The sequence below is a fragment of the Zalophus californianus genome, chromosome 5 (genome assembly GCF_009762305.2).
Source record: "Zalophus californianus isolate mZalCal1 chromosome 5, mZalCal1.pri.v2, whole genome shotgun sequence".
Lineage (NCBI taxonomy): Eukaryota > Metazoa > Chordata > Mammalia > Carnivora > Otariidae > Zalophus > Zalophus californianus.
The window spans coordinates 11,930,120-11,989,172 of record NC_045599.1 but is presented as its reverse complement, the minus strand read 5'-3'; the positions used below and the strand labels follow the sequence as shown (position 1 = coordinate 11,989,172).

Below are 59,053 nucleotides of genomic sequence, written 5' to 3'. Positions count from 1 at the left end.
CAAGTAGCCTTGCATGGAGGCATGGACTTCTCAGCAAGCTCCAAATGTTGCTTGAGGTCTACTTCCTGTGATCAATCCTTTATCTTTTTTTTTTCTTTTAGAGAGTGCAAGCTGTGGGGGAGGGACAGAGGGAGAGGGAGAGAGAATCTCAAGCAGACTCCCCACTGAGCAAGGAGCCCAACACGGGTCTCAATCTCACGCACGACCCTGTAATCAGGACCTGAGCAGAAACCAAGAGTCAGAAGCTCAACGGCTGAGCCACTCAGGCATCCCAAGTTATGATGGTTTTAAAGCAGGTAAAGAAACACCATTGTAGTGCTCTGTTTTTAACTTCTCCTTGGCATGTTCCACATACATATTGATCCACATATAACATAGCCCTGATGAATGTGTCCTCATCTCCAACTTGGAACAGCATCCTGTTTATGCCATCCTATGGAGAATGGGTTTGTTTCTCAGCTGGAGCTCCTGACCCCCTTGAAGCTGTATATAAAACCACACGGGGGATATGAAAAGGGGTTGCTCTGTGTCATAACTGTTTTCTCATCACCCCACCTTTTCAAAATCTCCTACAAAGCCCCTGGCAGGCAAGTCAGGGTGGACAGTGTGCAGTAAAGATGAATTCACCGGGCCCACAGGACCCCTTCTCTGGGATTTGCGACAGATGCTCTGGAGAGTATCGTAGCCAAGGGACTCGGTCCCCAGGTCTAGCTAGCGAGGACAGGAACAGTGACAGAGACCTCTTTTCTCTTGTGACCAAGAATCCAGAGAGTGTCCCCCAGCAGGCCGAAAGCACACCCCCACAAACAGGGTGGCAGGCCCCTCGCTTTAGCAGGCAAGCCCCCATACAGCATCAGAAGAGCACCGGATGGTATGTTCATCCCTAATTTATTATTTATACTCCACCTGCTTCCAAAGGGATGTGACACAGCTTCCAGTGAAAAGCTCAGATATGAAAGAACCACACGACCTCTAAAACGAATGTCAGAGGGCAAGAGCCAAGGACAAGGGGAGGTGGGGGAGGGGATAGAACAATTATAGAATAATTATAGCAGAAAGCAAGGCTCTGCTTCCAACTTCCTGTCCGCCAAGAGAGAAAAAAGAAAGAATACACAATGGCATAGAGTTCCCTTTAGCCAGGAGTAGGAAACGCATCGCCAGGAGAAGGCATTAGCGAACACCCTGGAATTCTGGCCCCTTTGGTCGGCGGAGAGCCAGGCAAGGGAAGGACAATAGGGATGAGTCCCTCCCCAAACCTCCCTCCCGCACGAGGAAGGACGGACGGACGTGTGTCCACTGAAAAAGCACTAATTGTCTAGTGCCTAAGGGACAGCTTCTCCTGCAGAATTGTTCATTTTACTCATCGAATATTCACTGGGTTCCTGCTCGGGCCAGACTCTGGTCTTAGGATTTAAAATTAAGAACAGGAACGTGGCCCCTTTCTTCGGGGGAACTCATGCTCAAAGAAGGTAGACGTGAGCAAACAGTTAAAATGCACCTTGCTAAATGTCCCGGTAAAGGGATGAACATCAAGCATGGAAACACAGAAGGGAGCCGCGAACTTCACTTGCGCGGGACGCTGGTGCCTGGGAGACCAGGATGGAGCCGAGGCAGGCTCCCGGCAGAGGGCCTCGGGCGGGTAAAGAAAACGCAGCCCTGGGTCACAGCCCGTGTTGGCGGAAGGATACAAGGTGGTGGGCATCGTCCTGGTCACGGTCATGCTGGAACACCGGGGAGCCTGCAAATTTGGCTGCAGTTAAATCATGAAGGGCCTTTGAAGGAGGGCTCAAGAATCCGGGCTTTGGTGTCCAAACCATCAAAGATATTTAAGCAGGGAGTGATGAGCTCATATTATGGGTTTTGTGTATTTGCTTAAGATCCTTAAATCCATATCCAGAAGGCTTAGAGAGAGTCGAAAATTGGTCAACAAATCCTCACCCGGAGCAACCGGGAAACAAGGACATTCCTACAAGCTCGGTGTTCTTTTGCAAAGCAGAACTGTGTGTCCTTCCCCATATCATAAAACAGATTACAAGGGACTCTGGCTCAGCAATCCTCTTAGACACAGCCAAGAAGAGAAGTCAAGTCAGCAGCGGGGGGCTGCTTCCAAGAATAAATCTAGGAGTTTGGGAAGACAAAAAAAAAAAAAGGTGCATTTGGGAGCCATCTAAAAATATATTCCTTGGTGAAGGACACACAGGTATCTCCTGCTTTTCTGTGGTTAAAAGGACCCCCCCCCCAAAAAAAGGCTTGTTCCCATTAGTGCTGCAGGTTTCTCACGGGATAAAAAGCCAAGGGCAGCACAGGTGACTGAGGGACAGGAGCCCAGAATGGATTAGGGACTGAGGACAGCGGTTCCGGGCAGAGCGCAGTGGTTTGCGGGGCACGCGGACAGGAAATACACCTGTTCTCCCGGTGGAGAGGGAGGGCCCAGGAAGCTGGGAAGAAGCAACAAGCCAGAGAGCACCCCTCTTCCCGCGCTCTGCAGGGAGAAAGATGGGCCTGCTTACTTCTGCTCTGCCTCCGACAATAACCAAATGCCCTCTCCCTCCCTGGCAAGTCTCAGCAGCTGCCGGTTCAGAGCCCAGGGTCCTTTCCCCAGTCTGCCAGTCGAGGATTTGCTCCTGACATGTGTTCTGAGCCTGAACAATCTGGTTGAAGAAGGAGGTATTTCTCTGGTTTGACCATACAAGGAATTTATGAAACCAGAAGCAGGAGTGGGCTGCAAGGCGGCCCCGACACTCTCCTTTTATGACTATTAAGAGCTTGGCGTGTCGCTCCTGAGCATTCATGGTGATGCGCTGTTTGACACGGTAAGTCCTCCAACAGGGCTGAGGGATGTCCTAAGTTTGTTTGCCTTTGCAAAATGCAGAAGTGATTTATTTTCTCTCTGATATTTTTTCATGCTATCTCCACTTTCAGAGAACGAATCTTTCATCGTCTCCCGTGGCTTTTATGACTTCCCCACAAACGTCTCCGGCCAACTTTGCCTCTGACCATGCAACACCTCAGATCTTCCAGAATCCCTTGCAGAGACACGCGCTCCTCGGAGCTTCAGACTCAGCTAGTGAAGACAAAATCACCCTCTCCTTGGAGCTTGCCTCTTTTACTCTCTGACCCCATTTGGACTGGGATGCCAAGATAAAGTTTTGAAAATGGCTACTCTGTAAGGATAGGGCTTAGCTATAGAAGAAGGTCGGAGTGCTCCCTAGGTGAGCTGGGGAAGGCGACCTATTTTCTGGTCTTCCTCTTCTTGGCCTTCTCTTCTCATTCGGTGCGCATGCAGTTCCCACGTTCTCCTCGATGCTCTAGGGCTCAGATTCTTCTCCTTCTCCTGGATCCTTCGGTCAGGTTTGCCTATTATCACTTTCCATGTTCTAGACCTTTCCTGAAGCCCCACCTTCCATCACACGCCCTGAACTCCGTGATTTCGCCCAGGGGTGAATGGCCCAGCGGTGGAAGTCACTTCTGATGGCAGACTTCTGCGGAAGCTGCTTCCCCCTCTGGAGCCCACATCTGGTGTGGGCGCCTCATGCACCTCATCCCCATTCTTGGTACCAGTCCCCCTGCTCCCTGTGCAGAATGAGTTGCTTGCCTCCTTGACAGGACTACTGCTCAGGATGACCTGATGTGTCAAAAATGAGGGGTTGGTAACATGACCCTAAACGGGCCAAACAGGCTTTCTGCTGAGAGAAATAAAGGACCAACTGATCCCAAACTAGGGCTGCAAGACAGCCACACATTAATTTTGGCTATCTAGACCTCCACACTTGGCTGGGTTCTTTTTTTTAACCTTCCTAAGGCCTGAAAAGTACTTGTTACTCACCCCCACCCCCGCCACCTTTTTTAATCATCCTTTAGATCAGTTTGCAGGGCAAAAAGCCCTCATGCCATTTCTTCCCTCCAAGAATGGTACATTGTAGACGTTTTAGGAAAAGGAAGGCTTGGAAGAGACTATTTTAGACTCAGTGGTCTTTGGGGAGGTTTGGGTGTGCTCCTTGAGAAAACAGGAAGTGGTGGTAGATGCTTCCAGAGTCCCCCCTGTTATTCTACCAGTGGGATCCCCCAACGGGATGATCAAAGGGATGAAGGTAGCATGTGACACAGGCTGAGACCTCAGCAGGAGTATCCCACTCATTTTATGGTCAGGAGGGATGAATCCGGCCGAGCAGCCCGGCCATGCCCTTGCTGGAGCCCTGTGAAGGGAACCCTACACATGGTGGCTGGTGGCCATGTTGGCAGGGCACCCCTGGCCTGGCTATGTGCGGTGGAGGGCACATGAAGGCCGCCCCCACCGGAAGCCCAGGAGGGACCTTTCTCCTCCTCCCCTCTGAGGAGGCTCTGGCTCCTGGCTATCACCCTTCTGGAACCTAAGGGGGTGATATTATGTCAACTGTGGTCAGAGGCAGAAGTACCTTAAAGCTAGCAAAGCTCAGGCTTCAGGACCCGGTACTTTTACCAGCCCCTTCCATTCTCATAGTCAACAGCGATTCACTGTTATACCAAAACCTATATTGTTATTTTACATTTGTTTTTTCATAAAATAGTCCCTCCAAGTTGTGGAAGCATTGGGCCCCACAAAACTTGGATCTATCCTGAGTGTCATACACACAGAGGAAAGAGAAAATGGAGGAAACGCAGGGGTGGGAGCTCTCTGCACAAAATTAAAAGCTGAAAATTATTTATGCTTTTGAAAGAGGATAGAAAGGGAACCAGGGTGTGTCGAGACCCTGCCTTCTTTCTGTTCCACAGGGGATGTCCCGCATTACCTAGTGGGGGCCTGAAGCAAGCAGAGAAATACGCCTCAGAGTCCCCCCGGGGTTGAGGAATTGTCGGCGGTCTGCAATCAGCTCCTTCGAGCACTCTCCACCGCGGAAGGGCCGGGCGCTGCCAGGTGACCCGGAAACAGGTGCTTCCTCTTTGGAAGAACCACCCCGCCCATCCTCCCCAGAAGGAGCCCACTCTGAGCTCTGCAGGACACTTTCCTGGAGGTTCGGGAAGGTATCCTACAGCAGACACAGTAGATGAGCTGGAAGAAATGGCTTGATTGAACTAACATTGTTCCTTGCCTTTTCCAAGATTGGCGGTGAAGAATAATAGCTCCGAGTTCAGGCCGGCAGGGGATGTCCCACAGAGGTGGTGCTTTGTTCTTGCCTAGAAGGGCTGCCGGTTTCTGCTGTGCTCCTGGGAGAATTAGGAGAAAGCTCCCCCCTCCAGCTGCATGGTGCTGGAGACAGGTCCTTCGTGGCTGGGCAGGCACCGCGTGGCTGCAAGTCTGGTCTTCAATCACACCACCAGCTCTCTGATAAGTAGAGTGTAAACCACCCCACCTGCTCCGGGGCCCGAGGTCTGCTAACGAGCCTCCAGGGCACTTCTGTAGCTCCTCTCCATGCTCTGCTTCTTCTGTTGGGTTGTATCCCAACAGAAGACAAGTGCGCAGGGCCACTGGGAATGCCGTCTCCTGGAGCCGTGTGTGAGATGGTGCCTCTTTTCCTTTGCCTTCCTTTGCTGGCTGTAGAGTGGAGAGGAGGGACTCTCTACCCCATGCACCACAGGGATTCACTTTAGTTTCTCCGCCTTCTACGGCTCCACCTACCTTATGATCACCTGGAGCAAACAACCCGCCTCCCCCCAGCCCCGCCCCGGAAGGGTCCGCATCCTTCTGAAATCAATACAACCTGATTGCATACAAAGTGTGCTTCTCCTGTTGGGAATGCAAGGTGGTGCAGCCACTCTGGAAAACAGTGTGGAGGTTCCTCAAAAAATTAAAAATAGAGCTACCCTATGACCCAGCAATTGCACTCCTGGGTATTTACCCCAAAGACACAGATGTAGTGAAAAGAAGGGCCATATACACCCCAATGTTCATAGCAGCGATGTCCACAATAGCCAAACTGTGGAAAGAGCCAAGATGTCCATCGACAGATGAATAAAGATGTGGTCCATATATACAATGGAATATGACTCAGCCATCAGAAAGGATGAATACCCAACTTTTACATCGACATGGATGGGACTGGAGGAGATTATGCTAAATGAAATAAGTCAAGCAGAGAAAGTCAATTATCATACGGTTTCACTTATTTGTGGAACATAAGGAATAGCAGGGAGGACATTAGGAGAAGGAAGGGAAAAATGGGGGGGGAATCGGAGGGAGAGATGAACCATGAGAGACGATGGACTCTGAGAAACAAACTGAGGGTTCTAGAGGGGAGGGGGGTGGGGGGATGGGTTAGCCTGGTGATGGGTATTAAAGAGGGCACATTCTGCGTGGAGCACCAGGTGTTATACAAAAATAATCGTGGATCACCACATCAAAAACTAATGATGTAATGTATGATGACTAACATAACATAATAAAACAAAATAAAATTTAAAACAACAACAAAGCGTGCTTCCCTTTCCTATGAGCAACAGTTTGGCCCTCCTCAGAGAAATGGTAATTCTGGCATTATGACCTTGAGGGACATAGTGCCACCTCCAAAGAGTTTCATTTTGATATGAAATCCCCCCCACACACACAAATAAAGATGGAAGGGGGTTTCAGCATGTGACACCACAACATGTTTTTAGGGGTTAGCAAGAAAACAAAACTCTATCCCCTTCTATGTGCCACTGATCCATTTTTTGTTTTTAATGTTATTTGACAGAGAAAGAGCACAAGCAGAGGGAGCAGGAGAAGCAGACTCCCCGCGGAGCAGGGAGCCCAACACTGGGCTCGATCCCAGGACCCCAGGATCATGACCTGGGCCGAAGGCAGATGCTTAACTGACTGAGCCACCCAGGCACCTCCGATCCACTTTGTTCTGCTGCTTCTCAGGAACAGGCTGCTTCATAGATGCGGTATTTATCAGGGAGTGTGGAAACTGTGAGTAGTTACCTACTAGCTATCGCTACAGTAACGCAATGTCAACTTAGAAGCATACAAGCATCAGCATCTCCCTGGTGCATCTGAAGATCGGCTGCACTTGAGCTGATCTAGGCAGGGCTCAGCTGGACCGGGCTCCAAGCTGCGGGCTGGAACGAGGTCTTCACGCTAGCTCTCTACGCTAGCTCTTTTCCATCTTGGCCGAGCAGCTTTGTAAGGCATGTAGGTTTCACGGTGAAAAGCGAGAGCGTAAGCGATTTAGCTCACCTGTAAAAACACATTGCAAGCCTCCAGTCATGTCATAGCTGCCAATATCCCAATGGCTGAAGCCACTAACAAGGCCAAGCCCAAATCGAGTAACCGAGCCCATGATCAGTGGGACAGAAAAATATATTCTTGCCTCTCGTGGAAGGAACATCAAAGTCCCATGGCAAATGGTACACAGACAGGGGTGAAGAATGGAGAATAATAAGGCATCTACCATAGGGAGGGAGGAGAAAGGGAAAGAGGGCAAAAGAAAGACGATTTTAAGGCATTGGCTTTGAACAAGGTACTCAACCGTGTGTTTCAGGCTCAAAATGTTATTTAAAGATCACAAGATCCTGGGGCACCTGGGTGGCTGAGTTGTTAAACGGCTGCTTTCGGCTCAGGTCATGATCCCAGGGTCCTGGGATCGAGCCCCACATCTGGCTCCCTGCTCAGCGGGGAGCCTGCTTCTCCCTCTCCCACTCCCCCTGCTTGTGTTCCTGCTCTCGCTTTCTCTCTCTCTGTCAAATAAATTAAATATCTTAAAAAAAAAATCACAAGATCCTTATATTAAAAATGGAAAACGGACATCTAGGTGGGAAAGCTGGTGAGCACCCGAGCGGCAATTTACACATGGGTCCAACAGACTCCAGACTCTACCAACGGCTACAGAGCCAGAGAGAGAGGCCTCTGGAGCTGTGTCTTGCCCTTTCAGAACTACAGATAGATATTGAGCCAGAAAGAGGTGAATAAACTGTGATCTCTTGAAGCCCAGGCTTCTCCCCAAGGGCTTGAAGAAGGGACATTATGCCTAAAGCCATAATTGGAGTCCAATGACCTGTGTCCTTCGTCATTAGATTGTAGATTTGCTGTTTGCTTATTCCCTGCGCTCTTGCAGGCCTTCGAGCTAATCTGAGTCATACAATCTTGCCTTAAAATCTGTGTTATAATGGGATCAAGAACCATTTTCAAGTACTCTGTAACAAGTTCAGATTTTTACACTTTTTTAATTGCTTTCTTGCATTTGGCTTATTGCGTTGTTAGTGGGGAAGGTTAAGTGTGGGAGAAAGAAGTCATCAGTGCCCAGGTGTACCTGCGAATCCCTTCGCAACAAGTTTTAGCTTGACTTGGATGCTCTTCGGAAGAACAAAACAGGACGCAGAAGTGTACAGACCCCGTATTAGTTGGTGCCAAATACGTGTTTGTCGAAAGAACAAATTCTGCAACAAGGATTTTCCACCTGTGCTGAGCAGCTGTGCTGTGAATGAGATACCTTCCTGAGCCATGAGTCTGTGGGCCTGGAAGGATGGTTGCGTTTCTTCTCTACCATCAACATGCCTTCATTCAGAGCAAACCCTATCTCTGAGGTTTGTCCCAATTTGCCCATGCTCCCTCCCCCTGTCGGCCACCCATGGTCATCCCAATGACTCTCCTGTGTTCACCGAGGAACTGAGCTCCTGCATTACAACCTTTCCTGGTGGCACAGGCCCAGAAGTTCTGCGGAATTGGATACCACCATGAAGGATCATGTCGTACCCGAGCCTTGCAGTTGCCAACTCTGTCAACTCCAGCAGCCTGACTTCATCTTCCCCACCTGCACCCACTTCTCATGAGCCAGCCTTGTACCCTAGGGCTTCTGCCTCACCATCACCATTTTTTTTTTTTTAAGATTCCATTAAATTATTTGAGAGAGAGAGAAAGAGAGAGAGAGAGCACAAGCACGGGGGTGGGGAGAGGGAGAAGCAGACTCCCCACTGAGCAGGGAGCCCAATGCGGGACTCGATCCCAGGACCACTGGGATTATGACCTGAGCTGAAGGCAGATGCTTAACCGACTGAGCCACCCAGGCGCCGCCTCCCCTCCCACCCCTCCCCCACCCAATCACCATTTTCAAACTCCTGGTCAGAGTCATTGGTAAGTCATGGAATGAATTTAGTGGACGGCAGCTTTTTTGCAAAATAAAATGAAAAGAAAATACCCAGGAGCATTCATTGCATGTAAGAAGGGTATTTGTTACATGAAACTTTTGTTTGAATTATGTGTATTAATAGGTGTATAGGGCTGTGATATCAGATTGTTTTTCTGAAGATTATGGTTCAAAAAAGTTCAAAAAATACTTTCCTTGGCATTTTTTTTTTTTTAGCAGAACATTCCATTTTTAAAATAGCATTCTCTCATAGCCACCTATAATGACATCTGCTCACTCTTTACTCTTCAGACACTTGTCGCAACCTCAGACATTTTGCAACTCTTACGGTTGCACATGGTGCATTAGAACAGCAGGTGCAAAACTGAAGAACGGGATATTTTTGGGCGCCTGGGTGGCTCAGTTGGTTAAGCGACTGCCTTCGGCTCGGGTCATGATCCTGGAGTCCCAGGATCGAGTCCCACATCGGGCTCCCTGCTCAGCGGGGAGTCTGCTTCTCCCTCTGACCCTCTTCCCTCTCATGCTCTCTTGCTACCATTCTCTCTCTCAAATGAATAAATAAAATCTTTAAAAAAAATAAAAAAAAAATTTAAAGAACGGGATATTTTTGCATTAGCCGGGATACTGTTGCATTAGAGATTTCCTACTGCCTGGCAATCCCCTCTGATGCATGCACAAACACACCATCCTGGACTGTGCGCACACACGAGCTGTCTAGGGCGCATGGGATGTGTGGGTGCACGCTTACACTTCAGTGGAAACTGAGACAGAGGGTAAGTGTCCCACGTGAGCTGACACAGGACAGAACAGACACATCAGGTTTACTAAAACGAGATGACCAGGAGCTCACGTGTGGTTGTGTGTGGGTCTCCTGGGCAAGGAGGTATGGATTCATGAAATTCACACAAGATGCGGGCAGAATTCAGCTGTCAGCAAGGTGACAAAGTATGATCCAGAAGGAAATGCCCAGTGTTACAAACTCAAGCCAGAATCTAAACTTGGATTCAATGTAAATTGTAAATTCAGCTTTTCCCTTGGGTTATACGATAGAGCAGGATTTCTCAATCTCGATACTAGTGATATTTTGGGCTGGATGATTTTTTATTGGGGAGAGTTTGAGGCTGTTCTGTGCATTATAGGATGTTTAGCAGCATCCCTGGCCTCTGCCCACTAGCGGCCAAGTGGCACCCCCTCCCCACCTTGAAAAGCAAAAATGTCTCCAGATACTGCCAGTTGTTCCCTGGGAACAAAGTCATCACACTTGAGAACCCCTGGGATATAGCAATGAGAGCAAAAACAATGTCATGAAGGGCCCCGTGGTTGCTAAGTTCCTCTGTAGTCATGATTCCCTCTGGCCCACACAGCAGCCCTGCGAGTAAGACAGGCCCTGGGGAACTTTCCATTGCCCCATTGACCCATCGCCTGGGTATCTCAGTGCTCTTGGGAACTCAGCCTCAGCCGTCCTACTCTGAAGTAGACAGTCAGTGGCTTCAGGACATGAATCACTCACAAACTGAGCCACCTTTTACCCATTCTCAGTCTTTTGGCAGGGTTAAGACAGAAATCAAGATACCAGGAGACAAGACATTGAAAGTGCTTTAGGAGACCAAATTTGGACATTCCAGCCTTGCCTTGAACTGCAAGAATGCCGATTATTAACATCATTCACCTTCCTTATTTACTGGAGACTGACGCCCAGAGAAAAGAATAACTTCCCCTATATCCACCATGTATCAGTGGTGCCCCCGGCTCTCGACCTCAGATCCCCTGACCTCAACACGGTACTCCAGGAACATAAACCCCAGCCTGTCACAGTCCCAGGCTGTTTGTATCCCCATTCTGAACTCCTGGGAGCAAGTCACAGTGGGGCTCTTACATAGCGGCTTTGCAAAACTCTGGGGGTCCTACTGACACTAACCATGTAAATCCTATGGTACCTAGTTCCGGAGTATGAACAGGGCTTCAGGGACCACCCTGTGGATAAATAGCAAATCTCCGGGAAGGTGGTAATAAATTAGACAGGCACATCAAAAGGTGTCTACTGAAGCGATCTCACACAAGTCAGGAGACTTCTAGAGCTTTAGTACTCTCATTTCAATTTGGCAATTTAAAAACATGCCCCCCCCCGCCCCGCCCCGGGCACCTGGATGTATCAATCCATTGAGTGTCCAACTCTTGGTTTCAGCTCAGGTCATGGTCTCAGGGTCATGAGACCAAGCCCCACATCCAGCTCCACCTTCAGCGTGGAGTCTTTTTGAGGTTCTTTCCCCCTCCCACTCCCAACCCCTCTGCTTCTCCCCCTGCAGGCGTGCACACATTCTCTATCTCTAAAATAAGCAAATAAATCTTTTTTAAAAAAACAAACCATGGCCCCCAAATTCTTCGCCACTCCTCCCACTGAAAGAGATAGGTTTTGTGCCCACTTTGTGACAGTTGACCAGTAGGATTTGATACAAATTCTGCTATGCCAGTGTGCAGACCCAGGTCTTACAAAAAACTGCAAATTTTCACTTCTTGTCCTGGGATGCTCACTCTTAGAACCCAGCCACCATGCTCTAAGGAAAGCCAAAGAGCCCCTGGAGAAGCCTACCTATTCAGTTGCCTCTGCTTACGTCTCACAGAGCCAAGACGAGCCTTCCCCGACAGAGCACATCCCAAATCGTAAGGCCACATAGTTCAAAAAACAGTTGTTGGTGTTTTCAGCCACTGTGCTTGGGGAAATGCAGAAATAACCAGGGACACTCATAATCTCTGCCTTCCTCGTGGAAGGTATTCAGTAATCTGATGAGACCGAGTATGAAAAGTGAAAGCTCTTGGTAAATCTGAGAGACTCAAATCAGCTTTGATTTGTCTTATTCCAAGGTAAATGGCAGCAAAGCCATGGTTCTCGTGGCTAAGTCAGCATCTGGCCACGTTCAAGCGAAAGGAGGTGGGTGCTAAGAGCAGCTATCAGAGGAGCCCGGCTGGCGGGGGCAGGGGCAAGCAGGAGCCACCTAGGATGGACTGAGACTTGATCACATCTCAGGGCAAAATGGGACCCTGTGAGGTCTGAGACCTCAGACCTCTGTCTGAGACCCTTCCTCCAGACAGATACATGAAGAATATCAATTTTACTTTAAAGGTTCTAGGTGGAAACAAAAGTCAGCGTCTAGCGATAAGTTTGAGTTGTTCTGTATTCTTGGTCAGGAAATTCTAAACCAAGTCCCTCTGGTTTCCTCTGTGGCCCGCATCCTTGGGTGATGTTGTCAGTGAAAATAGGGAATGCAAGGAGAAAGTCTGAAGGGGAAACTCGTTAAGGCAGGTGGCCGGAGAGGATGAGCCAGTAGAAGAGACCACGTGGAGAAGAGACAAGTGTTCACCAGGCACCTACTTGGCCACCGTGCGTCTCTAAAAGTCTCGGTCACTGCCAAGGACAGGTGTATTGCTGTCTTTAACAAATATTCTCCTCATCATTTTAATGGAGAAGTCTGGTAGGCTAGGTCCCAATTTGGTGATGGCAATCCATAAGTTATTTTGCACATTGGGTGCAGACACCACCAGAGAGATCTTTCTGAACCAAGTTCAATGCCTTGTCGTTGCCCTTTGGTTTTTCTCCCTTGCAGTTCAGAGCGAGGCCTGAATGTGGTGGAAATGGGCTTTGACCTTTCCTGCTACACTGGATCTGCCAAAAAGCTGAAGGCCAGTGAGTGGCAGCTGAATATGTCCTGGAAACCAGAAACAGGGCGGGGCGTCAGCAATAGAGCCATCTAAAGTCAAAACAGAAGCCCACTCAGTCAAAGATTAAAAAAAAGAAACAGAACTGCATAGTGAAGAGGAAATGAGTCCTGAACACGCTGAGGTTCACTCCCAGCCAGGGGTCACTGCCTTCGGTGTGTGCTGAGGACGACTGGAGCTGGCTCTTCTGTCACTAGCAATCAGGAGTCCTAAGTGCCCCATGCATACAAGGAAAATGCCCTTTGGTGAGCGAGGCGGGAAAATCACATGGTAAATCATTCGCTCTGCAAAGATTATAAAGACCCCCTCCCCCTGGGAGAGCAAGGGGGACTCCTGGGCTTTCACATTATTTTCCTTCTCAGGGGTGAACCCCCTGGTTCCTCACCCCTCAACTCAGCTGCCTCCTCTCTCTCTCCTCTGTCTCTCCCTCTCTCCCCAGTTAATTTTGACCACAGCAGTGCATGCTCCTGAAAGACCTTCAGGGCATTAAGTAATACGATACAAGGAATTAAAGTCTGTGAAAATGTCTAGCTGGCTTTAAAGGAGCCCCCAGTCCCCGGATGGGGCAGAAGAGCCCCACCCCCTCCCTTAGAAACTCTGACGACAACAAGCTCACTCTCTCTATTTTCCACTCCACCGACAGAGTCAGCCAGGCACCCCGACAAAACTTTTTATTTAAATTGTCATGTCCTAATCTAAGGGCGTTTCAGAAAAAGACTTAACTGGTACGCCATTTCACAGAAATTACTGTCTGAGACGAGGCCAAAATACTTCGAAAGTCACCAAGTAAAATTAAAATATTACATAAATAATGGCTCAATGATCTATCATAATGACAAAAATCATACAGATGGTGGAGAAAGGAAGGGGATTTGGTAAGCTCTGCCCTCAGTGATCGCTCTAACGTCTTCAAAAGGGTCTGTTGCTCTGGACCACATCTCTTCAGAGTATTCAGTTTTCCTTTCCTTGCTTTCCTCTCTCACCCACTCCCAGCAGAACCCAGAAATGTCACCGGTGGCTATGTAAAAATAGTACCTAGGCAGTTGGACTTACAAGAATTCCTAAACTATGCTGAAAGAACAGGGAGTCACATTATTAAATGCGCCACAGTGGTGATGTACGTTTTATGAGATTCTAACACACACTTCCCAAGTAGGCTTCACAGCAGGGCATAGAATAAAAGGCTCATCTTATTGCAGCACGCTTTATAATGGCCAGGATATGGAAGCAGCTCAAGTGTCAGTGGATAGATGAATGGATAAAGAAGATGCGGTATATGTATACAATGGAATATTACTTGACCATCAAAAAGGATGAGATTGTGCCATTGGGATAACATGCCTGAACCTGGAGGGTACTATGCTAAGCGAAATAATTCAAACAGAGAAAGACAAATACCCTATGATTCTACTCCTATGTGGGATCTAAAAACAAAAACCACAAACAAACAAATAAACAAAAAAGCAGAAACAGACCCATAACTACAGAGAACACACTGATGGTTGTCAGTGGGGGCAGGGGGGTGGACAAAATGGGTGAGGGGGAGGGGAAGGTACAGGCTTCCAGTTACAGAATGAAGAAGCCGCTGGGATAAAAGGTACCACATAGGGAATACATTCAGTAAAGCATAAAAACAAATCAAAAGCTCATCTGTTCCCTACTTTGTTTGACTCTGGTTCAACACTCTTTAAAGGAATAGTGGTGGGAATAGCGGTGCTAGACGCCACGGTGGGAGAGGCCTGGAGGGGAGGGTCAGCGCAGGGAGGATGACACTTCCCACACTCGGGGGGGGGGGGTCCCTGTCTAGTCAGAGGAAGGATGGCAAAGCCACGAGACCTGTTTTATCCACAATTCTTGAGCCTGAGTGTGGGCACCCTGCAGTTCCCCTTATAGGATAATGCTCCAGGGACCAAACGTATCTATGTTTCTATATCTTCACCTATTGCAAAGCCAGGCAAAAGAGCCTCTCAGATCACAGAAGTACATCTTAGAAAAAATAAGAGATGTGGAGTCTTAGAACTAGCTGTCACCCCCAGGGATGCACCGGAAGTAAAGCCGCAGCCTGACCGTCAAAGTCAGAAAAGCAGGATTCAGATCCTGACTGTCTCGTTCACCGGCTGCGTGATGTTAGTTGACTTATTTCTTCTCTCCTTGGCTCTACTTTCCTCATTTGTAACAGTAGATTAGCACACCAATCTCCGAGTTCTTGTGACGATCGAGTTAGATTATTTTGTGGACAGCCCTTGGCTCACAGTTGGCAAATGCTGACTGTTCATTCCCTCGTTCCCTCCTCCTTCCCCCCTCAAATGTACAAGACCGTGGGAGGAAGGGGAGTTGGTGGCTGCCAGGAGGGGTGGGGCGGGGGTGCAGGGACGGCGGGGCACTTGGCTGTGGTTTTTTGCAGGGAGAAAGCTGCAGCTATCTTCCCTTTAGAGACAGGAACGTTTTGCCGTGCTCTCACGGACACCAGCTGCTTGACACCATCTGGCCTTGAGGAGCAGACCTCACGGAGTGAGACAGGTCAGGCAAAGCGGAGAAATCTGGGCTAAGACTGGTGGCCAAGGCTGTGCTTCTCAGTCTGCTCTGCCCAGGGGCCTCTCCCTTGCCAGAGGAAGCATTTTGGATTCTCCCTCCCACGGGCGCTCTCTCCAGCCCACAGGCCTGTCTGGCAACCAGACTCCAAGTGCTGAGCTGGGCTGTTGGCTGGTCACACGCCTTGGGCGCCATCCGGACTCTGTGCAGTCTGGATGGATGGGTCAGCTACTGCCATGAGGGGCATCTGATTCAAGGGTAGAAAGGAGACGTTTGCAGGCTTGGTCTCTTTTATGATTATTAGAAACCGAATAGAATATATGCTGAGACCAAAAACCAGAGCAGCAGACTGAGAGGGGACCAATGACCTCACCCCTTGGGGATGGCCACTGTAAGTGAATCTAATTTATAAGCATCTCAATGCTCCCTTGTGAAAATCTCAATTCCTCTGTACTCTTATTTCTTCTACAAAGTTTTCTTTCAATCTAATGAGACACCTGGCACGTGTCAGGATAACCCAAGGCTCTTGGTTCTGGATGTGCCCCGGGTTTTGGAGGTGAAAGTGAAGCCCTTCTGGAGGCTGGCGCTGGGTTCCCAGGCCCACGCGTGCCCTTCAGAGGCCAGTGCTGGGGAGTGGTGTCCGTCACATGTTGTTAGGAGCCGAAGAGCTGGCCCTTCCTCTGACGCAAGAGCCCAGCAGAGAGGAGGGATGAGGGTTGCCGCATCTAGATTTCTGCCATCAGAGCAGGAAGGGCAAAGATGGATCGAGAAATGCACAAAAGAAGCCCCAGCGATCCTCATCTCTCCACTGCCTCCTATTAATAGACTCTGGGCATCCCTCCCCAACTGCAAGGCCTCTCAAGGGCAGTCCATTCTGCTGGCCTCTGCATTTTGAAGAAGGATGGGGTGGGGTTCATAATTACTCCATATCGCTATGAATTAGAGTAATATTCAATTAGTACATTGTGCATTTCAATGACTTACTTATGATGCATAATTGATAAAGTTTTGTGTACACGGCTTTGCTGAGTCACTTCAAAAGTTTCAAGGCCCCCGATGATGACTAGGCTTTCTCTTGGCCCTTGGCGTCCTTGTAAGGGTGAGGCCTGTTCCACAAAGAGCTGGTAGTTCTTGCGACCTGTGACTTTCAAGGCAAAAATGGCTGCCTCTCAGCTGCTGAGAAGCCAAGGCAAGTCCTTGTATTCTTGCTGCCAACTCAGGAGGGCAGGAGAGTGTAAACAGCAGGTGTGGAGACCGGACGTTGTCCTCTAGAAGCTAACAGAGCAGAAAGGAGTGACTAGCTGAAGCAGCTCCACAGGGAGCATAAGAGGGGGCCGGGGGTTGGGGGTCTCCCCGCCTGGCTTGTGCTTCCAGCCACGGCTTCGGAGGAGGGAACCGCTGGATGACTGGCTTCCCATCATGCAGCTTCTCGGGCTGCCCTCACGTCACAAGACGGCAGCCCAGGCAGGCTGAGCAGGAGGAGACACCGGGCCCAGGGCAAGTCCCTCTTTGGGGGCTGTATTGGCTCACTGGGGCTGCCACAGAAAAGTACTGCAGGCCAGGTGCCCTGAAAAACAGCAGTTTAGTTCCTCACGAATCTGGAAACTACAGGGCTGAGATCAAAATGTTGGCAGCGTTGGTGTCTTTGGAAACCTCTCTCCTTGGCGTATAAATGGCTGTCTGCTACCTGTTCTTCCCTGTGTGTGTGTCTGCGTTCTCATTTCCTCTTTTTACGAGGTCCCCAGTTCTGTTGGATGGGGGCCCAGCTCATGACCTCAGCTTAATTCAATCACCTCTTTCAAAAGCCCTCTGTCCACACTCTGAGGACGTTCACATACAGATGTGGGGGTAACAGAACTCAGCCCATCCCAAGGGCTCTCTCTCCCTGGTGGCAAGATTTCCTCTCATGCCATGAATGTCTCACCTGGGCCTCCTCTGTGCTTCGTCCGGAATCCCAGCAAGGGCTGAGTGCTGTTGGATCCACAACGAGAGCTGTGGGAGAAGACACATTAGCAAGGCCAGTTTGATCCCCTCTCTCTCGTGAATCTAACGGGAAATCTGGAGAGGCTCCGCACTGGCAGTACGAGGAGAGGGACGGCCGAGGAACAGGAGGTGTTGAACAGCCCTGTACGCTGAAGGTCACTTCTGACCCCTCTGCTGGGGGCCTCTGAGCCACTGAGGACCCGGGAACACTTTGCAGATCCAGTCTTGAGCTGCGGCCACCCTGGGGTTTGGGTTCTGAGGCTTCAGGGCAATGACGCATGGATCCAGAGACTAAAACCCTTGTTTGAGATAATCCTGCTGTGCATCTACCACTTGCATGAAACAAAAGCTACCTCGAGGGTGGTATAGATGTTATATAAGCAACATATGTGATTTTTAATTTTCTAGAAGCGGCACTAAAAAAAATTTGAAAGAAGCCAATAAAATTAATTTTAACAAATATATTAATTATATCCCAAATATTTTCTTTTTTTTAATTTTTTAAAAATATTTCATTTATTTATTCATGAGAGACAGAGGGAGAGAGAGAGAAGCAGAGGGAGAAGCAGGCTCCGGCTGAGCAGGGAGCCCGATGCGGGACTCGATCCCAGGACCCTGGGATCATGACCTGAGCCGAAGGCAGACGCTCAATCATCTGAGCCACCCAGGCGCCCTCCCAAATATTTTCATTTCAATATGTAATCAATATAAAAATGTTTAATGAGATTTATATATACTTATATATAAATACAATATTATGTATTATTGAAGATAATTATGTTATAAATATAATACAAATATATATTATGTAATAAATAATATAGTATTATTAATTATATCTATAAGTAAAATGATAATATATCTATTTGTGCATCTCTAGGGGACCCTGGAGTGGGGGCCTCCTGTCCACCGGGGATACAGGTAAAGCCATTCTCTGGATCATGCAGGTCCTAAGGTCTTTTTCTCTGCAACTTAATTTGAGTGATCGGGGTGCCTGGCTGACTTAGTCGGTAGAGCATGTCACTCTTGATCTTGGGGTTGTGAGTTCGAGCCCCACGTAGGGTGTAGAGATTACTCAAAAATAAAAATCTTTTAAAAAATAAATAGGGCCTCCTGGGTGGCCCAGTTGGTTAAGCATCTGCCTTCGGCTCAGGTCATGATCCCAGGGTCCTGGGAGGGAGCCCCGCATCGGGCTCCCTGCTCGGTGGGAAGCCTGCTTCTCCCTCTCCCTCTGCCCCTCCCCGTGCTTGTGCTCTCTCTCTCTCACTCTTTCTCTGTGTCAAATGAATAAGTGAATAAAATCTTTAAATAAATAAATAAATACATACATAGAGTGTTTTTTTTTTTTTCTCTAGAATCCCAACTCCGAGGATATGTCCTTGGAGCACAAGGACATATTTGCCTGGGAGCCCATGGATGCACCCTTGCTTTCAGATGTGGGAATCAGAGGCAGGCTGGGACGATCTGCCAGCCTGGGGAAATGTACCAACGACCCAGCACCTTGGGGCCCTACCCAGCCAGCCTGCAGCATGGACACAGGCCAACCCTGGCAACAGAAAACAGTGTCCAGCTCTGTGTCACGGTCAAGACAGCTACTGTGGAGTGAACACTGTTATCCCCTTATCCCTCATGGATGAGCAAGCTGAAGCTGAAAGGTAGCGTGACTTTTGGGGGCCACTCACTGGGGGTAGGAGGCCTGCGCTTCAAGCCTGGGTCCGTCTTGTTCCAAAACTGCTGCTTTTTACAGCACTGGAGGGTCTAGGGACTCAGGTCTAAAAAAATCACTGGCTAGAAAACAGAAATCTAAGGTGAAGAGGGAAATGTCGTTGTTATGGTTTTAGCGGGTGATTCTGGTCCCAACCTCAAGCACTCTGCACAGAACTCCGCTGAGGATTCCAAGGGTCAGGCCAGCCCTGAACTTGCTGGCTGGGGCATTGAATGGGCAGCAAAAGCCATCCTCCTTGATGAGTGGAGTAAGAGAAATAAGACAATGTCTGTGAAGCACGGAGAACATCTTGGCATAATGCCGCTTGCCCAAGCTTTATCGATAAATGCTGTGGTCTGCCCTGGGCAGGCTCCTGCCTCAGACCCAGCCCAGGGCCTCCTGATCCCTAGGATGCATTAAAAGACTCACCTGTGTGGGTCTGGGTTTAATTACACGCGTCAGGCAAGGGATTCGGGGAGCTTTAATTTAAAGATGGTGCTGAATGCTTTTAAATTATTTTAAATTTTCTGAGGCACCCAGCTGCAACACATATCTTTCATAAATTACAGAGCAAATGCTGTGGAGGCTGTGTGCACAGGCCAAGGATCAGAACAGATCCCCAAAGGATGAAATACATTTCTGGCAACGAAGACGAGCTTAGCGCACACCTATCATTATTGTTAATGGAAGCCGGGCGTTGGGCTCCCTCTCAGGACACAGCACAATGCAAATCTGGCTCTTGGAATTCCGTTCCTCACCGCTCCCTACCCGCTCGATAGCACCGAGCCCCAGTGAAGTGTGTGTCAAGCTCTTCAAAACCATTACTGCTGCTGGAGGAAAAATGATCAGCGGAGTACTCTGAAGTTAACACCTCCTCAGAGCTGGACATGGACTGGAAATGGATTCTGGAAATGTTTGCATTCCATTGACAATGAATCCGCAGACATCTCAGCGGCTGGGGGCAAGACGGGAGAAGGCATCTGAGCGGATGATCATGAGCTTGAGGGAGGAGCTCGCGAGGTCTCAAGGCCAGAGTAACAGACGGGTGGTCACACTCTTCAGTTCTTGGCACGGTTCTGCCATGTGACCTCGGGTGAGCTACTTAACCTCTCGGGGTCTCCTTTTCGGGGTCTAACTCACAAAGGTGTCGAGACCAGTAATTTATGTCAGAATCTAAATTATGACGCCGGTTACCTGGAAGAGTGGCTGTGGGTCCCATCGCGTGGGACTGAAATCCCCCCGAATGAGCGCAGCAACAAGGCGTCTTGAGCAAAGGCTCCCTTTGCTGTCACGTAAACGACTGTCACTCCTGGCGCCACTGTGTGTGGCTCCGACCTACTGGCTCCCAGACAGAGAGATGCTTTGGGGGGGAGGGGAATCCCAAAGATGGGATGGGAGACCCCTCTACCAAGAAGATCCCTCTTGTAGTGCAAAGTCGAGCCAGAAAATTCTGACAGGGACCCCAAGGCAGGGAGCAGGATGCTAAATGGGGACTCGGTATGACTCAGTCTTGGTTGAAGCTCTAGAAGCTCAGAAGTTATCAGTGGAACTAGGAGCCGAGAAAGCCCCAATCCAAAGTGGGGTGCTAGACCACTCAGGCAGGCAGGCCACCATGAAGATTTGTCCTCTTCCCAAAATCTGCCTGGAGGATCCCAAAGGGTTGAGATCTAACCTTCTCAACCTTTGGGCTCCTGAAGAAGCTTCCTAAAGAAGCTTCCAGGCTTTCTTTAAAGACAGGCGCGGGCATGCGGAGCCTCACGGGTCCTCCCCCTTACTCCGGGGTAGAGAAAGAGAGGCAAGACTTGCCTCTTTTCAATCCAGCTGAGGCAGGCTTCCAAGGAATCCCTTGGAGAGTCTGACCCGTGTCCCCTGGGGTATGTTGGGGACAGAGGCCGGGTCAGACTCACACCTCAAGAACTCCAGAGGCAGAAGCTTGCAGGGAAGTCTGGTGGCAGAGCAGAGAAGTAGAGGGGGGCCGACTGCATGTCCACAATGGCAGTCTCCCACGGATTCAACATGGGACCCCAGGAAGGGAAGGGGCTTGGCAGAACTTTAGACCCAACCCCTTTGGGACACCCGGAGGGAAATGGGACCCCACAGGGCCAGCAGATTGCTGTATGGTCAGGGGCTGAAGGGGCAAAGGAGATGCCCATTGTGGCTGCAGCCTCCCCAAGAAGAGAATGCCACCCACAAACAAAACAAAACAAAACAAAAAAACCCAGAAAGGCGCCTGGCGGGAACCCGTCAAAACAGAAGACAACAATGTGGAGCAGGATGCCAGCCAAATATTACGTTTCCCACCGTACCTCTGCTCCCCCCACCATCTCTAAGCCCGGGAGGAGCTATCAGCAGGCCCAGGAAGTGAGGAAGAGGAGGAGGAAGAAGGACCAGGCAGGAGGAGATGGGGGAAGAAGCCAGCATCCTCCCTCCCCTGCCCGTCAGACCCGAGCTGGGACGAGGGCGGACATTTCACCTTTGAGGGAAGTTTGAGTTTCATGGTTATGGCAGACCATGCATTTTAATTATGAAAATGAAAGCATTCCTAAAACTTCGAGTGACTGGAAGACTTTTCATTGTCTGTAAACGACAGGACAAGCCAAGGGGTGTGCCCAAGCGTTCACCCACAGGCAGGTAAAAGGGGTCCCCAAAAGATCCAGATGTGAGGGGTCAACAGCGAGAAAGAGTAAAACTGTTTTGTCCCTGGATCCCCACCAGCATTCAGCTCATTCAGCGTGCAGGGTACCCGCTCTTCGGGACTGCAGTGTGCCAGCAAGGATTACGTGAGCACCCTCTGGAGCAGGTCTTACCTGGTGAGAGCAGTCAGTCCACTCATCAGTCCCACTGGACGACTGAGATGGCCCATGATGACAGCGAGGCCACCGCTCCCTGGATGCAGAGCTTGGAGAGATTTGAAGATGCTCTGCCTCTTTTCGGTCCTTGAATATTTTGTGTGTGAGCCAGAATTCACTTCTAAAAGTGCTCCATTCCCTCTAAAACATATTTGAATCATAAATACTGTTGGATAAAAGGACTCTCATTTCATTTTGCTTCATCAACAAAGAACAGAGGCGACTGTTCTTTTGGTGCAAATGAGACAATCCAAGCCAGAAATGGAAGGAAGGAAGGAAGGAAGGAAGGAAGGAAGGAAGGAAGGAAGGAAGGAAGGAAGGAAGGAAGGAAGGAAGGAAGGAAGAAGGGGAGAGAGAGAGAGGGAGGAAGGAAGGAAGGGAGGGAGGAAGAGAGGGAGGCAGAGAGGGAGGGAAGGAGGAAGGAAGGGCAGGCAGAAAGGAAAGGAAGGAGGGAAAATAAAAAGACAAAGGGGGGAACATTTACTAGCTCAAAAAAAAAAATAATGCCTGAAAAGAGCAGGTATGGCTGTATCCAGGTGCTCAATTAATGTTTTCCCAAATGTATCTTTCTCCACTTCTTGGCAATGCATTCGCTTTCCTAGGAGTGTCAAACAACCACTAGAAGCTCTCGCCTTCTAGTCTATCAACTGAGGAACCCGAGCCAAAATGAAAAGAGGCTCTTTCAGTAGGTTTCAGTAAAAGTCGCAGCTTGAATTTCATTGACCTGGCATGTCCAGTCTTGAGCTAATCATCATGACTCTGAATGTCCTGGCCTTGCCCACATGCTCCCTAGGGCAGGGCTGTGGGATCAGCCCCAGGGAAAGCATGGCGCATGAGCAGGAAAGACCTGTTCTTCCTTGGAGACAGGGACATGGGGTGGGGGACATGCAGGCAAAAGCAACAGGTGTTCAGTCTGGACACAGAGCCTGTAAGTAAATAGCAAAGCCAGGATTCAAACGTGCATCTTTTGATTCCTAAACCAAAGGTTTTCATTTATTACCGTGTCCCTCTTGTTATATTTTTCTCAGCCAGGATGAATAGGGGAAGTTTGCCGCCTAGAAGCTCAATTTATCCTGCACGCCAAGGTAAAGGACCTAAAAATAAACCTGTGTAAACAAAATCATTTCATATACAAGACAGCAAATGGAATCATTGGTCTCATTTTATTAGTATTGTTCAAGATAATAATTGGTGCTCTAATTTAGCCCGACACGAGAGAAAGCTCTAATTTGATAAGCTCCTGAGTCAGGATTATGGAGCGCTGTTGCTTTCTCAGGAGCAAGACGTAAGCACGAGCGGGCAATAGAGTCAAAATGTATTCTTGGATGTTCTCTGGAGTTCTGTCAACCTGTCCCAATTAATTCCAAAAGCAGAGAGCTGAATACGGGTCGTGGAAGTGACAAAGCTGTTCATTTGTCACACGAGAGAATAAGAGCATAAATAGAGTGACTAATGTGATGTTCAGCGTTTTTCTTTGGTCTGGTTTATTTACTTGCACATAAAAAAAGGGAAGCTTTCTTTTCCCCCCTCCAGAGGAATGTCAATTTGATTTTCAAAAACCTGTATCCCTACTCCCCAAAACTTCAGAAGTTTCAGTGACAGGAGTGGCTTCGGCTCCTGGTTGTGGGCCGGCTGCTAACACTAAGGATAGGCAGTGCTTAACCTGAAACGCAGAAACAGTGGGGAGGTGGGCTCGGACGTGAGCAGATGGGTATTTCCATCATCTCCTACTGACCCCCGGCTTCGTGGCTACCAAACTTCGGATTGGAAGGAGTGCAGACCCTGCCAGGACCCGGGATGGAGGGAGACGAAGTTGGGAGCTGGAGGGCCAGGTGCACAGAACGTGCATTATGGTGTCTGATGTGGGCAAATTATCGATGGTCCATGCATTTTTATTGTATTGTATCGTATTGTATTGTATTACTTATTTATTTAATTATTTTTATTTATTTGCTTTTTTAAAGCAAGCTCCATGCCCAGGCTGCAGCCCAACGCAAGCTTGAACTCACGACCCTGAGACCAAGACCCGAACTGAGATCAAGAGTCGGATGCTGAACTGACTGAGCCACCCCGGCGCCCGGGTCGATGCATTTTTACATAAGTCATTGTGTGCCCATAAAATTCCTGAGAACGGTAAGCTTCCCCCAAGGGGAAGCTTACACCTCACACTGGTAAGTGACTTACGCTATCAATGGGTCTGTCAATGACCTGTCCGTACGGAAGTCTGACGTAGGGCCACGCACTCAATGACAACCTCTTTCAAGCTTGATAAACTTCCACCCGTCCATCCATCTGTCCGTCCACTCCATCCATCTGACAGCTATTCGCAAGTGCTGGCGCATGCTCGACTGGGCCAGCGGGACCCAGTTTTGGGCATCTGGAAACATAAAGCACCAGGGATGCACGCACTGAACAAAGGTATTACAGGAGCGCACAGCCCCAGGGGGCCAGACCACCCCGGGGTCCTGCGCTCAGGAAACACTGCCGCCCCAGGTGTGGGTCTTTTAGAGCATCACAGCCCATGTGGGACCACAGCTGGAAGGATGAGGCTGCCCAGGGCGCCCTGCACAGAAGGAAGGCTTTGTGCTAGCTCAGTGGGGAGACTCTGACTCCGGGCAGTGCGGGCTTTCACATGGATTTCCTATCATTTATCTTCTTATCAAAAGGTTTAATCACTTCCCTCTCTCCTGACTGTACGGGAATAATGAGCTTATTCTTTCCCTACCAATACAATACACAATAGAAACAGTTCAGAGACACTGTGGCCTCCTAAAATGAATGTCTTATTGTATAAACATCATTAAAACCACAGGAAAAGGAATGTTTAAGGAAGAAAAAGAAATCTCAGTCATCCCACGCAAGGCGATTGCGTATTGCCCACTGGCCTTTGTGTGCATGCTCACCAAGATGAATTTTATGTGTGAAAATTCGTTGTCATGTCCTTTCCCCCAAGAAGCTGAATATATTCCGACATGTAATGGGCCTGTGGTTTCTGCAGAAGGAGAGCATGTCCCCCCTGGGATTTTTGGCTTCTCTATCCAGAATAAAAAAGTACTTTAGAAACCTGAAAATGAATCCCAGTTATGTCTTGTTCTGGAAACAGTTAAAAATTGCATCACGTTCCCAGGAGGGCAAGGTCTATATCATATACCTTGATGCCTCAATTAGCTCCGTCTGCCCCCCTAAACAAAGCTCCTTTCTATGAAGTCAGACATATTAAATAACAAAGGCCGCGGGGAACCTGAGCCGCGCCAGGAGGCGGAGGCTGATGCTCTAGGTCCTGCGCAGAGTGGCGAGTCCTCCAAGAGATGCTGGCTTCCCCAGACCCCTTTCTCCGTCCTGTCTCCCTGGTCCGAGCTGGGGCTCATCACGCTCCCCACCAGCAGGAGGGAGAGTTCTTGGCAACTCACTGGTCATTCCATCCCATGGGAGAATTCGTCCGTGATACTATCACCCGGGCTGTGCTGAACCTTTCCTCTCGACATCTAGTAAGGGCGGATTTTAGGCACTTGTAAGTGGGAGAAGAGGTATGGAAGCAAATGGCCGGGAAAAGCATCCCGCATCCTTATGACTCAACATGTAGGTCCTTGGACCACTGGCGTCGGCATCCCGTGGGAGCTCATCATGGGATGCAGAAGCTCAGGCCATACCCAGTGGGACAGGGTCAGAAGCTACATGGCAACAAGACCTCCAGGTGCTGTGGGTGTTGTTGATCAGGGACCACGCTTGGACAACCACTGCTCTAGAACTAATCAGGGGACCCAGCGACCTGAGTATCCTCCCGGGGCATTTTCCTGTGGGGGTAGAGGACACTGCTAGGGACCCTCCACTTCCATGGTGGTGGAGAAGAGCCATAGGCAGGGCAGGAGAGTTGGGGTGGGAAACTCGCTGCCCACTCACTGCTACCAGCTGTCTCCTGGGTCCAGCCTACCCTGTAGCACCCCACCCTCCTCCCCTCCACTTCCCCTCACTCTGCTCAGGATTTTCTGCTTAGGTGGTCAGGCCCATGGGATCCCATTTAGTGATCATGACACACACACAGCCAGTCCGAACCAGGTGATAGAAAACAGCATTGACCGGACAGTCTCATGCAACACACGAGATTAGAATTAATATGAATCCTCCAAGGATCCCTGGGTGGCTCAGTCGGCGAAGCATCTACCTTTGGCTCAGGTCATGATCCCAGGATCCTGGGATCGAGTCCTGCATCGGGCTCCCCGCTCAGCGGGGAGCCTGCTTCTCCCTCTGCTGCTCCCTCTCCTTGTGCTCTCTCTCTCCCTGACAAATAAACAAATAAAATCTTTAAAAAATATATGAATCCTCCAAAAATAAAAAAAAAAAAAAAATGCATCAAGAATTGCATAATTTCAAGACCAGGTGGAGGTCCTGGGAAACCATTTCTGTTTTTCCCGCATGCCAGACCACAGAAATGCCCGCCATCCTTTCTCAGGATCTGTAATCTATGAACCTTCTTATTATTTACATGAACAAAGAGTTGGGTTAGCATCTTGGTGACTATTTTGCTGGTATTAATCTTCACTTGTATAACTTGTTGTCATCTAAAGGATCCCTCAAAGGGGGTGCTCGTGCTGAGGCTGATAAAAAGTTCCCCCACATTGAAATCTGTGCAAGGGAAGTTAGATGTGGTAAAATGCCACAGCAAAACCCATGCATGCATTCTGACATGCTATTAATATGGGGAAAGGCTCTGCAAAATATTACAGATAATGCTGGGGGGTGGGGAAACGCAGCGGTAAAGCCACAAGACAACATAGTAATTACAGATTTATGCTCTCCTGGAACACATCCCCTGACTTTACATTTATTGCTATGGGAAAGTTTGTCTTGAATTATACAAGATCTTCCAAAAAGCATCTGTGGCATAAAATGTGACCACGACATATATGAGAATATTCTATTCCTCAGGTCACTAAAGCCAAAAAAGGCATCCTGATGGATCCAACATGATTTCTCTCCTTGGCTTTGGAACTCATCCCACGCCCCCACCCTGGGTGAGGCATCCCAGGCTCCCTTTGTCCCCTGGGACCCTGTACATCGCAATCCAGGCAGCAGACACCTGATAACATGATCATTAGGCCATGACCGGCAAGAGAGCTGGTTTTTGACTCATTTTCTGTTTTCATTTTTAAAAAAAACCCAGGCTGATAGTTTTTGAACTTCGGCTTTGAGCAAGGCTCTTGGCCGCTCTGCTGGATCGCTGTTTTACTTCTGTGCGCCTCAGTTTTCTGTCTTTGCAAGGAGATTTGCCCTCAGCCTGACAGTCATTGCTCTGAGGGAGTCGTACAAGGGGGAAGATGGCGCCCTTCAGGGCAAGTCGGGGCAGGCCTGCAGCCGTGTCACCAGAAGCAGGAGAGGGTGTACAAGTCCATCCACACTCCTGTGCCCATTCTTGCTGTGGGGTGAGGGGCCATTACCGGTGGGGCACAGCCCTGACACACCTTTCTCCTCTGCAAGTGAGCTATGTAGGGCTGTATCTCAGGACAGAGGGTGGGGTGTGCCCTGGGGTCTCTCTAGGAAGTAGCCAGTTGTAATCCTGAGGGAATGAGCTCTGAGTACTAGGAGGTAACCGTAGGTCGAGATCAGAGCTGTGGGAAACCCTCCTCCTCAAGGACTGAGAGAGGTGCAGTAACAGGGCCCCAAATGGGACAGTCCTTTTGCTTCCTCCTATGCAAATTCCTCTTTGGCCCTTGCCCCAGAGGAAGGTCACAGAGGCCAAAGGAGAAAGAAGTGTTGAGTTGAAAATTGCCATTTTTAGGCACCAAATGGTTGACAGTTGGCAATTTCATGGGATTCAACCTAAAATCACCCAGTGGAAAGGGTGGGGAGGGTGGGAAACCCTTTAAAGTCGGCTTGCGGCAGGAGGTGGGCGTGGGGAAGGTGGTGGCGAGCGAAGTTGAGCTTCAGGGGAGACCTCTGCCTGTCCCCACCCTGGGGGGAGGGGGCATGGAGTGGGGGAAGTGGGCTTCGGAAGTGACCCTGCTCCCTCTGGGTGGCAGATGCCAATGATAGAGGGGATTATTTCTGTGAGCGGCCGCCATACTGCCACTGCCCTCATCACCCTGCCTTGTTATGATTTGTTTCCAAGGAATGTCTTGAGGACAGGGTCAGGGATAGTCGCCTAGTCTCCCATGTACTCCCAGCACCTCACCTGGGTTCTGGATACCCACTGGAGGCTCCAAGAAATGGCTACTGAAGTAAAGCAGGAGCCTACTGATAATACCGCATTCCCATGGAAAACTGGTAGCTGGGAATCCTCACGAGGAAGGGATAGGGTACAACACGTCCTATAATCATTAGACAACAAAACATATTGTTTTCATGGAGCATCTCCCGGGGCGGGTGATTCTCCCAGAATGTAGTTTGGTCCTTCACGCAGGAACTGGGTTGAAATATATCTATGCGCAAGTTATGAACAATAATTTAATAAACTAGATTTCAAGGTAGAAATAGTAAAACACAGAGGAGAAGAATCTCTTTCCAGCGACCCGAGAACTATTTCAGAAGCACCAAGTACATGTAAATAATTGATAGACTATTAATAATGATTTAATTATTCATTGAAATAGGTTCCCTAAAGATATGGATGAAGAAAGACCGGATTAGCCTAGCTGAAGATATATATTTGAAAATAATAGGACTACATTGCTCCAAATATAGTCTAACATTTCAATAATTCAAGCTAGTTCCACCACCTTATTCCATACTTAAAGGTTTTAACCTGTCTATTTAATTCACTAACTCATTAGAAAATATGTGAAAGCTACCGTGTTTGGTATCATGGGGCGACAAGGATGAATCAAGGCAATTTGTCTTCAAGGATGTCTATGAGAAGAGGGGATAAGCCAGGTAGATTAGATTGAGTGAATATTCTTCAAAGTAGAAAAGGATGAGTGGTCTATTAGAGACATAGACAAGTGCCAGGGGGTTTCTGAAGGAGAGCGGTTCCTTCCAGCTGTGGGAGGAGAGATATCTTGGTGTTGGGAATTCTTTCCCGGGAAGGTGGTCTGTTGGTGAGGAAGGCCGTGGATGGCAGGAGAAAAGAGCGTCCTCATTGGGCCCTGTGGATTCTGTCAGACACAAGCATGTTTGTACTGTCAAGAGGCCAAGATGTGCAGCTGGATTCAGTCAGTGCCAGTGGGTGTGTGAGAGAGAGAACTGACAGGTGGAAACCCACAGAGCAGGGTTGGAAAAGGCTGTCATGGAGAGTGCTGAGTTCAAAGAAATAATGTGCATTTTGGAAATGTGAAACCGTCTGCTCTGTCTGCCTTGGTATCAAAATGATCCACCAACCGATACCTGAGAGTTACCAAGGAGATTCTAGAAATATGCCCCAAGTGGTTTGCCCAAAGAATGAGAACGGAAGGCACCCTTTCAGTTCATACTATTTAAAATACTGGAGGAACAAAAGAAACGAGGGCAGGTCTTCTCAGTGTGAGGACACTGGGAAACGTCCTGGCAATAACCCATCAACCTCACTTTGGGTCACCGTTAATGGAATATGGCTATGAAGAGACGTGACTGCGTGAGTGGTACATGAGCAAAGGAAAAACACAATATGGCGCACGGGCTTTCGAGATTATAGCCAGGATTTCCACTAGGATTCAACACCTCCCATGCATTCTCATTTAATTTTCCTATCAATCCCATACATTATATTATTCCTATTTTAGACACTTCATAAGGAAACTTAGGCTCAGAACGGCCTAAAAAACAAAAAGAGGCAAACTTGTAAGCCCGTGGGAGGGCTCTGATGTGAATCTGGGTCCTGTGGACCCCAAACCCAGGGCTCCCCAGAAGTCACACCTTTGCCTCTTAAACACCAGTTCCCCCACCTTCGCAGGATCTTGGGTCCCTGGTCTGTAAGTCAGGGAGTGTAACCCCAAAGGCCAGGGCTAGGCCTGCGGACCCCCCTTGTGCTGCCTGCCCGGTGTCAGCCCTGGCTGGGCCAGGCCCCACGCCTCTGGCCAGGTGCTTGTGCTGATAGCTCGGAACCAAGGCCACCACCTGTAACACTGCTGAGGGATTTGGTCTGGGTCCACGAACGTGTCCTGCCACAGGGAAATCCATGTATCCAACCTGATGCCAGGAAGCCTTCTGTTCCCTGCCTAGCAGAGGGGGGCCAGTGACTCCCCACAGTCTGCATGATAAATCAGCTCAAAGACACCCACTTCGAGGGCATAAGGGGCCCCTGTTATCACAGGGCAAACTCAGAGTCAGTGCTGCCAGATTTACTTTCTAATTCATAAATCCCGGTGGATTGGAGCCTGTCCTCCCAGCCTTGCTGGATCCTCCCTGGCAGGAGTTGTGCACAAAACCACAGCCCTGGGGCTCAGACCTTGCCTCCTGTCTCCAGGACAAGGGTCTAGGGCCAGCAGAGAAGGTGCCACATGCCTGGCACACGGCAAACTTTTGCTTTGCATTTCCAGTATTCGAATACTGATATTCCAGAATATTGCATATTGCTGGGAGGAAGGGAGGAGTCCTCTCCTCCTTACCCCCCAAATGGCCCCTGCGTTCCGCTTGGCTGGTGGGTGGACAGTTGCTCGTCAGGGCTTTGGGCTGTCTTCCAATGAAAGTTCCAATCAGGAATTTTTCTTGGGCTCCAGACTCCCAGCAGACCTTTGGCTGCATGTCAGTGAGTCTGTGAACTTCTCGAACATGTCTGTGTCCCGTCTACACAGCACATGGCAGTAAGAATCCCTGTTGGTTCCCTCCCTATCTGTCTCTATTGGGATTCTATGGGGACTGGAGCTTTCTTATTTCTGGAGAGATCCATGATCCAAAACCAGTTTAGAACTGTTGCTCCAGGAAGAGAAATCTCCTGTGTTCTGCGTCTCTGAAAATGGGGGGGAGGGGCCTGCGCTCCCCAGACCTCCACGAGCTGTGTCCCCTGCCTGGAGGATCAGCTGCAGACAGGGTCCAAGGGTGTGGCTCTCAAACTGGTACTTAGATGTTCAGAAGCTGGAAGCACTTTCTCCCTGACTGTTCTATTGCCCACCTCAGCCTCATCCTTCCCGGCCCTTCTCCCTCATCAAGCAGGTCTCTCAAAGGGTGGAAACAGAGACTCCGTTACCTCCAGGAGTAGATAACCAACTGGATGCCGACGGGGGCTTTCTTGGGGCAGACACAGGTGCAAGAGAGACATGAGACCCTCTCTGCGATTTGCAGCTGACTAGCCCCAGGAAAAGAATGGCAGAGTTTGCAGGAGCTGAGTGTGCTACATAATCTGGTCTTGAAAGAAAGAATACCCCCTAGAGGTAAACAAGATCTATCAGAAGGGGCTGCAGGAACCACCCAAGCAGGAAGAAAGGAGGCAACAGCAGAATCCAGAAGGCTTCAAGGGCTGGCTGAAAACAGCATCAGGATGAGTCTAGATGCTAAATATTTCCAGCGCAAAACCCAAACCCAAACCAGACAACAGACAGACAAGAGTCTCAGAATCTCAGAAGCCCAGGGGGAGGAGGAGGAGGGGGGCGGGATGCAGGCTGCAGAAGCACAAAGGTGCCCGGGATTGCCTCTCCTCCGGTCTCTGCAGAAGGAGTACTGAGGTTCTGGAAAACCAGTGGGGCTCCCCCGAGAGGACTCCAGGGAGCGCTGGATGCTGGGCCCCAGTGAAAGTCCAGGGACCCCCCCACACCGCCCCCCCCAGCATCCTGGCTGTTCTGCTCCTCCCCTTGGGAAGAGCTCTGCTGGGAAGAAAAGCCTCGGGTCCACGCCACTCCCGAAGCCCTCACTCGAAACAGAGAAAATCCCGAGTCCCCTCCATCCTCTCTTCTTGGCAATTCAGAGCACCCTCACTGCAGCCGGGCCTCAGTCCTCGGCTTCTCTGGAGGAAGGGAGAAGGGCAGGAAACGACTTTGCCCACCAGTTCCCCTTCTCTTCTACACAGTGCACTGTGCTCCCAGCTCTGTCTCAAGAGGGGCAGGGGGGCTGGGGCAGCATTGGCCCTCCCAACCCTGGGGACCCACTTGTATCGGGCCTGGAATCTGCCAGGCCTGGCAGGTGCTGGAGAGGCTAAGTGGGGACAGAGGCAAAAAGGAGAGCAATCTCTGCCCACTAGGTTGTTGCCCTGAGACGCCGTGAGTCCAGTGCCGCCGCCGTCGGATAGGTGATCTTTCCAGAGAAGCAGGAAATCTGCATTTGTATATGAAATGCTCCATTTACAATCGTGGGGTCAAATTTTAGACGGTAGTGTTTAGTGGGGCAAACGTAGCCAGGGGCCTATCCTGTTCTGTCTCCCCTGTAGGGAAGCGCTCCCGCAGGGCACCCACACTGTCAACCCCCCAGGGCAGCCCCCGGGCTCCCTCCAAGGCCAAGCCCACGGAGCAAGGCCCCCCGTGCCTCACAGGGCCTGGGCTGCCACTCAGAGCAACAGGCTCTAGGAAGAAGAAGGGATTTCCTCCTTCTGGAATGTGGAATCCACCCATCTGAACAATAATTCTGGCCCCTCCACGAGCACCGGTTCTAGTCCAGAACAAGGGACCCATCCTTGTCTGCTGTGGGGTCTGAAACGAGAGCTAGCGGAATGATATCCACCTTTGCCTCATGTGGCCATAGTGGGAAGAACCACAGCCTTCAGGCATTTGGAGTGCCTCTGAAAGCAAATAATCCTAATAGTTTCAGCACAGATTTACTGTACTAGAATAATAAGTTACTGACATCGTTATGAAGCCTCATTACTCTTACGACAGGCTACCTCTTGCCATGGCTCTGGGAATACCGGAGACATCGACTCTTTTCCCCACTGTATGGACTCAAGCTGACGAATGAGAGGGTTAAGATTGCTCGGGGCCCCCCCAGGTGCAGAATCAGGCTTAGGATCTGGCTTTCAGGGGGGTCTCCTCCTAAAGTAAGTCCTCTTAGATCCCGTGGTAGGATGGGATCTTCCTCTCCTCACCGCTTCCCAGGAAGTGAGAGCCAAGATTCAAAGGTGTCATTATCATAATAAGCTGCTACAGTTTTACAGTCTAGAGGGAGTCAATAGCAGCAAGGGAAAGGGTCAGTTTTTGCTAGTGGATTATCCAATCCCCTCTAAGCCCCACGCGTACTCTCAAACTGGTGAAGCGGCAAGCTTTCTGGCAATGGGCTGTACCTACAGCTCCTCCCAAGTATTACAGACAAATGCTTCTCCCTCTCGCACTCCCCCTGCTTGTGTTCCCTCTCTCGATGTGTCTCTCTCTGTCAAATAAATAAAAATAAAATCTTAAGAAAAAAAAAGACAAATACAAAGAGTTACCCGGGTTCATGTGATTCCCTGTGAAACATACACAGGATGGAGCTCAACCAGATAGCAATTAGGGGAGCTTATTGAACCTCCTCTTTGAGTATATTGCTCTGAGGTTTACTAGGATACCATATATGGTTCACAAGAAAACACAGGGGGAAAAAAATCCATCATTGATGGTGACCTTCAATATTCTTATGTATTCCAGCGTTGCTTTCGAGCCCAGGAATATTGCTCAGGGTCTCTCTTTCTTAATCAGTGAATTAGCCAATCAGTAACAACTGACTGTCTCTGCCCCAGTCTGTAAAGAACACTTAGAAGGACTATTAGAAATACTGGGTCCTTCATCGGTCACCGGGATATATATATGTATACATGTAGACATGCACATATATACACATATATATACTAACGATATAAAAGAATATCTAGTTACACTGCTAAATGTGTGACAGAGATATTAAGTTCTCCAAGAGTTTAAAGAAAGGGTAAAAGGGGTGCAATGAAAGATGGAGAAATCAGGGAAACTTCCTGGAGGAGGTGATGTCTGAGCTAGAACTTGAGAAATGAGAACAACCTCCCTGGAGCCTTACAGGCAGGAATGCCCTTGCTTTAGTTGGCTGGGAGAAATGACATTTCTGCTTGAGTGGTGGTAGAGAAGCAGAACCCCATAAACAACATGGATAACACTTTGGATAACACAGTGGGGAAATAACTGGCTTTTTAGTTCAGCATTTTTTGAATGGAGTTGAGTAAAATCAGTTCATTAGTGGTACTTAGACTATGCAGAACACAGATGTCAGCATGGGTAGCCAATGCTAAGTACCAGGTTGGGCAAGTAACATCTGTTAAGAACAAAGGGATCTGGATAGGAGCAAGATGGCGGAGGAGTAGGAGACCTGGATTTCGTCTGGTCTCAGGAATTCAGCTGAATAGGGATCAAACCATTCTGAACACCTACGAACTCAACAGGAGATCGAAGAGAAGAATTGCAGCAACTCTCTGAACAGGGAAGCTACCACTTTCTGGAAGGTAGGACGTGCGGAGAAGTGAATCCGAGGCAATATTCGGGAGGAGAGACGGTGGGGAGGGGGCCTCCGTCGGCCGCTTCTGGCAAGTGCTAGAGCCGCGGAGCACAAAATCGGAAATTTTAGAAGTCGGCTCCGCTGAGGGACATCGCTCCAGTGGCTAAGCGGGGGGTGGAACCCTCGCAGGACAGTGTGGTCTCAGGACCCTCGGGGTCACAGAAAGACCGGGGGTGCCTGAGTGCGGCAGAGCTCCCAGGTATGGGAGTGGGGAAGCCGGCCGCAGAGACGGAGCCGAGGCGCGGGCTCTCAGCTCGGGGTGGCCATAAACTGATTGGTGACACAGTCGGGCCACTGCTCCTCCAGCAGGGACCCAACAAGCAGCAGAGCTGGGGAGACTCCCCTCCCTCCCCCGGGAGGAGCGGCGCGGGAGTGCACCGCAGGGATCTGCTGGGTTTGGAGACTCCACACGGGGTCGGGTGCCAGAGATACCAACGCTGGGTCACAGGCCGGTGAGCACGGAGTGCGGCCGGAGACCGAGGAGACGGGAGTGACTGACTGCTTTTCTCTGGGGGCGCACTGAGGAGTGGGGCCCCGAGTTCTCGGCTCCTCCGGGCGGAGACTGGGAGGCCACCATTTTCACCCTGGTCCTCCAAAGCTGTACCAGAGCTTGCAGGGAACAAAAGCTCCTGAAAGCAAACCCGAGCAGCTTGCTTAGCCCAGACCAACAAGGGCGGGGCAATTCCGCCTCCGGCAAAGACATTTGGGAACCATGGCAACAGGCCCCCCCCCAGAAGATCAGCGCGAACAGCCAGCAAGCCAAAACCAAGTTTACCGATCAAGGAGAACGGGAGAACTCCAGCGCTAGGGGAATACTGCAATAGAATTCATGGCTTTTTTTTTTTACCATGATTCATTAGTTTTTCAAAGTTAACTTTTTTAAACGTTTTTTTTCATTTTTCTTTTTCCCCTTTTCAACCAACATCTTATCAATCCCTTTTTTAAAAAAAAACATTTTTTATTTTTCATTTTTAGAGTCACATTTTATCCCTTCATAGTAGTTACCCTTATTTTTGGCATACATATATATAAGTTGTTCTCTCTTTAAAATTTTGAGATACAGTTTCTTCTAACAGATCAAAATATACCCTAAATCACTAGTGTATGGCTTTGTTTTAGTCTCCTGCCTGATCACATTCTCTCCTTTTTTTTTCTTTTTCTTTCTTTCTTTTTTTTTCAAATCTTTCTTTTTTCAAACAACTTTTTTTTTTTAAAGATTTTATTTATTTTTTTTGAGAGAGAGACAATGAGAGACAGAGAGCACAAGAGGGAAGAGGGTCAGAGGGAGAAGCAGACTCCCCGCTGAGCAGGGAGCCCGATATGGGACTCGATCCCGGGACTCCAGGATCATGACCTGAGCCGAAGGCAGTCGCTTAACCAACTGAGCCACCCAGGCGCCCTCAAACAACTTCTTATCGTATCAATTCCTTTTATAAAATCTTTTATAATTTTCATCTTTACAGTCATCTTCCATCCCTTCATTGTATCAACCCTTATTTTGTACATATATAAGTCTTTCTTCCTTTAAAATTTTAGGAGGCACTTTTCTCTAACAGACCAAAATATGCTCAAAATCTAGTGTGTGGCACTGATCTATGCACTAGCCTGTCATATTTGATCATGTTCGGTTTTTTTCGTATTGTTCTGTTTTTGTATTTATCTTTTTCTTTTTGGTTTTTTTTCTTTCTTTTCTCTTTCTTCTTTTTTTTTTTTCTTTCTTTCCCTTTCTTTTCCCCTGGTTTCAGGTCTTTTCTGATTTGTATAGAGTATACTTGCTGGGGATGTTGTTTACCTGTTAGCATTTTGTTCTCTCATTCATCTATTCTCCTCTGGACAAAATGACAAGATGAAAAAAATCACCTCAGCAAAAAGAACAAGAGATAGTACCGTCAGCCAGGGACCTACTCAATATGGACATTAGTACGATGTCAGACCTAGAGTTCAGAATCATGACTTTAAAGATACTAGCTGGGCTTGAAAAAAGCATGGAAGTTATTAGAGAAACCCTTCCTGGAGAAATAAAAGAACTAAAATCTAACCAAGTTGAAATCAAAAAGGCTATTAATGAGGTGCAATCAAAAATAAATGAGATAGATAAATGAGGCAGAAGAGAGAATCAGCGATACAGAAGACCAAATGATGGAAAATGAAGAGGCTGAGAAAAAGAGAGAGAAACAACTACAGGATCACAAGGGCAGAATTCGAGAGATAAGCGATACGATAAGATGAAACAACATTAGAATAACTGGGATCCCAGAAGAAGAAGAAAGAGAGAGGGGGGCAGAAGGTATATTGGAGCAATTTATAGGAGAGAACTTCCCTAACGTGGGGAAGGAAACAGGCATCAAAATCCAGGAGGCACAGAGAACCCCTCTCAAAATCAATAAAAATAGGTCAACACCCCGACATCTAATAGTAAAACTTACGAGTCTCAGAGACAAAGAGAAAATCCTGAAAGCAGCTCGGGAGAAGAGATATGTAACCTTACAATGGTAGAAACATTAGATTGGCAACAGACCTATCCACAGAGACCTGGCAGGCCAGAAAGGACTGGCATGATATCTTCAGAGCACTAAACGAGAAAAATATGCAGCCAAGAATACTATATCCAGCTAGGCTATCATTGAAAATAGGAGAGGTAAAAAGCTTCCAGGACAAACAAAAACTAAAGGAATTTGCAAACACGAAACCAGCCCTCCAAGAAATATTGAAAGGGGTCCTCTAAGCAAAGAGAGAGCCTAAAAGCAGCATAGATCAGAAAGGAACAGAGACAATACACAGTAACAGTCACCTTACAGGCAATACAATGGCACTAAATTCATACCTTTCAATAGTTATCCTGAATATAAATGGGCTAAATGTCCCAATCAAAAGACACAGGCTATCAGATTGGATTAAAAAACAAGACCCATCGATATGCTGTCTGCAAGAGACTCATTTTAGACCCAAAGACACCCCCAGATTGAAAGTGAGGGGGTGGAAAACTATTTACCATGCTAATGGACACCAAAAGAAAGCTGGGGTGGCAATCCTTATATCAGACAAATTAGATTTTAAAACAAAGACTGTAATAAGAGATGAGGAAGGACACTATATCCTACTTAAAGGGTCTATCCAACAAGAAAATCTAACAATTGTAAATATCTATGCCCCTAACGTGGGAGCAGCCAATTATATAAGGCAATTAATAACAAAAGCGAAGAAACACATTGACAACAATACAATAAAAGTGGGGGACTTTAACACCCCCCTGACTGAAATGGACAGATCATCTAAGCAAAAGATCAACAAGGAAATAAAGACTTTAAATGACACACTGGACCAAATGGACTTCAGAGACATATTCAGAACATTCCATCCCAAAGCAACGGAATACACATTCTTCTCTAGTGCCCATGGAACATTCTCCAGAATTGATCACATCCTAGGTCACAAATCAGGTCTCAACCGGTACCAAAAGACTGGGATCATTCCCTGCATATTTTCAGACCACAATGCTTTGAAACTAGAACTCAATCACAAGAGGAAAGTCGGAAAGAACTCAAATACATGGAGGCTAAAGAGCATCCTACTAAAGAATGAATGGGTCAACCAGGAAATTAAAGAAGAATTTAAAAAATTCATGGAAAACAATGAAAATGAAAACCACAATTGTTCAAAATCTTTGGGATACAACAAAGGCAGTCCTGAGAGGAAAGTATACAGCAATACAAGCCTTTCTCAAGAAACAAGAAAGGTCTCAAATACACAACCTAACCCTACACCTAAAGGAGCTGGAGAAAGAACAGCAAATAAAGCCTAAACCCAGCAGGAGAGGAGAAATAATGAAGATCAGAGCAGAAATCAATGAAATATAAGCCAAAAGAACAGTAGAACAGATCAACAAAACTAGGAGCTGGTTCTTTGAAAGAATTAACAAGACTGATAAACCCCTGGCCAGACTTATCAAAAAGAAAAGAGAGATGACCCAAATCAACAAAATCATGAATGAAAGAGGAGAGATCACAACCAACACCAAAGAAATACAAACAATTATAAGAACATATTATGAGCAACTCTATGCCAGCAAATTAGATAACCTGGAAGAAATGGGTGCATTCCTAGAGATGTATCAACTACCAAAATTGAACCAGGAAGAAATAGAAAACCTGAACAGACCTATAACCACTAAGGAAATGGAAGCAGTCATCAAAAGTCTCCCAACAAACAAAAGCCGAGGGCCAGATGGCTTCCCAGGGGAATTCTATCAGACATTTAAAGAAGAATTAATACCTATTCTCCTGAAACTGTTCCAAAAAATAGAAAAGGAAGGAAAACTTCCAAACTCCTTTTATGAGGCCACCATTACCTTGATCCCAAAACCAGACAAAGACCCCATCAAAAAGGAGAATTACAGACCAATATCCTTGAGGAACATGGATGCAAAAATTCTCACCAAAATGACAGCCAATAGGATCCAACAGTACATTAAAAGGATTATTCACCATGACCAAGTGGGATTTATCCCTGGGCTGCAAGGCTGGTTCAACATCCGCAAATCAATCAACGTGATACAATACATTACCAAAAGAAAGAACAAGAATCATATGATCCTCTCAATAGATGCAGAAAAAGCATTTGACAAAGTACAGCTTCCTTTCTTGATCAAAACTCTTCAGAGTATAGGGATAGAGGGTACATACCTCAACATCATAAAAGCCATCTATGAAAAACCTACAGCGAATATCATTCTCAATGGGGAAAAGCTGAGAGCTTTTCCCCTAAAGTCAGGAACGCGGCAGGGATGTCCACTCTCACCACTGCTATTCAACATAGTATTAGAAGTCCTAGCCACAGCAATCAGACAACAAAAAGAAATCAAAGGCATCCAAATCGGCAAGGAGGAAGTCAAACTCTCACTCTTTGCAGATGATAGGATACTGTATGTGGAAAACCCAAAAGACTCCACCCCAAAACTGCTAGAACTCATACAGGAATTCAGTAAAGTAGCAGGATATAAAATCAATGCACAGAAATCAGTGGCATTCCTATACACCAACAACAAGACAGAAGAGAGACAAATCAAGGAGTCGATCCGATTTACAATTGCACCCAAAACCATAAGATACCTAGGAATAAATTTAACCAAAGAGGCAAAGGATCTATACTCAGAAAACTATAAAATACTCATGAAAGAAATGGAAGAAGACACAAAAAAATGGAAAAACGTTCCATGCTCATGGATTGGAAGAACAAACATTGTGAAGATGTCAATGCTGCCTAGAGCAAGCTACACATTCAATGCAATCCCCATCAAAATACCATCCACTTTTTTCAAAGAAATGGAACAAATAACCCTAAAATTTGTATGGAACCAGAAGAGACCCCGAATAGCCAGAGGAATAATGAAAAAGAAAAGCAAAGTTGGCGGCATCACAATTCCGGATTTCCAGCTCTATTACAAAGCTGTCATCATCAAGACAGTATGGTACTGGCACAAAAACAGACACATAGATCAATGGAACAGAATCAAGAGCCCAGAAATGGACCCTCAACTCTATGGTCAACTGATCTTTGACAAAGCAGGAAAGAATATCCAATGGAAAAAAGACAGTCTCTTCAACAAATGGTGTTGGGAAAATTGGACAGCCACATGCAGAAGAATGAAACTGGACCATTTCCTTACACCACACACAAAAATAGACTCCAAATGGTTGAAAGACCTACACATGAGACAGGAGTCCATCCAAATCCTAAAGGAGAACACAGGCAACAACCTCTTCGACCTCAGCCGCAGCAACTTCTTCCTAGAAACATCGCCAAAGGCAAGGGAAGCAAGGGCAAAAATGAACTATTGGGATTTCATCAAGATAAAAAGCTTTTGCACAGCAAAAGAAACAGTCCACAAAACCAAAAGACAACCGACAGAATGGGAGAAAATATTTGCAAATGACATATCAGATAAAGGGCTAGTATCCAAAATCTATAAAGAACTTATCAAACTCAACACCCAAAGAACAAATAAACCAATCAAGAAATGGGCAGAAGACATGAATAGACATTTTTCCAAAGAAGACATTCAAATGGCCAACAGACACATGAAAAAGTGCTCAACATCACTCGACCTCAGGGAAATCCAAATCAAAACCTCCATGAGATATCACCTCACACCAGTCAGAATGGCTAAAATGAACAAGTCAGGAAACGACAGATGTTGGCAGGGATGCGGAGAAAGGGGAACCCTCCTACACTGTTGGTGGGAATGCAAGCTGGTGCAACCACTCTGGAAAACAGTATGGAGGTTCTTCAAACAGTTGAAAATAGAGCTACCATACAATCCAGCAATTGCACTACTGGGTATTTACCCCAAAGATGCAAATGTAGGGATCCGAAGGGGTACGTGCACCCCAATGTTTATAGCAGCAATGTCCACAATAGCCAAACTGTGGAAAGAGCCAAGATGTCCATCGAGAGATGAATGGATAAAGAAGAAGTGGTATATATACACAATGGAATATTATGCAGCCATCAAAAGGAATGAGATCTTGCCATTTGCAACGACGTGGATGGAACTGGAGGGTGTTATGCTGAGTGAAATAAGTCAATCAGAGAAAGACATATATCATATGACCTCACTGATAGGAGGAATTCTTAATCTCAGGAAACAAACTGAGGGTTGCTGGAGTGGTGGGGGGTGGGAGGGATGGGGTGGCTGGGTGATAGACATTGGGGAGGGTATGTGCTATGGTGAGCGCTGTGAATTGTGCAAGACTGTTGAATCACAGATCTGCACTTCTGAAACAAATAATGCAACATATGTTAAGAAAAAAGAAAAAGAAGAAGATAGCAGGAGGGGAAGAATGAAGGGGAGTAAGTCGGAGGGGGAGACGAACCATGAGAGACGATGGACTCTGAAAAACAAACTGAGGGTTCTAGAGGGGAGGTAGGTGGGAGGATGGGTTAGCCCGGTGATGGGTATTAAAGAGGGCACGTTCTGCATGGAGCACTGGGTGTTATGCACAAACAATGAATCATGGATCACTACATGAAGAACTAATGATGTAATGTATGGCGATTAAGATAACAATAAAAAAATTTAAAAAAAGAACAAAGGGATCTTAGGGGACACCTGGGTGGCTCAGTCAGTTAAATGTCCGACTCTTGACTCAGAGCAGGTCTTGATCACAGGGTCGTGAGTTCAAGCCCCGTGTTGGGCTCCATGCTCTTACTTAAAAAAAGAAAAAATATATATACATATGTCAATACAAATAAAGGGATCTTATAAGTCAATAAGCAAGTAACAAATATCCTCTTTGAAAAAGTGGTCAAAGGACAGTATTAAGCATGGTGCAAAAGAAGGAAAACATAGGAAAATGTACAACGATTTCGTGAGAAAAGCAGAAAGTTAAACGCTGGGGCGCCTGGGTGGCTCAGTCGGTTAAGCATCCCACTCTTGATTTCAGCTGAGGTCTTGATCTCAGGGTCCTGGGATCAAGCCCCAAATCTAGCTCCTCACTCAGCGGGGGGTATGCTTGGGATTCCCTCTCTCCCTCTGCCCCTCCCCCCTCTTGCGTTCTCTCTCTCAAATAAAATAAATAAATCTTTAAAAAAAGAGATGTTTATTAATTTGGAGGGCTGTTTGCAATGTACCATCAAAATTTTTATTTTTTTTAAGAGTTTATTTATTTGAGAGAGAGAGAGAGGCACAAGCCAGGGGAAGGGGCAGAGGAAGAAGGAGAGGCGGACTCCCCACGGAGCAGGGAGCCCAACTCGGGGCTCGATCCCAGGACCCTGCGATCATGACCAGAGGTGAAGGCAGACACTTAACGGACTGAGCCACCCAGGCACCCTATTATCAAAATTTTTAAAAGGCATAAAGCAGACCACATACCAGTATGCACAGGGTGCATGCCATCTGTGTATAAAAGTAAAAACAAACCAAACTTTATAAACCTAAATACACACACATATAAATATACATATACACAGATGCATATGCATTCATCTGTATTGATTTCTCTTTCTTTCTATATGAATATATAGGTGTACGTGGACACGCACATATGCATAAATACAAATAAATACATAGATGTCTATACACCTAGATATTAACATTCCATACTTCTAAGTAATGGGATTACAAGCAATGCCTATTTTCTTCTGCATACATTTTATGTTTCTTTTATAACTATTTTCTACAATAAGCATATTTTTTTCGCTTTAATTTAAAATAAGAAAGCTCATGGGACGCCTGGGTGGCTCAGTTGGTTAAGCAACTGCCTTCGGCTCAGGTCATGATCCTGGAGTCCCAGGATCGAGTCCCGCAACGGGCTCCCTGCTCGGCGGGGAGTCTGCTTCTCCCTTTGACCCTCTTCCCTCTCGTGCTCTCTATCTCTCATTCTCTCTCTCTCAAATAAATAAATAAAATCTTTAAATAAATAAATAAATAAAATAAAATAAAATAAAATAAAATAAAATAAAATAAGAAAGCTCAGAGAGCCTCGCGCAGCCCCACTGCTGCCCGCCAGCCTAATGACCATCACACCCAGGAGGAGGTGTAGCTGTGGTCACTGGCTCCTGTCACCGTCCCTGCAAGGACGAGCCACTGGGCCAGACCCAGCAGCCGCCAGCCCGCCCTCCACAAGGCAACACCGAGCGCCGGCAAACAGTGGCTGAGGATTCACTTGTCTGAGGCACCTGCCTCCTGGGTCAAGGTCATCGCCGTGAAGGCCTGGGGAAGAGTCAAATGGCTTCTTGTAGGAAACAGAATATGGTTGCAATAAACAAGAAGGACACCAAGGAAGAGGTGTTTGTACACCAGCCTGCCATAAAGAAGAACCCAGGAAGTACCTTCCAGTGTAGCACGTGGAGAGACTGGACTTGGACCTTGTTGAAGGAGAAAACCCTTCAGGAACGGCCAGTACTGTGGGCCCTGGGGGAGCTCCAGGGCAAGGGGGTAATGTTAGCAGCACACCGTAGGCATCACAGATGGTCCCCCTTGCCCGGGGCCTCCATGCCATCACCAGTGGAACTACCAGAACAGTGAGAGTGGGGTTAAAGAATCAGGGATAGATCAGGAGAGCTCCCCAAGGTCAGTACCATCAGCACCAGCCCTACCATAGGTCCCCACGGTCTCCCAACTTCCTGCCTGTGGGAGCCTGTGAGCATGGACCACAGCTTTCCAACCTTCCTGTGAGGGGAGAAGGGGAGAAGGGTGGTGCGGGGCCGGCAAGCAGGGTGCAGGAGAGCAAGGTGGGTCCTTGAGACAGAACATGCATCGGGGTTCCCGACCATGATTCCGCAGGGGGCTCGCCTCGCCAAAGACAGCCTAGAGAGGACAGCAGTGAAGAAGGCAAGGAGATGAGACCCAAGGTCAGCAGCCACCTCAAGGTCGGTACCCACACGACTTCAGTTCCCCACACAGATGCCCAGAAAACCCGAAACTGCTAGATGGCACAGGGACAAAAGCAGCCGACCACGGGCTGAGATGTGGCTCCCAGGCTGAGCAGGGTGGGCTGAGGAAATGCCAGTTTACCATCTCTCCCACCACCTGGTTTAGGCATCCACCAAGAACGAATATAAAATTCCAGCAACAAAAAATGAACAAAAGAGTGGAGCTGAAGACCTTCAGCGCTGCCTTTTTGCCCACTGACCAGATAACCAGAACTACCTGCATTATCTGGGCAGGATGGGGTTTCTATTATTTTTACCTAACGATGTCTCTTATTGGGAATGACAAACATGGGGTTTTTTTTTTTTTTTTTTGGTTGTTTTGTTTTGTTTTTTTATTTTTTAAAGATTTTTTTTTAAATATTTTATCCATTTAGTTGACACAGAGAGAGAGAGAGAGAGCACAAACAGGAGGAGGGGCAGAGGGAGAGGGAGAAGCAGGCTGCCCACTGAGCAGGGAGCCTGATGCAGGGCTCGATCCCAGGACCCTGGAATCATAACCTGAGCCGAAGGTAACCAGCTGAGCCACCCAGGCACCCCTGTTTTGTTTCTTTAAAGCCTGATTTTTCTCAATACACCTTTAGAGGTTTTTAAACGTTTTGTATCTGGTCAAACTGAGATTTCTAAGAATCTCATTTTTAATTTGTAATGCAAGTATACGATTTGATTTTTCAAAAAGATCAACAAACAGCAAGCGCGTGTTAATAAAGATCTTAAATAATAAATACATCGTTTTAAAAATGTAAACTCAGATTCTTCCGTAGGAACCCAGGTTAGTAGGATGGACGGGGTCTCGAGAACTCACCATGACAGAGAACGCTGCTGAGGAGCCAGGCGCTTACAGCCCAGAGGCCAGCCTTCACGAGGCCGAGAAGAAGGAAATGTGGCTCGGCTTCCTGACACACAGTGTTTCCCGGTGTGTATTTCAAAGAGCGTCACCTAGAGATGGAAAGAAGGGAAAAACTCAAGTTCAGGGACAAACCTGAGGCCTCAAAGGGAAATAGTGGCAAGAGGGCCTAAAATCCAGCCTCGAGGTGGCCATTTTGTACACACAGCCTGGAGAGCCAAACCACACCCTCACAAGTGGCTTCCACCTTCTGAAGAAGTTGAGAAGTGAATCCACAGTAAAGAAGGGGAATGTGTGTTCTAAGAATCTCCCTCAAAGGACGCAGAGACATTTCAATTCCGTTCAAGCTGGTTGAGTGTCCTCTCCTGAGGTCTGAAAAGCAAGACGCCCTCCCTCCGTCTTGTAGAAGTAACAATGTCAACGGTGAAAGTATCCTACTTTTAGGAAATGTTTCTTTTATCAAATCATTCACCCTTTACAACATTACAACAGCATCATCTTGTGGACACGGTAGCTATTATTAAACCCAATCTACAGATGGGGACGCTGAGGCTTTGGGGCACAACCAGGACTTGACCCCAATGTACTAACTCCCTCCTCCCTAGGTCACTTTTTGGAGCATTGAAAAAACAAAACTCATTCAAAGGCAGACCATTCATGCCAAATAGGCACTGCAGCACTTGATATTTTTAAGCGAAGGAGAGGGCACAATCATGCATATCTTATTTATCATCTCGCCTCATTACACAGTCACATTAAAGTTGCTGATACATTGAAGTGGGAGCCCGATGTTTTGCTTTGTTTTGTTTTGTTAATCCCACGATGGAATTTCTGGTCCACTAATCAACCTTAAGCATGGCCCTTCCTCCTCTGGGAGGGCTCCCTGTGGGAGGAGGAAACACACTCTGCTGGAGGAAGCTGACCCCTCCCTCCCGCTTTGGTTGACCAGGAACCTCCTGGGCTCAGGATCTCTGCCCTTGTACCTCTCCCCACCAGGGCTCCGTTGCCCCATCCTGTTCCCTCCCCAAGACGGCCTGTGCGTGCCATGGAGGGAGAGAGGGCACGGGTGATTTCCTCCTGCATTTCCCATTGTCTGGGAGAGCCTGGCGAGCCTTTCCCCGGGCTTGGAAACAGCCTGATGCTTTTCAGGTAGAAGCTGCAATCTTCAAAAATGAGCCCGAGCCCAAACAGACTTGATAAGGGTGCAGAGTATACTCTCGGTTTCCTCTTGCCAAAAAATAAACCGGGAAGGACAAAAGACTCTTGTTGAGGAGCAGAGGGCCCCCCCAGGTGGTGCAGTGTTGCAGGAAGGGTGGCCTCTAGTCCCAGCAAGTCCCCCTGCTTGGTTTAGGGAAGAGTGTCAACAGCCTGCAGGGTTTGCTTGCTTATTTATTTTGTTTGGCTGCTCCTCACATGTCCTCGGGGTTTTTTTGTTTTACTTCAGAAAAAAGATGAAGTTATATGTCTTTTGATTGCATTGTTTTCAATGGGCACTATATTTGCATAGTCCAGAAACAAAAATAATAGAAAAGGGAATACACGGGGGAAATCTTTTTACGTTAATTTTGTTATCTCCACCGAACCTGGGGCTCGAACTCACAACCGCAAGACCAAGAGTCGCGCGCTCTACCAATAGAACCAGCCACGTGCCGCTGCAATGGGAAACCTTGATCACACCTCTGCCCACAAGTCCCCATTCCTTCCCTTCCTCGTAGGCAACTTTTTACTAGTTTCTTATGTAGCCTTCCAGGGTGTTAACACAATATACTTATTTTCTCACTTTCTTATTGAATAGGCATTCTCAATAGGGGTGATACCACCCCCAAGGGGGTGAAAATGGATTCTGGGAAGCGAAAAATTCTTCCCCTTCTTATGGATAAATCACAAATATACATTAGACACGCAGCATAGAAACAGATACACATGCTATTAAAATTTCATGGGGGTGGCATTCAGGGGAAAAACGTCTTTAAAGTTTCTTGGGGGGATGATAATGAAGAAAACTTTGAGAAACACTGCTGTAGAAAGCAGTATATGACATATACCTGCTCTGCACCTTTTTTTCTCTTGACAGTATATCCTAGGGATCTTTCCGCATCAATTCATGCAGTTTTACCTTATTTTTTTATAGTGGCATGGTATTCCATTGTGCAGTTGTACCATTATTTGTGTAATCTGTGCCCTATTAATATATAGTTGGGTTGATTCTCACCTTTGGCTACCGTAATATCGCAGTGAACAGCCTTTTGCATACATCGACTATACCCACAGGTAAATCTGTGTATCATGGGTGCCTGGAAGTGGGGTTGCTAGGTCCAAGGGTAAATTCCTTTAAAATGGCAGGGAGATCTGGCCAGATGCCCCTCCATGTTGCACTAACTCTGTCTGTCATCTAATGAGTAAGAAACAGGTTGGCGGGGCGCCTGGGTGGCTCAGTCATTAAGCATCTGCCTTCCGCTCGGGTCATAAAGCCAGGCATGGGGCTCCCTGCTCGCCGGGAAGCCTGCTTCTCTCTCTCCCAACCCCCTGCTTGTGTTCCCTCTCTTGCTGTCTCTCTTTCTCTCTGTCAAATAAATAAATAAAATCTTAAAAAAAAGAAAGAAAGAAACAGGGCGCCTGGGTGGCTCAGTTGGTTAAGCGATTGCCTTCGGCTCAGGTCATGATCCTGGAGTCCCTGGATTGAGTCCCACATCGGGCTCCCTGCTCAGCAGGGAGTCTGCTTCTCCCTCTGACCCTACCCCCTCTTGGGCTCTCTCTCTCTCACACTCTTATCTCTCAAATAAATAAAATCTTTAAAAAAAGAAAAAAAAAAGAAAAAGAAACAGGTTGGCTACTCTTTAAATGGCTGTCTGACCCTGCCTGAGGATTATTAGGTTAATTGTAGCTGGGCGAGGGGCAAGGTGGTCATGGGGGTACTGGGGTCTCCTCTGGGCTGTGCTGTGTGCCTCAGCAAAGCAAAGAATGGGTCCCTGGTGATAGTACTCAGGCAAAGAAGGGGCCCCTGCCTGTGTGATGAGATTTGGGGCCTACAGACCCAGTACAAGGTGAGTCCACCCCAACCGTGACTTTTCTCGCCTGGGAGCAAAGGGCCTGGCCAGGGAGGTTCGTTCTGCATGGAACATTCAGAATGGCTGCCACACAACTCGGCTCCTAACACAAGTCCCTTTCCACCGTCCTGCGCAGGGAGGGAAGACACGTGGCAGCAGCCTCGCCTTCCCCAGAAACCCCGGGAAGGTGCGCGTGCGCACACCGCCCCCCACCCCTCCACCCCGCCGCAAGGCAGGTGCAGAGCCTTCCCTGCAGCCTGATTTACCACTTTGATCTGGACTGAAATTAATTGCTCGTGAGACATTTGTGCTTTACACCTCAACCAACTCTGCAAAGATTTTTATTTGGCCTTTGAATTATTTAAACCATTGTAATCATATTTGCTTTCAACAGAAATCTGCTGTATTTAGCAGCTTGAGAGGGACTAAATGAAGCCCCCGGGGTGGCTGGCCACTGCTCTTTGTTCTATTTGGATTCCCCTCCTGGAGACAGTCATCCCTGCATGGGGTTTGATTCGTGTTTTCTGGTGCTTGTTAACGGAGATCGAATACATCACAAACTGCAGAAATTTACACCGCATTACAATCACATCTGAGCTATCGCTGGGCAGGATTTTGACTCTGATAATTTATTCAAGACCTCCTCTCCTTCCTGTTCCCATCAGATCCCTGAGCCCACCTGGTCTTTCCCGCCTAGATCTGTAAGCAACTCGGGACTCCCACTCTGCTCCTCTAAGACTTTTTTGGTCCAGTGAATGAATTTAAATAAATAAAGCAACATCTGCTGTAAACATGACTTCAAGGATGGAGTGGGCCCAGTGCCTCCCCTTGCCTCTGCAGCTTCTCTCCATGAAACTGAGCGCAATAAAGCTCTGAGCCAGCGAGGAACATGATAGAAGTGGCAAACGACATCAATTGTGAATCTTAAGTCACAGTTCCATTTGCTCTGCCACATTGTAAAAATTGCAAATTTTTCATCAGGAAAGACAAGAAGAACTGTGAATGCTTCCATCTCGCTGGGCGGCCAGGATACTTCCATGGTGCATGGCCACTGGGCTGGTGCACCTTCTCTGTCCCCGCAGACTGGCCCGCACAGTGTGCCTGGTCTTCCCCGGGTGCAGCAGTCCTCACTCTCCCTCGGGGGATCGATATTGTAGACAGGTTGCATTGTTGTTTCATTCATGGTAACAACAGTGGAAAAAGATGTCAACATTGAAGTCTCTCCTTCTTCTCCCTGGTAATTCATTCATATTCTGTCTCTCCCTCCTAGTCTCTCTCTCATTCTTTTTCTCCTTTCCCCCCATTCTTTCCCATCCCCATATTTTCTCTCACCTGCTCTAGAATTCCAAAGAGAGGCAGGACAAGAACCAGCAGAACCCAGGTTTAGCCGAAACCATCAGGGCCTTTTACAAATGATCCTCAGGACAAGACTATGGACAGCAACACTTGTGTGGAGACACCTCCCAAATGAGAGGGTTCACACCAGGTCTACGACAAAAATCCCATGGCTTCTCCAAGGCCCTTCCTAGAGCTGGGGTGTGTCTGCATCACTAACTTCTACTTCTAGAACTCACATCTGGCCTTACTGGGCTGGTGTCTGTATGGTGGGCCAAGTCATATTGTGAGATGCCAGGCACTTCCAGATAGACTGAGGCCAGCAGTCATTTGTTGATTTTTAAGATTTTATTATTTAGACAGAGAGTGTGCATGCATGAACTAGGAGAGAAGCCGAGGGAGAGGGAAAGAGAATCTCAAGCAGACTCTGTGCTGAGCACGGAGCCCGATATAGGGCTCTCTTGATCGCATGACCCTGAGATTATGACCTGAGACAAAATCAAGAGTCTGATGCTTAACCAACGGAGCCACCCAGGTGCCCTGATTTGTTTATTATTCACCTATTGCTAGAAGGCTTGATTTGAACTCTGGATGCGGAGAGGGCCAGGAGTGGCTTTATGTCACCTCCACACAATGCCATCAAAAGCATCTCGATATTGCCTCTGGGCAGTGGCAGCATGAGATGGCATGCTGAGGTAGAAAGAATGATCATCTCATACATTATATTTACAAAGTGTGTTCATAATACCATGTAAAGTCCAAATCAGTTTGATCAAGTCCCATGTAACTCAAAACTAATGGAGGAAAATGGGATCAACTTGTAAGGAATGGAAGTCTTATGGATCCATTGGCCATCTACTTATTTATAAATAAACATGCATCAATATGCAAAACGCTATGTGGTAGATAGACAGGATGGACCCCTGCCACAATAATAATAATAATAATAATAATAATAATAATAATAATAATGGTAATAAACACAACCACCTTTCCTGAGCATTGCTAGTAATAGTTTCACACAACATAAATTTGCTCATTTAATTTGTACAACAGTCATACGTGGTAGTTATTATCCCCCTCTCACAAATGGAGAAACTAATGCACAGACAGGTTAAACCATTTGCCCAAGGTCACACAGTAAATACCTAAGCTCAGGTTTGCACCCAGAAAATCTGCCTCCAGAATCCATGTACTTAATAATGTACCATGTAGCTAGAAACCACTAAATGGTGCAGAAATGAATGGGACCCCTAAAATAGGCTACCATAAATAGGGGAATTCTAGGGAAATCTAAAAAAGAAGATCCCCTCTTGAAGGGGGCAGGAGCACTGGGGTCTCAGCCAAGGCTTCAAGGAGGATGTAGCATTTGTGCCCAAACTTAAGAATGGATGCGTTTGGGGAACTGAAATGTTGGAGGAGATCTCCGTGTAGACATGATGTGGTCTTAGAAGACACAGAGAAAACACAGAGCTTGCCCAGGAATGGTAAACGTCCAGGTACAGAGTTCAAGGGGCATCATGTGAGGCAGGATTGAAGGTGGTTTAGGGAGAGGAGGTCATGCATTTTATATTGCAAAATAAATCTTCCGAGCAGACTGTGGGGCTCATTTAGGTCTGACTCCCTCACAGAGAAGCATATAAATGGCAGGATATGAGAGCATCTGCCTGGGGACTGGAGGAGAAATGAGAGGGTTGGGGGCGCCTGGCCGTAGCCCTTTTGCTCTCACTGCATAAACCCTCCCAGGGAAACAGAACTTTTTATTACTAGAGCTGGAATGGGCCCAAGCCGATGTCCCAAAATGGCTCAGTTCCCTTCTTACGGTGAAGTGTCACCATGTTCCAAGGAGAAATGATTTGATCGCAGCAGATGGCTGTTCGGGCTGGCTGGTGACCAGCCTACTGCCCTGTCCCGGGCCCTCCCTACTGGAGATGGATGGCAGCTTCTTTCTCCTTAAGTTTCATGGCCGGGCCTGTGGCTGCAAATACCATTGTCAGAACAACCTAGTCTCCAGTGGGCTCTGTGCAGGGGTGTCCCCGCCTCAGGGCTCCAGGCAGACTGATGTCCCCCAAGGTGGGCTGGCCCCTCGCTCACTTGCCCAGACAACGCAGGTGCAGTGGGGAGACCCCTCCCAGAGCCTGCGGGGCGCAGCCTGCAGCTCCTGCATCATCCAAGGCGGGAAGAGGTGCCCAGGTAGAGGGTTGCAGATGTCCCGAAGCAGAGGAGGCCTGGCTGGAAAGGCCAAGAGGGAAGGCGTGGCACGGTTAAGGCTGACCGGTGGCTTCTACAGGCTCTGGATTGTTCATTTGATTCAGTATCTCACTTAGGTGAACAGATCGTAATCCCATAACATCAAATGCTTCCAACTTCCTCTGGCTTCTCCTTCCTTGTCCTCAAAAGAGTTCCAAGTTTCTTTCTTTTGTTTTGTTTTGCCTTTTTTGTTCCTCCCCCCCCCCCCTTTTACAAAGGAAATTAGACAAAGCAGGACAGAGAAAGCGTGGACACTGTGTCGGGGGAGGGGAGGCACATTGTCTTTGCAAGAAGGGAGGCTGGCAGGTTTTTTCCATTTGGCTTGGATCTGTGGCTTAGAGAAAGAATCCTCCGAGCGAAAAGCAACAGGGTTTCGGTTCCCCGGGCACAAGACCATCATGGGCAAATTAATTAGGCTTATGCTCTCAGATGAGATCTTTTTACAGGGCAGAGCATGATGACCCCGGGGAGGCAGCTCGGAGAGGCGTTTCCTGTAATAAATTCTCCATCCGTGCTGGGGAACATAAAGCATTTTCTTACACGTTTGTTTGTCAGACATCTTGGGCACACAGAGGTGAGAGAGGGGAAAAAACAAAACAAAACAAAAACAAAACCAACACACCAGAACCCAAAATAGCACAGCACTGCGTGGGAAGGATGATAAAATTATGGCACTCTGATGACAGACATAGAGGTTTCATTTTATCACTCTAGAACCCAGCGTCTTGGGAGGTTTACGGTTTCCATTTCTTTCCTTTCTCCACGTCCCTATGTTCTCCTCATGTGAATATATATGTTGTTGCGTATTTTACATCCATTTTGGATGTCTTTCCTCATCCCGACCTGCCTGGGATCCCCGCAGCCTTGCTGCTCTGGGGTGCCATGTTTGGCCCCGCGCGAAAGTGCCCTCCAATGCTGCATGCCAAGGGCCAACTCCTATGAAAATGCTTGTGGCCCCAGCAGGGACCCGCGCATCCTTGTTCGAGGACCAGGTCCAGCTGTCGTTGCTGCTGCTTTGAAAGCAAATGCATCCCCTGAATCTGGGAAATGGGATTCCCAGGCATCTCTCACGGAAGCCAGGCAACCATCTGCTGGACCAAAAGGAAAGCAGTGCACCTCTCCCTGCCAGTCATGGCCACCTGGAGCACCTTTGGGATCTTTCTCACACCCATTCCTTGATGATCAGGCTGTTCCTCCCGCGCTGGTCACGCGCATGAGTAAGTCCCACCACTTCTGCATCAACCCCAGCCCCGACCTGAACGGCCCAGGGGAGACAGGGAGCGCTGGGCACCCCAGTCCCTCACCTCTGTGATGGGGATTTTCAGGGTCCACGCCGACTCAGTGCACGTGAACCCCCTTAGGCAACAAGGCATGGCCAGCCCTGTACCTGTCGGTAGGAGGGTCTGCAAATGTGATCTGCTCTGCCCCTGGGATCAGGCGGCGTTGAATCAGAGAGGCAGAACCACTGTGGTTGATCTCCCAAGGAAGGATCTGTAGCACGTGCAGGGGCTAGATCTATGCCGGACTGGGCTGGGGGTGCATGACTAGAGGTCAGCCAGGTCATCAGTTGAGAAGCGGGATGTGGGCGACAGCAAGAACAAACTAGAATCGCGGAGGGGAGCCGAGGCTCACAGGACAACCGGAACCTGCAGGGGGAGTGGAACCGCTTTGCCTTTGTCACCTTGGTGCCGCGGGTGACCTGCAGCACAGGCTGGCTCCCCGCGCTGCAGAGCTGGACCTGGAGAAGCTGCAGGAGGTCTGGTGGGAGCTAGAAGACTCCCAGAGCCAGGGGCTGCCCCGCACCCCCCGGGTTAGCCGGCGGCGCCAGCGGCAGTGTGCACAAGCCCATTTGGTAGCTGGTCGCCCCGCACCACATTCGGAGCTTGAGAACTCCGGTTCTTGCTCTACCTTGTGCTTCCCAATTTTGGCCTCATGAGGCCAGGGCTCACCTGGAACCATACAGGACAGGGCATTCAGGGGACTGTAGCGCCAATGTAGCTCGAGTACAAACCACCCTGATACCTGTCAAGAGCATGGTGACCTTTCCCCTCCGCGTCCCTCACTCCCACCAGTGGAAGAACTGCCGGTCCCAGCGCCGTGTGTGCATTCTCGTTCTCCGTGTGTTTTGTCCACTGCCCCATTCTTGGGCCTAGAAGGTGCTCAGTCCATTCCAGACACAATCCCGATGACCTCTGGTCTTCTGGCCAGTTTTCAGGCCACTCTGTAATTTTACAGCGCTCTGTGCATTAGCCTCCGTTGACTGAGCACCTATTTTGAGCCCGGCCCTGGGCTGGGTAGTGAGGAAAATATAAAGACCCAGAGAAAGCCCCTCGTGCCCCCTGGCTTAAGAGGCGCCGTGGATTCAGCAGCAGCTAATTAGTGTCACCGTGTTACACTGGCTAAGAGACAAGCGGTGCTAATGATGTTCTAGGAATCCTTCTGGGGGCCTTGGGGGAGGCTCCGCAGAGGAGTGGGACCTCCACCAGCACGTGAGGACAGGCGGAGAGGGGAGGGAGGGGGAGGACAGCGGCAAAGGAGCAGAAGTCAGGGTGCAAAAGGCCCCAACCCAGCCAGCTAGAGGACTGTGCGTCTGGGATGGGAGGCAGAAAGTCGTGGCTCACGTCGAGGATGATGCTATAGGACGTGACCCCCCTCTGCCTGAGCTCCCCCAGTTTGGGAAGCGAAAACGTGAGCCTGATGCTCTTCCGTGAGGATGAAAAGTAGCAGACACTCACTCTGGGCAGGTACAGTATGCTGGTGCTGGTACCTCGGCGCCTCATCCCAACTAAGCCTCATTAGTTACTATGATCCCCACTGAGGGACCAGGAGCCTGAGTCGCAGGAGATAAAGTCCTGTGCCCAGCCACTAAGTGGCCAAACGGGGATCTGCATTCCTGCCTGTGCCGGCAGCTCCATCCTTCAGATGCACAGAGACGGTCCACGGTCAATGCCACCTTCTTCCCCCACGGCTTCAAGGCTGCCCGGGGCCGGGCCCGCAGTTCTAGGCAAAGCGAAGAAGACCTTGCTGTAGATGCTAAGCAGCCTATCGATCGGTTGACTCCTGAGGGCCTGCTTCTGTCATGTGATTTCAGCTCCCATGAGGGCAGGAAACACTCCGGGATTCAAACTAGCTAAATTGTAAGAGAATTCTGCCACCTAAGAAAGTGGCTTTCTCTACCTGGGAGGCCGGATGGACCCGAGAGCCTACATGGTGGGGTAACTCGTATTTATCGTGCAATGTGCACTTGCTACTTCTTTGCTTTTTATTTTATGGGGTCCCCCCCGGCCCCCCGCCCTGGCAGATTACAGGTCTCTTTTGTGCAAAAAGGGTTTTCAGTTGGTAAGTTGAAATGCACTCGGCACTCGTTAGTGTCAGTAATGAAAATGTGCGCCCAGAGAAACCACCCCCCTTCCCCCCCAAACTAGAGCAGAGCCCACCCCCAGCCCCCAGGCCCAGAAAGGCTCCAGGGAGGAGAGGGCAGCCGAGGCAATGAAGCGGGAACGGGAAAAGAGCTCAAGCTACTAAATGTGTCAATTTACTTGGACTCCCTGCAATTTAGAAGTTGATTTCAAAGAAAAATTGCTTCAGGCCTCCGACTCCTTCTGTTGTTGCCTCCACAGTTGTTGCCAACTGTGGCCCATTTTTACAGCTGACTGACCACGGGCTCAAAATGCAGGGCTCTGGTAGTACCGGCAGCCATCCGGCCTGGATGGCCCTTGCTGCCCCCAAGCAGAAGCACAACATAATTACAGCTAATGGAGGCAGGTCGGGGCAGGCCGGCCCTCACGTTCCCCACCCCCTGCTTCCCCAAGGACTGCGCCCCGGCTTGCGTGTGCAGCTGTTGTGAATCCCCAGTCCACAGCTGACATGATTCATCAGACCCTCGCACCCCGCCACGTCAATCCCCTCACGCCTCTGGAACCTTCTCTGCTCTCCCTCATGCACAGCGCTGTCCAAGGCTTCATGCTCCCTGCCTCCCCCCTCTCCCACCCCTGCCCTGAGTGACTTCCCAGGTTAATTATGCCGCCTCAGAAGGAAAAGAAACAGTCTGATTTCAGCGAGAGTGACTGGGCAGAGGGGCAAGAAATCCCCCCCCCACCCCCCGCCCCATAAATCAAGACAGAGGCCTGTTTCCTTGGTAGCATCAATCTGAGTGTGTCTCACTGAAAATCCATCCCTCTCCCATTGCCAGCCTGAGATGGGGAAGAAGGGGTTATCAGATCACTCTATTGTAATAAGAAACATATTCATCTCAGCCAAGTTTCCAGAGAGATTCTGGGGTTTGGTTTGGTTTGGTTCTGGTTCAGAAAGGGCAGTTGTTCAAATAGTGTTTTTGGAGAGCGAACAATTAGTAAATCATCCCCTCAACCAACCCTTCCAGAATCTATCGAGAGAGCCTCAGTTGTTCAGAGGAGAGAGTTCTCTACAGGGCTTATCTCAGGGCAACTGGAGGATGCATTACATCTGCTCAAAAGGAGCCTGTTCCCAGGAAACGGGCAATCTGGGGGGAAGCTTCGGGACAGTGCCCCAGCCAGCGGGGTTATTCTAGGCTGAGGCAAACCGTGGCAGGCCAGGAGCAAACGGACGCAGGCACCTGCAGGTGGGGCTCGGCAGACAGAGCGGGGTAGATCAGATGACCTTTTCCCCCGCCTGCTCCCCAGCCCTGGGTTCCTTACCTGAACTTTCTTCTTTTGTGAAGACGGTCATCTAGACGAATGGAGATAACCTTTCCAGACCAATCACGACCTTCCACTGGGACATTTGCATGCAATTCTTACGGAAAGGTCACCCAGAAAATTCTGTGCTTGAGGAGCATCCTTCCAAACAACAAATGTGACAATTAAAACAAAGCACCCTTCTCATGTGGTGGTGCAGAAGCAGCTGGGCTCCAGCATGGCTTGGCTGGCCCAGGCTCATGGCATTTGTCACCTAAGGGAAACAATAGCAGCTCTGTAGGCATTGCTGTCGGAAAGGGCAGGAGCCACTCTGAAATAGCCTGATCGCCCACGGGCTTTGTCCTCAAATTGAAAAAATGTGCATTGGACGGTTAGAGCAGAAGACACATTTCTCACTTTCTCCCAGCTTTTTCAGGTCTCCTGTGGAACCAGGTGTTCCATGGAAGCAATAGTTGATGGATAGATTACGGCTCCTCTAAAAAGCCCCTCAAATGCTGGTTATCTTGTTGGGTACTCTCTTCAAAGGGAAACTGAGCCGCATTGTAAAACCCTTGCAGCTTAGGTGGGGCCTCCCTTTGAACCATTCTTCCCCACCCATATCCCTCCTGCACAGATCACTGGGTCAGGGGTTGGAGGCCTAACCCACAAAAAGAACCATCTGATACCTTTCCAATGGCTGATGAACCATAGGGTGTCCAAGAAAATAACTCAATAAAAGGAAGAGAAAGAACTGAACCTCTTACATTCCCTCTTTCTGTCTCTTTCTTTCTCTCTCTTGAACAGGAGCCACGGATAAGAGAAGAGAAGAATTTCCCACTTGCGGGAGAAATTACTTCTGAAGAGTCATGAAGTAAATTTAGAACTGAAGCAGCCAAAGTTAGGGGTGGAGCTGTGGCAATGGACAGGCACAAGGAGCCGCTGATGGCCAGGAGTGAGCTAGAGGGACACTTGCTATCCCTTGATACCAAGGGGCACTTGAATGTAGGTAATTCGTCTTGATAGTGCAGTACTTGGGGGACGACCCTGCTGGAGCCCCATTGAATCTGTCCTAGGTTTCTAGACTTCCTCTTTGTTGCCCATAGACCTAAACATCAATTCTTTTCCTTTGTCTAGCTTCAAGAAGGCTCTATCCCTTCCCTGAAAATAAGCCTGGGGAAAACGCACACACACACACACACACACACACAAACACACACCAGACAACTTGGGGAGACTTGCTATCCCAGGGCCCAGAAAGGAAAGGGTGATTATACGAAGAACACATTTAATTGTTGCTCTTCTATTTGATTAAAGGAAGGAGGACAAAAACTCTGATTTACGAGGCAATCACTGGACCCAGAGACGATGATCCAAGGCAGGCAAAGGTGCTGCTATTTATACAGATTCTTGAGTAACCTGACTGCCTCAGAGGGAGAAAGATGGGCTCCGGAGCTCTCCTACCAGAAGGGCTGTCCATGTGTAGACTTGAAACACCAATGTCACAGCAGGCTAGCAGGCAGCTCTCATGTCTCCCTCTGGGGAGTGGGGGGGCCAGCAGCATGGCCACCAGAGCAAATATGGCCTGAGAAGAGGCCAAAACCCTGTTCTACCTGATTCCTTGAGTCTTGTAAACCATGACACAAGATGAGAGACTACAAGACAATTGGGGAGATTCTAAACTGGGTGTCAGTCACTCAGGTGTTTTATCTTTTTCCTGTTGGATTTACAGTGAGCGTACTCCACATGAGGAAGAATGCGCAGTAGTATTCAAATATCAAGAAATTTCTCTGCACTAAATATTCTTTACAGCCTGTTTGGTAGAGCAGATTGCATAGCATACAAAGATCTCAGCTAAATAGGATTCAACCAACCATAACTTCTCAATTAATTAGATATTTAACCATCACTTCTATAAACATAAAAGGTCAAATGGCCAAAAAAAATCAATTAAAAAATGTCAGGCTAGGTGATTTCTTAGAAGCTTCACATAGAGCTCTCTCGGACAATGACCTTGAGATACTGCAGGATCTTGAGTCACGTGAAAATGTTTGTTTTGCTCATTAAACTCTAGTGACAAAGGCATGCATGTGATCTCCAATATTTTGGATAGGCTTGCAACAAGTTTCTATTTTGTTCTCATGGAAGCAGGGAATTGGATGTTTAAATGCCCACCCATGAGTTCCTAAACATTATTCTTTAAGACTGTATTCTAACAGCCTGAATATCACGTTTTCTTCTGAGAAGAGGGATCATGAGGAAGGATTTTTCCAGATGCTCCTGACCTATACAAAAGCCTCAAGCACTCAAAGGCATGGGTGAGCAATTGGTCATAAACAAGTCCAGGGATTAGGACTTGTTTGGTTTAGAGACATGGGTTCAAGTCTCAGCCTGGTCAGCCAAGGAGTCACCTTGAGAAAGCGTGCTCTCATTTTCCTCAGCTATAAAATGGAGAGATTGTATCAGTATCAAAAATGACCTATCTCCAAAGATAGTCTCACTTCCAAAACCTGCACCACCATTTGGAGAGGAAATTTTGAGGCTATTTGTCTTAATTTGAGCCCCAAACTCGAGGCCAGTCATGGAGGGAGGTACCTTTGACCGAATCCCATGCTTTGTATTACAATTTTGCCCTCTGAGGGAAACGTCACCTGGGATAATCATCCTGCATATCTAGTCCTAGTTGTAGCTTACAAACTCCTTTTCTTGATATAGAAAGACCTTGAACGTTCCAGTCCATCACTCAGATTTGGCTTTTAAAGATATATCTGGACGCTCTGACCAGACCTGAGATGATGTAGGCTTTGTGTCCCTCAGACCCTTCAACCCAGGCCGATCCCCAGAGGTTCTTCCAAATCCATTTAGAGGTGAGGAAGTGGGAGGCTTCATGTGGGGAAATGATGAGGTGCTTCCTTCCTCTTAGAGCTGGGTGAGCTCCCTCTTCAGGACTCCCACGGCCTCCCAGGCCAAGGGGTCAGGGGCCTGAAAAATTGGGCAGAACCCGGTTTCCTTTTGGACCACACACTCAACCCATTGCAACAGCTGTGTGTAAGCTAATGTCATCAGACTGGGAGAAAGAATATTCCTACTGGTTAGGCTTAGGTTCTGGGGCCACAACGCTTGGACAAGTGACTTCATCTACTAAGGTTTTAATCTCCTCATCTGCAAAATGGGTTTAGAAACAGTCCTCACTTCATAAGGCTGGTGCACTACTTTAGTGAGACAGTTGATGTCAAGTACTTAGCAGGTAGAAAGTGTTTAGTAGCATGTAGCTCATATTTTGTTGTGTCCCAAGGATCCCCAAAACCCTTCTCTGTTCCTCCAAAGTCTCCCAAGGAC

At 48.3% G+C, this 59,053-nt stretch overlaps 1 long non-coding RNA gene across 1 annotated transcript; it reads right to left on the bottom strand.

Moving 5' to 3' along the window:
* Positions 1 to 24,097: 24,097 nt before the first annotated feature.
* On the bottom strand, positions 24,098 to 55,941 carry LOC113928731. The gene is made up of 3 exons (XR_003521946.1): positions 55,739 to 55,941; positions 44,389 to 44,522; positions 24,098 to 24,201 (listed from the first exon to the last, which is right to left on the bottom strand). It is a non-coding gene; the product is annotated as an uncharacterized LOC113928731 (long non-coding RNA).
* Positions 55,942 to 59,053: the final 3,112 nt, after the last annotated feature.